The sequence below is a fragment of the Epinephelus fuscoguttatus genome, linkage group LG19 (genome assembly GCF_011397635.1).
Source record: "Epinephelus fuscoguttatus linkage group LG19, E.fuscoguttatus.final_Chr_v1".
NCBI lineage: Eukaryota > Metazoa > Chordata > Actinopteri > Perciformes > Serranidae > Epinephelus > Epinephelus fuscoguttatus.
The window spans coordinates 2,812,135-2,871,079 of record NC_064770.1 but is presented as its reverse complement, the minus strand read 5'-3'; the positions used below and the strand labels follow the sequence as shown (position 1 = coordinate 2,871,079).

General features: G+C 40.6%; 1 protein-coding gene across 3 annotated transcripts; it reads right to left on the bottom strand.

Moving 5' to 3' along the window:
- Positions 1–14,449: 14,449 nt before the first annotated feature.
- On the bottom strand, positions 14,450–51,306 carry aldh3b1 (aldehyde dehydrogenase 3 family, member B1). Of its 3 annotated transcripts, XM_049560261.1 has the most exons (10): positions 51,187–51,306; positions 37,788–37,956; positions 37,188–37,298; positions 35,884–36,004; positions 34,020–34,105; positions 31,822–31,903; positions 27,911–28,303; positions 18,789–18,955; positions 17,280–17,379; positions 14,450–15,255 (listed from the first exon to the last, which is right to left on the bottom strand). In XM_049560261.1, the coding sequence occupies exons 2-10, from the start codon at positions 37,947–37,949 to the stop codon at positions 15,068–15,070; spliced, it is 1,410 nt and encodes a 469-aa protein (XP_049416218.1). In that variant the 5' UTR covers positions 37,950–37,956; positions 51,187–51,306; the 3' UTR covers positions 14,450–15,067. The 3 variants fall into 3 exon arrangements, with proteins under 3 accessions (XP_049416218.1, XP_049416219.1, XP_049416220.1); XM_049560262.1 differs by lacking the exon at positions 37,788–37,956 and having other exon boundaries at positions 51,187–51,279; XM_049560263.1 differs by lacking the exons at positions 34,020–34,105; positions 35,884–36,004; positions 37,188–37,298; positions 37,788–37,956; positions 51,187–51,306 and adding an exon at positions 33,901–33,975.
- Between the last annotated feature and the right edge of the window lie 7,639 nt (positions 51,307–58,945).

The window sequence follows — 58,945 nt, the reverse complement described above, 5'->3', positions numbered from 1 at the left end:
ACAACTCGTTCTAAAATTGGTTCAGTATTGAGGGAGGCGGATGCAACCAGAGCCGCAAAACGAGCTAAAACGGTAACGGGGGCAAATGTGTCCCGTATAAGTTTGCGCATTAAAAGTGCTTTTTTTCGCCACTGACCGGTTCAGATCGCCAGCGCTATCTCTGTAAATAGCATAGTAAATGGTAATTTCAGTGGAATCGCGTCAAGGTTTTTCAAAATCCCGGGTAAATGGTAAAAGTTCCTGCGGTGGAAAAGGGGCTTATGTGTGTTTTCCCGCCTGTTTTCTGCTACACCTGTCTCGTTAGTCCTTGCCTGTTCCCTGAGTCTTCCCTTCACACCTGTTTTGTCTTAGTCTTGTCTGCTACATCTTTGTTGTCAGCCTTGTTCACTCCTTTTGCCCATGTCCTCCTTCTCCAGCTGTGTCTCGTCCTTGTGATAAGTCTTCTGTATATATTTAAGCAATATCACAGGAGAGGGAGTGACGTTGTACTGCATATTGTCACGGCTGTGATTTGGTCATAGGCACGGTGCCGAAGACAATTACAGCCGTGACCATATACAGTACAACGTCACAACCTCAAGTGTGATATTGCTTTTATACAACAGTTTAGTAACAGCTTAAACAGCAATGCTGAGTAAGGAAATGTTAACAAAAGGTGATGAAATAAATTATTTAAGTATGTTATGTAGCTCCACGAAAAAAAAAAGTTCCCCCAGTTTGTTGCCAGGCAACGCAGCACACACATCAGGAACTCACAAGCTACTTTGTATTTACATTAATCTGCAACTGTGTAACTTCGTCCAGTTCAGCTGATGAAACGTTGGCAAACCTGGATGTTGGCACGGCCGGATTCAGCTTCCACTCTCTCATCCTCATTAGTACCTCATCACATGATCATTGATAATTCCTGGCGGTGTTTGCTTAATTTTTTCTCCTCTCCAGTTTGTCAAGGTTGGCTGATGTTACACAAACACACTTGGAGGTCTGCACAGAAGAGTCCTGGCTTTCCTTTTCTTCGTCCTCTCCTGACGACCACTCATAATTTAATTCAAATGTAATTTGGGGGAACATATCCATCTTCTTGGTGTAACGCTATAGTGTCAGTTTGCGTCAATGTAGCAAGTGTGACAGTTGGTGAATTAATGGTTGTATTTATATTTATAACACCTGTGAGCGGAGTGATTTTACTGTTACATGTCCCAGTGATGTTGTGCTCTATATCAGCACTCACGGAATGCTTCTTGTCCAATCAAATTACTTGGTCGGAACGAACTGTTGTATAATATATATATATATATATATATATATACATACTGTAGGGTGACCATATTTTGATTTCCAAAAAAGAGGACACTCGGCCGGCCACGACATAGCCAACTTAAATGATACTCTCAGTTTGCTCAAAGATGCCTTATCATTTTAATATATTTAAAATTTATATGTATGGATAGAAAATTCAGTTATATTACAAAATAATATTTCTCAAAGACAGAAATTCTGATAGGACCCAATAGGGACACATACACACACTAGAGTGTGGCGATCTGAGCCCGACGGTACCCAACAGGTCGGGCCAGGTTTGTTAAAAATGTAGCTATAAATTGTGAGAAGCCACGCACATCACGTGAAACAGCGGAATTGTAGCTTTCCGAGAAGACCAAGCAATGTTTTCAGAGCGAAAAACAATGATAAAATTATGTATAACAGAGCTTTCATACAGCTTTGCACACACATTACTCTTGGATGGATTACTCGTGAATGCAGGCCTGCACAGAAATGCCACGCATATCACATGAAAGCACAGGAGCAGAGCTTTCCAATGATACCACACATCATTGTGCTGTCATCCCATCATGCTATAAATCCAGATTAATTGTCTACAAAATAAAAACCTGATGACTTTCTTTACAATCCATTATACAAATCTTGTTATCAGTCACTTCATATAGTGAGGAATATCGTATCTTACCACGTCTTAGGCTTGTGTGTGTTTCTCCCTGTCTATCCACATTTGTAGTCCAGCTTTCAAGATGCAAATATCTCCATATTGTCCAGTTGACACTCCATCAAACTTTGTATGACAAGACCAGCCACTTCACCTTTGCATACCCAGACAAGTATAGCCTAATTATGCATGCATGACAGGGCCGTAGTCACCATATACATTGAGGGGGACATGTGTCCACCCCCAATGCCCAAAATGCCCCCCAATATATAACTGAAACTGAAAAACAACAACAAACTTTGTTTACTGCAAAAAAAGTGGCAAATATTATCTTGGAGGACATCATTGCACTTGGTTGACTATTTTTCTATGATCTTAGATGTAAATATTGCATATTCCTTTCAGATAAAACACATTTTTGACTCGTGAATGAGTCAATGGAATTTCTTGCAATAATGAAAAAATACTGGCAATCATGTCCGCCTGGCACAAACCACATGTTTTGGACAACTGTGTGGTGACAGAATGTCCCACCATCATGGTTCTTATATTGCCAGATTCCAGAGAGTCTCCCCTCTTCGTATAAGGCAAAATATGTCATTTTCCAACATGCTAATAATGAGATACATGTAAAAATGTAAGAATTTAATAACATGGATGTTATTTTCATTGATATAAAAATTAATATAAAATACAGGCACATAGGAGGACATGAAATGATGCAAATCTGGATAGCCCACATTGTCCTGAAAAAAACACGATATAGCATGTGTATGTAGCCTTTATAATGACTGTGATATGAGCTTAAAAGTAAAGGCAGTAAAAATACCCCAAAACGCCTAGGGCCCATAGGGTTAAAGCCTGTGACTCCGCACCAAGACAGGGAAAGCTGATGAAAGAGTAATAAATGGGAGATCAGATTTTTCTCAGCTTGTCATGTATTTTGACCTACTTTTGCTAGTTGCAGGTACTGATGGCACCTGAGCACAAGGGGAAGCTAATGAGACATAGTCTGAGTAGGATTATTGTTGGTGCTTAGAGACGGTGATGGCCCGTTGACCAGAAATGACCTGTGTCATGTCTTCTTGGCTGTCTAGACATGTGGCAGGGTAGGTTAAAACTGACAGTTGAAATCATCCTGTGCATTGGGTAGACAGACTGGAGCCACAAATTGAAGGAAAGAGTCCAACTGAAACAACCCATGTTTATACAGATTTTTATGTTTTGCGTGCAAAAATCTTAATTTTAAAAATAACTCGTCACTAAAGCTGTAGATAAATGTAGGGGAGTAGAGGTATATGATGGCATGAGAAGAGAAGACCCAGATACTTACAGTATCTGAGTAAATGTTTTTGGTTACATTCCACCACTAGGTGCAGCTTATGTTATATTATCTTTGAGTTTGTGAGTATGACTTGACTTGTGACTTGCTTAACCTGAGCAATGACTTGACTCGACTTGGTTGACTTATAGCAAGGACTCAACTTGGCTCACTTGGGTTTCACCACAGTGACTTGGGACTTGCTTGAGACTTAAAGGTTATGACTTGAGACTTGCTAATGACTTGTGTCCTGGATGACGGAGTGTTTGAAGCAGGCGGGGACTTCACACAGCTCCAGTGATCTGCTGAAGATGTGTGCGGAGATGGGGGCCAGATCGTCAGCGCAGACTTTCAGGCAGGAGGGAGACACTGTCTGTGCCAGGTGCCTTCCTTGTCTTCTGTCTGTGAAAGAGCTGACTCATATCCTCTTCACTGATCCTGAGTGCAGGTGTAGAGGGGTGAAGGGTTGGTAGGGGGTGTAGTTGGTTGTGTGATTTCAGTGTTTGAGCGAGTGAGGGGTGTGACAGTGAGCTTGTCAAACCTACAGTAGAACACATTCAGGGCGCTGGCCAGTTGATGAGTCTCCACAGTGTAGGGGGAGGTTCTCCTGTACCAGGTGCTGTCCTGCAGGCTCCTCCACACCAATGCAGCATTGTTCACTAAAAACTTGTATGTTTTTCATAGTAGCTGATCTTGGGTCCTCTGATGTCCTTCATCAGTGTGTTTTTGGCCTGGTTGTGTATATATACAGTGGTGGAAAAAAGTTTTCGGACACCCTTAAAATTTTACACAATCTCAAATATTATCATGAAATATTTGTGGAAAAATCTTTTTTGTGTTTCAAAAGGTGTGGCTGCATTAGACAGATACAAACAAATACAAATTATATTTTTTTGTTTATTGTTTACAAGAAAAACTAACAAAACTAAATTCTTGACAGTTTCAATATGTCAGTTCTCAACATTGTCGGTATCAAAGTCAACAAATAACAGAGAATGAAAAAAACTGAACAAAAAATAAATAAACCATCACATCATCAAATTAATATTTAGTAGTCCTGCCACTGGCACGCAGTAGAGCTCTAATCCTGGCTGGCATGTTCCCCACGAGCCTTTCACACTGTTGAGGGGTAATCTTGTCCCATTCTTCTTGAATTACTGCTTTTAATTCTTCTAAATTCTTTGGTTTATGCTTTGAAACAGACCTTTTGATAATCCACCACAGATTTTCAATGGGGCTCATGTCCGGGGATTGAGCTGGCCACTCTAAGACCTGGATACTGTGCTCCTGCAGCCAAGTTCTACTGGCCTTGGATGTGTGGCAAGGGGCATTATCTTGTTGAAACATCCAGTTTTTACCTCGACGGAACAGTGCACGCAGAAGGGAGCATGTGGGTTTGAGAATGGTACAACACTTGGTAGAGTTCAATGTGCCATCACAGACAGTGAGATTACCAACACCAGCAGCATCCCCAAACCATGATACTGCCTCCACCATGCTTGACAGTAGGTACTGTACATGCTGGAGATAATGCTTCGCCTGGCCTTCTGCGTACCCTCACATTAGTGGGAGGAAGATAAAGCTGGAAACTGGACTCATCTGACCACAAAATCTTCTTCCAATTCCTGGCTGTCCAGTTCTTGTGTGCTTGGGCCCAACGACGCCGGGCTAACCTCTGTCTCTCATTGATCAGGGGCTTCTTGATGGCCTTGTAGGACCTTAAGCCATGATCTAAAAGTCGGCCACGTACAGTGCGGGTGGAACACTGGACACCAGTTTGGTTTGACCACTGCTGCTGAAGCTCCTGTGATGTCATTCGGTTTTGCCTGCACATGCAGATCAGGATGCGGTCATTTCTTGCTGAAGAAACCCTTGGGCCAGATCTTGGTTTGTCTTCCAAGCTGTTGGTTCTTCTGTATTTCTGCAGAGTGTATCCAAATGCTGAAGGACTGCATCTGCACTTCCTGGCTATCTGGCGGCAGCTGTACCCTTCCTGGCTGAGAATCTTTATCTTCAGGCGTGTTTCCTGCGTTAGGTTCCTTGTTTTAGCCATTTTGTGTCTGAAGAACTTTCAAATGTGCTGGCTTTATGTAGACACGAAGCTTGGCAACAAAAATTGTGTCTTTTAATAAACAGAACGACCTTCATCACTGGTACCAAAATGATCCAATACTCAAAATTTCTTATGTATTTTTATGGAACCAATCAATTTTAAGTTTTTAATGGCTTTTTTAGGATTTATTTAGTATTTTGGCTGTGACTGTACTAAAAGAAATTGCACTTGAAGACCTAAGAGTGATTCTTAATGCAATATTTCACAAATGCATGGGGTGTCCCAAAACTTTTTTCCACCACTGTATATATACAGTACAGGCCAAAAGTTTGGACACACCTTCTCATTCAATGCGTTTTCTTTATTTTCATGACTATTTACATTGTAGATTCTCACTGAAGGCATCAAAACTATGAATGAACACATGTGGAGTTATGTACTTAACAAAAAAAGGTGAAATAACTGAAAACATGTTTTAGATTCTAGTTTCTTCAAAATAGCCACCCTTTGCTCTGATTACTGCTTTGCACACTCTTGGCATTCTCTCCATGAGCTTCAAGAGGTAGTCACCTGAAATGGTTTTCCAACAGTCTTGAAGGAGTTCCCAGAGGTGTTTAGCACTTGTTGGCCTCTTTGCCTTCACTCTGCGGTCCAGCTCACCCCAAACCATCTCGATTGGGTTCAGGTCCGGTGACTGTGGAGGCCAGGTCATCTGCCACAGCACTCCATCACTCTCCTTCTTGGTCAAATAGCCCTTACACAGCCTGGAGGTGTGTTTGGGGTCATTGTCCTGTTGAAAAATAAATGATGGTCCAACTAAACGCAAACCGGATGGGATGGCATGTCGCTGCAGGATGCTGTGGTAGCCATGCTGGTTCAGTGTGCCTTCAATTTTGAATAAATCCCCAACAGTGTCACCAGCAAAACACCCCCACACCATCACACCTCCTCCTCCATGCTTCACAGTGGGAACCAGGCATGTGGAATCCATCCGTTCACCTTTTCTCGTCTCACAAAGACACGGCGGTTGGAACCAAAGATCTCAAATTTGGACTCATCAGACCAAAGCACAGATTTCCACTGGTCTAATGTCCATTCCTTGTGTTTCTTGGCCCAAACAAATCTCTTCTGCTTGTTGCCTCTCCTTAGCAGTGCTTTCCTAGCAGCTGTTTGACCATGAAGGCCTGATTCGCGCAGTCTCCTCTTAACAGTTGTTCTAGAGATGGGTCTGCTGCTAGAACTCTGTGTGGCATTCATCTGGTCTCTGATCTGAGCTGCTGTTAACTTGCGATTTCTGAGGCTGGTGACTCGGATGAACTTATCCTCAGAGGCAGAGGTGACTCTTGGTCTTCCTTTCCTGGGTCGGTCCTCATGTGTGCCAGTTTCCTTGTAGCGCTTGATGGTTTTTGCGACTCCACTTGGGGACACATTTATTTCCGGACTGACTGACCTTGATTTCTTAAAGTAATGATGGCCACTCGTTTTTCTTTAGTTAGCTGATTGGTTCTTGCCATAATATGAATTTTAACAGTTGTCCAATAGGGCTGTCGGCTGTGTATTAACCTGACTTCTGCACAACACAACTGATGGTCCCAACCCCATTGATAAAGCAAGAAATTCCACTAATTAACCCTGATAAGGCACACCTGTGAAGTGGAAACCATTTCAGGTGACTACCTCTTGAAGCTCATGGAGAGAATGCCAAGAGTGTGCAAAGCAGTAATCAGAGCAAAGGGTGGCTATTTTGAAGAAACTAGAATATAAAACACGTTTTCAGTTATTTCACCTTTTTTTGTTAAGTACATAACTCCACGTGTTCATTCATATATATATATATATATATATACACATATATATATATATACACATATATATATATATACATATACACACATATATATATATATACATATACACATATACATATATATATATATATATATATATATATATATACAGTACAGGCCAAAAGTTTGGACACACCTTCTCATTCAATGCGTTTTCTTTATTTTCATGACTATTTACATTGTAGATTCTCACTGAAGGCATCAAAACTATGAATGAACACATGTGGAGTTATGTACTTAACAAAAAAAGGTGAAATAACTGAAAACATGTTTTAGATTCTAGTTTCTTCAAAATAGCCACCCTTTGCTCTGATTACTGCTTTGCACACTCTTGGCATTCTCTCCATGAGCTTCAAGAGGTAGTCACCTGAAATGGTTTCCACTTCACAGGTGTGCCTTATCAGGGTTAATTAGTGGAATTTCTTGCTTTATCAATGGGGTTGGGACCATCAGTTGTGTTGTGCAGAAGTCAGGTTAATACACAGCCGACAGCCCTATTGGACAACTGTTAAAATTCATATTATGGCAAGAACCAATCAGCTAACTAAAGAAAAACGAGTGGCCATCATTACTTTAAGAAATCAAGGTCAGTCAGTCCGGAAAATTGCAAAAACTTTAAATGTGTCCCCAAGTGGAGTCGCAAAAACCATCAAGCGCTACAACGAAACTGGCACACATGAGGACCGACCCAGGAAAGGAAGACCAAGAGTCACCTCTGCTTCTGAGGATAAGTTCATCCGAGTCACCAGCCTCAGAAATCGCAAGTTAACAGCAGCTCAGATCAGAGACCAGATGAATGCCACACAGAGTTCTAGCAGCAGACCCATCTCTAGAACAACTGTTAAGAGGAGACTGCGCGAATCAGGCCTTCATGGTCAAACAGCTGCTAGGAAAGCACTGCTAAGGAGAGGCAACAAGCAGAAGAGATTTGTTTGGGCCAAGAAACACAAGGAATGGACATTAGACCAGTGGAAATCTGTGCTTTGGTCTGATGAGTCCAAATTTGAGATCTTTGGTTCCAACCGCCGTGTCTTTGTGAGACGCAGAAAAGGTGAGCGGATGGATTCCACATGCCTGGTTCCCACTGTGAAGCATGGAGGAGGAGGTGTGATGGTGTGGGGGTGTTTTGCTGGTGACACTGTTGGGGATTTATTCAAAATTGAAGGCACACTGAACCAGCATGGCTACCACAGCATCCTGCAGCGACATGCCATCCCATCCGGTTTGCGTTTAGTTGGACCATCATTTATTTTTCAACAGGACAATGACCCCAAACACACCTCCAGGCTGTGTAAGGGCTATTTGACCAAGAAGGAGAGTGATGGAGTGCTGTGGCAGATGACCTGGCCTCCACAGTCACCGGACCTGAACCCAATCGAGATGGTTTGGGGTGAGCTGGACCGCAGAGTGAAGGCAAAGAGGCCAACAAGTGCTAAACACCTCTGGGAACTCCTTCAAGACTGTTGGAAAACCATTTCAGGTGACTACCTCTTGAAGCTCATGGAGAGAATGCCAAGAGTGTGCAAAGCAGTAATCAGAGCAAAGGGTGGCTATTTTGAAGAAACTAGAATATAAAACATGTTTTCAGTTATTTCACCTTTTTTGTTAAGTACATAACTCCACATGTGTTCATTCATAGTTTTGATGCCTTCAGTGAGAATCTACAATGTAAATAGTCATGAAAATAAAGAAAACGCATTGAATGAGAAGGTGTGTCCAAACTTTTGGCCTGTACTGTATATACATATACTGTACAGGCCAAAAGTTTGTACACACCTTCTCATTCAATGCGTTTTCATCCTGGGGCAGTCCTCATGTGTGCCAGTTTCGTTGTAGCGCTTGATGGTTTTTGCGACTCCACTTGGGGACACATTTAAAGTTTTTGCAATTTTCCGGACTGACTGACCTTGATTTCTTAAAGTAATGATGGCCACTCGTTTTTCTTTAGTTAGCTGATTGGTTCTTGCCATAATATGAATTTTAACAGTTGTCCAATAGGGCTGTCGGCTGTGTATTAACCTGACTTCTGCACAACACAACTGATGGTCCCAACCCCATTGATAAAGCAAGAAATTCCACTAATTAACCCTGATAAGGCACACCTGTGAAGTGGAAACCATTTCAGGTGACTACCTCTTGAAGCTCATGGAGAGAATGCCAAGAGTGTGCAAAGCAGTAATCAGAGCAAAGGGTGGCTATTTTGAAGAAACTAGAATATAAAACATGTTTTCAGTTATTTCACCTTTTTTTGTTAAGTACATAACTCCACATGTGTTCATTCATAGTTTTGATGCCTTCAGTGAGAATCTACAATGTAAATAGTCATTAAAATAAAGAAAACGCATTGAATGAGAAGGTGTGTCCAAACTTTTGGCCTGTACTGTATATATATATATATATATATATACACACACACACATATATATACATATATACACACACACATATATATACATATATACATATATACACACAGCTAAATGCTCTGCTGGTTTTCTACCCGGAAGTATTTGTAAACAACAGGGCGATTCCCTCTATAGTCCGGCCGGACGGATGAGTCATGGCCTTGTAAAAGATTATGTTTGTTTCTTTTAGTTGGCGAAAATGTGTCGCTGCAAACGCGACAAACATCCACTAACTTTGACGGCATTTTCTGCAAGCACGACTTGAGCCATTTTGTACCGCTACACGTGTTCCTAGTGGGACTATGTTTACAAGCACAAGAGTTCAGCGAACCACCGAAGGACCGCCCTGTGGATTTACTTTTGGTTCTGCAACATAGGCAGTTTTTTTAAACTCTGAAATTGTATCCGCCCATCTAAACACAAAATCAGGGAGAAAGTCATCAGTCTTTAGTTAAGCAAAGCGTCTAAAGACTGACTTGTGAGTCTATACTCTGCGTATCAGATCCACCCCTCACTTCTCCAAAGGTCCAGCCTCTCCCCCTAATATGGTCACTTTTGGCTCTAAAAAACCAAGATAGCAAAGGCCAAAATGCCAACCTCGAGGATTCAAAACAGCAGTCCACAAACCAATGGGTGGCATCACAGTAACTATGTCCATTTTTATACAGTCTGTGGCTTATAGCTGAGTCAGCCTAAAGCCTGATTTATGGTTGGGCACTCGACACTTCTGAAGAGTGTCATTCAACAGAAATTAAAGAGCAGCAAAATGTTTTCAATTCATGCTTCTGGGAAAGGTTTTGAGTTGTCTCCATGGTTACCAGAGAACCCCTGAGTTTTTAATGCTCCTTGTCTATTTTTGTCATGTTCAATATAGTGTAATCTGCACAGACAGCTGTTTAAAACTACACAAATATCCCACTGTATAATATCTACATTCAGGGGAGTAGCCATCATTTCAGAAGTAGGGGGACAAATTGTTCAGAGGTCTATTGAGTGATTTCATCCTCTCACATTCAGTTGCACCTCTCCTTAGCGGCTAAAGAACCACATAACCACAAACAGCCACAGTACAGCACCAGGGGACTGACTTTAGTTCTTTAAAATTATATACAAGCAAAATCTGAAGTTTTAGCTGCCAAACTCTGGTTGAGTTGACACAGAATGACCCTCAAGCATCTACAGGGTAAGAAGCCAGATAATTAAGTGTGAAATACCTGGCTGGTTTCTCCCTGTCCCTCTTCTATCTATTGCAATAATACAGATAATAAATGTGCAAAGCAAAATTCATGAATAGAATTAGGAATAGTAGTGGTGACATAGCTGAGGAAATTAACCTCAAGTCACTTTTGTGCTATAGATATTCTCTCTCAGCCAGTTAAAATCTCTTCTCACCTGTGAAGACCCTGCATGATCATCCTTGCTGGCCCCTGGTCCACTGTCTCCTGCTCTTTCTGACCCTGCTCTTTCTATTGACCCTGCTCTTTCTATTATGGCAATAATGATTAAAAAATATGTGCAAAGCAATAGTGAGCACAAGTTCTGCGCAGAAATTAAGGAGGAGTGGGTTTATTCCTAGCATGAAACTAGCTAGCAAGTGATTTAACATAGGTAACAACAACATTAGTATTCTTGTTAACTAGCTTAACTTGATATATTGGCATCTATTAATTAGTCATCATTTAGCTAACATTATCTACATGCAACAGCATTACTCAACTTACACGGTTTGTTTGGAACAAACTGTGCAAGGGTTTTTGCTTCTTGCTGGCTGGTTTGCTGAACATAGTTAACACACAGCAGCACTGCCCAGTAACACGACTGATTCAGATCACAACAGGACACCATGTGTATGCTGCCTGGTGCCACCTACTCATGGTGCGTTTAAAGATGGTTGTAACAGCTGTAAAAAGTGTGGGGAACAGAGGGCACAGATACGGGAAGTGAGGGGGACATGTCCCACGCATACCCCACGTTGCCTACGCCTCAACATTGACTAATTAGCTTCCAGTCTGCCTGTGAGCAGCCAATTCCCTGTTGAGGATTGTGAGGGGGCTGGAGCCTATCCCAGCAGACATTGGGCGAGAGGCGGGGTACACTCTGGACAGGTCACCGCACAGAAATAAAATCAATTAATCAAAAAATACAAACACTGCTGATTTCCTCCTGTGGCACTGACATGAAAACTACACTGCTCAAAAAATAAAGGGAACACATAATCATCACAGTGTAACTCAAAGTCAATTAAACTCCTGGGATATCAACCTGTCCAGTTAGGAAACAATACTGATTGTGAATCAGTTTCACCTGCTGTTGTGCATACTGGACAGACAACAGGTGGAAAGGAGAGGCAATTACCAAGACAACCCCTATTTAGGAATGGTTTTGCAGGTGGTGGCCACAGACCATTTCCCTCTCTGTGTCCTTTCTGGTTGATTCTTGGCTAGTTTTTCATTTTTCTAGTGCCTTCACCACTAGTGGTATCATGAGGAGGTATCTGTAGCCCACATAAGTTGCTCAGGGGGTGCAGCTACTCCAGGATGGCACATCCATATGCACAGTGGCCAGAAGGTTTGCTGTGTCTCCCAGCACAGTGTCAAGAGCATGGAGGAGATACCAGGAGACAGGCCAGTACACCAGGAGAGGTGGAGGGGGCCGTAGGAGGGCAACAACCCAGCAGCAAGACCGCTATCTGCTTCTTTATGTGAGGAAGAACAGGAGGAGCACTGCCAGAGCCCTCCAAAATGACCACCAGCAGGCCACTCGTGTGCATGTTTCTGCCCAAACTGTCAGAAACAGACTCCATGAGAGTGGCATGAGGGCCCAACATCCACAAGTGGGGTCTGTGCTCACACCCCGGCACAGTGCAGCCCGAATGACATTTGCAAGAGAACACCAAAATTGGCAGATTCGCCACTGGCGTCCTGTACTCTTCACAGATGAGCGCAGGTTCACGCTGAGCACATGTGACAGATGTGACAGAGTCTGGAGACTCCATGGAGAACATTCTGCTGCCTGCAACATCCTCCAGCATGACCGGTTTGGTGGTGGGTCAGTGATGGTCTGGGGGGGCATATCCTTGGAGGGCCACACAGAACTCCACATGCTAGCCAGAGGTACCCTGACTGCTGTTAGGTACCAGGATGAGATCCTCAGACCCATTGTCAGACCATATGCTGGTGCGGTGGGCCCTGGGTTCCTTCTGATGCATGACAATGCCTGGCCTCATGTGGCTGGAGTGTGTCAGCAGTTCCTGGATGACGAAGGCATTGATGCTATTGACTGGCCCACCCATTCCCCAGACCTGAATCCAATCAAGCACCTTTGGGACATCATGTATCGTAGCATCCACCACCTCCACATCGCACCACAGACTGTCCAGGAGCTGACCGATGCCCTGATCCAGGTCTGTGAGGAGACCCCCCAGGAGACCATCTGTTGTCTCATCAGGAGCATGCCCAGATGTTGTAGGGAATGTTTACAGGCACGTGGAGTTCATACACACTACTGAGCCACATTATGAGTTGTCCTGAGGAAACTCACAAAAGTTGGATCAGCCTGTGATCTGATTTTTCCATTTTGGGTATGATTCTGAATCGAGTCCAAAATGAGTTAATGATTTTGGTTTCCATGGATTGTTCTTACATTATTTTGTTTACACTATGTAATCAATAAAAATTTTCATCTGGAATATTTCATTCATCGAGATCTGGGATGTGTGATTTAAGTGTTCCCTATTTTTCTGAGCAGTGTATTTAGGTTCAGTGAATGTCTGCTGTCAGTCAGCTTGGTGAAGGCAGTTTGGCCAGCTACTTGTGTGGTAGCTAGTTGTGTGGACTGAAAACTACTATCTCCATGGCAACGATAATAACACTACTAATCACATTGCACAACAAAAAATGATGTTGTCCACGACATAGCGGTGCACAACATGAAAGTAAAGTGTCAAGCAACACTTTTTTCTGTCAAAAATACAACATTTCTGTTGAACCACACTGTGTCCAACCATAAACTAGGTTCAACCCAGGGGTACTACAGTATTATAAATAAGAATAAATAATGTGAATGTTGTATTCTAACAAAAAGCCTTTCTAATTATAAATTATTTCAGTCACTTCATTAAGTTATTACAAAAATCAAGGGATCACAGTGATAAAGGGAGAGCATTCCATGCGTTGGGGCAACAGCTGGAAAAGCGTGGGCAACTTGGGTTATATAGCAGGTATGAGGGGACAGCCAGAGATGTTTGTCAGATGGCCCAAGTGGTCAATTCGGCGAATATGGGAGGTCAGCCATGCACTGTGGTGTTTGACCATGCAAGGCTCTAAAAGTCAGCACCAGTATTTTGGATGTGGGATTCAATGGGAAGACAGTGAAGAGAGAGTAAACAAACATTCATTTAAAGTAGACAAGTGGCTGGTCTCATCAGGTTTAAAAGAGCAATATAATTGAATTTCATCAGCATAAAAATGGTAAAAAAATGCTGCTAAAATGGTTACTAATCTGTCCTGGAGGTATAAAAGGAATAATAAACGACCCAGAACAGAACTGCATGGGACAAGGCATGAAAGAGATGCTGTGTCTGACATAAACTGACCCACAGAGGCAGCAAAACGCCTATCAGCAAGGTAACCAATCCAAGGCAGACCTGAAAATACCCACCAAGTGGTTAAGCCTATTTAAATGACTATAATGATCTACTGTATCAAAGGTAGACCAGAATTCAAGTATTACCAGTAATGGCCATTTCCCATCATCTACAACCTTCATAATGTCATTAGTGACTTTAAGAAGAGTCATTTTTGAGTGTTGTTTACTAAAAACGTGACCAAATCAGGACTGTATGCTTCTGTTGAAGAACGGTAACTTTCAAATCAAATGTTTGACATTAAAAGTAGAATTTCAAATTTATTTACAGTATTTCATGGAAAACAGTATTAAAACACAGACAAGTCAACATCTTAATCCCTGCAGACACCAAGACAAAATAAACCTATTAACCAAAACTAAAGATTTACAATGACAATTGAATGACGTAATTGAGCAACAAAACTGTAACACCATTCTCACCACGTAAAAATGTCAGTGAAAGAGGATAAAATAAGCATGCAATTCAGTGGTTTAAACAATAATATAACACACCTGGTTTGTATGTAATCTGTGTTGAGCACAATACAGAAAATAGTAGAAAATGATTTTTTCCCACAGGAGAAAATACAGTGTGGCATATAATACAAAAACACTGTAAATACAAAATCATGATATAAAAGTGACAGAACGATTATTACATAGTGTCAAAGAGATCTGCTCAGTGAGATGAAAGTGTGAAGAGGGACACAATAACATCCAGTTTGTTAATATATACAAACACAACCCTCAACACATTAAAAAAGACAGATGAATCCCATTTCCATCTGAATTCATATATGCAGTATAAAAAGTTTCACTGTCTTCACACACACACACACACACACACACACACACACCTCTTGCCTTTCATCACATGAGCGTGCAGCTGCGCTTGGCTGAGGTGGTCCAGCGCAGCCAGTTTAGGTTTTCCTCTGTGTAAGGTGGGTACCGCAGGCTGTTGATTCTCTCCAAAGCCCAGCCACGCAGCATGCAGCCCCGCCGGTGGCTGAATGTCTCGAAGCCCCAGCGGCCGTGGTAACTGCCCCAACCACTGGCCCCTGGAAGGAGTGGCCAAAACCATATCATCAGTCAAAAAAAAAAAAGTGCATACGTGCGGAATAGAGTGCCGAAGTCATGCCCCTTCCGGTGAAGCTCATGGGACCTTAGATCGGAAAAAATATGAATGGCAGTGAATGAGGAGAGAAATATTATCTTTTGGTCCTGTTTGAGTTGTGACATGAAATCCAAATATGTCGTTAATGAATTTAAAACATAAATTTTAAGGTCAAGACTTTGTGGTAAAACTGTTGAGATATGAGCTTTTGAAATAAACGTAATTAGAAAAACTACATAGGAGGCCGTCGCGTATGTGACGTCATAGCTTTCGCTCGCTTCCTGCAGCTTGGAGTGACTGCAACCTGGCACAAAACACACAGACATCTTCAATCATAAATCGATTAATCATAAAACAGTGGAATTTCAGCAGGGAGGCCAAGCTGCAGGAAATGAGCGAAAGCTATGACGTCACATACGCGACCTCCTCCTGTGTACTCTTGCATCTTCTAATTACAAAGCTCATATCTCAACAGTTTTACCACGAAGTATGACTTTCTTGAGCTTAAAATTTATCTTTTGAATTCATTAACAACATATTTAGATTTCATGTCGCAACTCAAACGGGAACAAAAGATAATATTGCTCTCCCCATTTACTGCCATTCATATTTTTTCTGATCTAAGGTCCCATGAGCTCTACCGGAAGGGGCGTGACTTTGGCACTCTATGGTGAAACTTACAAGTTAAAGTCTCTCTTCATAATATCAATCAGACTACAAATAAAAGAAAGCAGCATTTGAAGGCCTCACTGATTTACCTTTTAGCGTTATTCCACTAAATACACACCTGTTCTCAGCCACAAAACTCAACACAATTCAGTGGTTTAAGATATTTGCATATTTTTCAATATTTTCATATGAAAACAACACCCTAAAAAAAGGTGACCCTCTTTCAATTTTTCTGTAATGGTCAGACCACAGATTGTATAAAATAATGACATAATTCATTGGTTTGTTCCTTTTGTAGCTTGTTTTTATGAGCTGAGATAATCCTTCATATCAGAAAATGTTACTGTGAATCAGTTCCAGCCACAATATACAGAGATGAAACTAAAGCACACCTGTGAGGGTCCACCTCTCGTAAATATCATCATCTGTCCATCTCTGTCCATACACGTGTGCGCTATTGTTCTGGAGAAAAGCTGGCTTTCCTAGCTAAACATTTTATCCACTGATTCATCTTAGAAACAAACAAGCCATTCAATCACCAGATCCAATTAATTAAACTCTCATTTTAAACATGTAAAAATATTTGTTTTGATAATTAAAACTTTGCCAGCCTTAACCAAACAACTGTATGTCTGTCTGGGTTTTCCTTGAGATCTAAAAATAATAGTGTCAGTCTTTTCACTGTGGAGGACAACATAGTGTTTGATAGCTTAATACTCACTGTGTGTGGAGCTTTGAAAAGAGACTGCCTAATTATACTTTGTCTTTAGAAGACATTGGTAAAGCCCAACTATCTGCATATAAAAACATCACCAAAAATCCTTAACACAATAAAACACAACACTACCCTGTGGGACTGCACTGCACTGACTTCAGTGGTTTGATGTTAGGGCAGAACAATGTGGGAAAATTATCTTATCATGTTTTTTTTTAAGACTAATTTTGCCATTGCTATTTCGTATGTGTTTTTTAAAGTTCTGTATCTTCTGTATTATACACATGTAAGAAATTATTTTATAGTATAGGCAACACAACATTGGATACAGTCAACACAGAAAACTGCCTCTTTATGCAGCCAGGCCATTTCATGTAATGAAATGAAATGAGATGAATGAATAACTTAATTAATCTGGTATTGCAAATTTTCTTTAGGTTTATAATAATGGAATAGCCAGTACTTAGAGATACAAAATCTGATTTTGTAAAAGAACCCAGCAGTGCCCCTGAGAACTCATCAGATCAGAGGGAACTTTGGAAAATGGGCAAGTGGGAGAAGCTTTAGATGAGGGTCACACTTACCTACACCTCCAAAGGGCAGAGTTGGCAAGGACATGTGGACAATCCCGTCATTAGAGCAGAACCCTCCACTGCTGCTCTTCTCTAGAACTGTCTTTATCACCTTGAGAAAGAATGGACAATAGAATGTCATGTTGAAGACAACATGTCTACAGCTTAGGGCTGGGTGATATATTGATTTTTTTTTTAAATATATCGATATACTTTCAAGCAAGATATACTGTAGATTTAGACAATACCATTTATATCGATATAGGTTCAAGTTGCAGCACGTAACACATACCAGTCTTCACCTCTCCTCTCTCATACTCTCTGCACAGCTCCGCCTCATACACTCACTCACGGTGTCACCATCAACACTCAGAGAGACACAGAGCTGCTTTTCTGTCTGTCTTTTCTGTCGATGTTGTGACATCGGTCTATATGTTGCACAAGCTACGCCAAATCAGTCTGTGAGATGAATGAAGTTACTGTAGTAGGACACGTACAATACTGTGGGCCTTGTCCTCTTTTAGCCGCATCCAGTCATGACATGTTGCGCCAATTTGTTTCAGTTATTAGTTTAGATGCGCTGTGCCATGCCGAGCTGCGCAGCTACTCCTTCTCCAGAGAAGGTCAAAAAGCTGGGCTGCCTGCACTCAAGCGATTACGATTTTGAGGTCAAACGATTTCAAAATTAATGAAATCCAGTGTAAACCATTTTTGGTCACAGACGCCTGGAGATGTTATTTTGTCTTCTACGGAAGCCATGCATGTGCAATAACGCCCCTCCCCTCCTCTCCTCTATTCCTTCACAAGCCAGTCAGTAGGTGAACTATGAATAATGTGAGATTTCAAAAAAGCTTGTGGGAAATGGCAGAGGGAGAGCAAGAGAGGTTGGTCTGTGTTTGTGTGTGTGTGTGTGTGCACTTCGCCTTGCGCAATACAGAGAGCAGAGGAGAATTATAAACGTGTGACCATGTAGTGACAGAAATGACATGCCGTCGTGTAAATAATATAAGTCATCACGTGTGCCGCAAAATCGTTCGCATAATCGTGATTTCAATTTTGACCAAAATAATCGTGATTATGATTTTTTCCATTTTCGAGCAGCCCTACTCTGTACTAGGAATTAAAATATGTCTATAACCAAATAAGCGGAACTTTATTAACGGCTTTTCGTCAATTAAGAGAAGTGTAATGATACTTCAAGAAGGAAGAGTAAAAGCATAAACAGCCACAGTGAGATGTTGGATGAAGAACTGCAGGCAACAGGCTCTTCCTGCACCTCTGCAAACAGCTCACCTCCAACAGCTAAACTTCTTTTATCTGCCCTGCTGTGGAAAAACACATGCAGTAAAAATGACGGGAATTCAGCCGTGGTCCAGCTTGCAACTGAACATGTAGCCAACTTAGTAGAAAATGCCGTGCATTGCCATTCAGCCTGAAAATACTGAGAAATGAATTTTTGTCCGTATCGCCCAGCCCTACTACAGCTATGACATGGGACACTGCAGTGCTCTGTGTTCTTACTGAAGAGTCTTCAGAGAAGACATAGAGGGCCAGTGGCTTCTCTCTGCGGTTGATGAAGCTGATGCCTTCCTCCAGAGACTCAACAGTGAGGATAGGCAGGATGGGGCCAAAAATCTCCTCCTCCATTAGAGCATCATCTTCAGCCACATCCACCACCACTGTGGGAGCTAACACAAGACATGACCACATGAAGACATTATTCAGCATTATGCTGCATGATCCCACATACATGTACAGAGAACTGTATCTGAGAGTTGAAGTTAAACCTGCTACAAACATGGTTTAATTGAGGACATGAGGTTTGTTAGTAATGTAGACAGATGAGCTGTGTGTGTGTGTGTGTGTGTCTGTCTGTCTGTCCACAACTGCCATTCAAATGTCAAAATGTTCAGCTCTTCAGCACTTGTATGCTTGTATTCAGCTTTTGTCCAGCATGTATACTATTTTTTCAACAACCTTTGCAATGTAAAGTTAATGAGTACGTTGGGGGGGGTATGATGGTCCCCTGTTCTTTTCTTATCTGCAGCTACAACTTCTATACTAATTGTGCTTCCAATACTACTACTACCGCTGCTGCTGCTGCTGCTGCTGCTTTGTATTACTACAGTATTCAGTGGTATTTTTGAGTTGGTTTTTTTTGTTGTTGTTTTTTTTTCAAAGTACTTTTTCAGCTGCCTCTGTTTCCATGGTTTCAGACCCCTCTGTAATGTAGTGGTTACAGCACATGCCAGTTGTCAGCAGAGGTTCAAATCCTGTCCAGTGGACTGTAAAAAATTCAAAGTGTTGACTGGGGACCTTAGAACTGCATCTCTGATTTTTGCAGATGATGTGGTTCTGTTGTCGTAATCGCACCATGACCTCCAGCAGGCACTGGGAGGGGGGAGTTTGCAGCCAAGTGTGAAGCTGTTGGAATGAGAGTTAGCACCTCCACTTATAAACAATACAATGACAAACAAAGTGCAAGTGAGCAACTCTACACAACATAAGCAAATAAACTCAGATAAATACATTTGTAATTACAGACATATGTTTATAATTTTTTTTTTACTTTTAAAATTACTGTGGGCAGCTCCTTGCACTTTTCATTTTCATCTGCTGTTCACTGTTGTACTCATTTACTGTTCAGTGTTTTACTTATTACAGTACTTTAAACCACAGGGATTACTTTTATATTTTTCCATTCATTTGTTTACTTGTCAAAGTTTTTTTCAAAATGCTGCTGGCAGCTCCCTGTACTGTTTCATTGGAAAAGTTCTCAGAATAAATATATGCTTAATTGCATTTGAATGTAGTGCTTTGTCAGTGTTTATTTTTTAAATTCTGTATCAACTATGATTTTTACAGCAAACATATATCGGTTGTAAATATCGGCTATCAGTATCTCTGTTTCATAATAATCGGTATCGGCTCTGAAAAAAACATATCGGTTGATCCCTACTCTGGAACACTATCTACTCAGTAAAGTCTTGACAGAGATACATAATGGAAGACTGTTTACTTTACTTTCTTTTATAACGGTCAAAAAATATATGCTGGTTAAGCAAACTTTCTGTTGCTGCCGATACACAAGTTAGATGCAGTGCTGAAGGACCGGCTCTGGAGCTGCTCCCCACCTGGCGAACAGTCAATTACATATCTGCACAGTTAGCACGAGCTAATATTGCAGCTGTTGGACCATCCAGACAAAATCATACAGATGAAGCTGCTTGACTGTTGTTCAACCCTTAAATAACCATTAGGCAACGTTAGCCATGTAATGCTATCACAGGGTTCCTGCAACTTTAGGCAGATTTAAGACTTTGCCAATTGACTAATGCCACCTGAAAGACCAATTTTAAAACAATCAAAATTGAAGGAAAGAAAGAGCTGAACTGACATCACTTATTTAGGTTTAGGTGCAGTTTTGCCCAAATGTTAATTGTAACAATCGTAAGTATTTCACAGATATCTGCTTGCCCGGGTTGTACAATATGGTGCACAGTCACGTCTAGTGTTGTCACGATACCAAAATCTTTGTTTCGGTACCCATACCAATATGAATTTCGATACTTTTCGATACTCTTCGGTACTTTTCCTAAGGAAAAGTCCTTTTGGCTACAAACCTTTAGAACAATAAATAGTAGGGGTGTAACGGTACCAAAAAAATCATGGTTCTGTAAGTACCTCGGTACAGACGTTACGGTTTGGTTGCTCAAATGTTCCACCCAGTTGGTGTTATCTCGTGTTGTCTCCCTTTGCGAGGCAGACTTTCTCTTGTCTTTTTTCACGTGTGCCAGCTGCGGATGTTGATACAGGTGTTGTCATACACACCACTTGCACAATCTGTGCTCCAATAGGAACAAGAAAGGCGTTTGTGTGCATAAATGAGTAAAATAAATTAACTAAATTAATGAACTGAATCAATTTCAAAGTACCGGTATTTTCCAAATGCAGTATAGTACTGTTTGGAATACTCTAGTACCGCGGTACTATTTTAGTACCGGTATACCGTGCAAAACTAGTCATGTCGAGAAGCTAATTTCAGATGCTGTGTCCATAAGCTTCACAACAGATATCTGGTCTTCAAGCGTTAGCCAGGTTAGCATGCTGAGCTTGACTGCACAATGGCTGGATGAGGACTTTGTGCTGAAAAAGGCTGTGCTTCATTCCCAAGAGTACTGTGGCTCTCATACAGCAGTAACGATCTCAGCTGCTTTTGAAGGGATGTTTGAGGCGTGGAAAATCCCCAAGGCAAAAGTACATGCTGTGGTGAGGGATAATGCACGTAACATGGCTAAAGCTACGATGGAGTTTGGTGTGAAAAGTCTGCCCTGCATGGCGCACACCTTGCAGCTGGCAGTGAACGGAGGTGCCCTGTCTCAACGCAGCATCGCAGATGCTCTGGCTGTGGGGAGGAAAGTGGTAGGACACTTCAAGCACTCATCGCAAGCTTACAGTCGTTTGGAAGACATACAAAAGGAACTCAACATGCCTGTTAAAAAGCTGCAAAAAGATGTCACCACCAGGTGAAATTCCTCCTATTATATGATGCAGAGTCTGGTGGAGCAGAAGAGGGCTTTAAGTGCATATGCTGCCGATTATGAACTCCCTGCAACGTTAACAGCAACTCAGTGGGGAATTCTAGAGAAGATGATCACCCTACTGGATCCCTTTGAACAGCTAACCAGGGACATCAGCTCCTCCGTTGCCACTGCTGCAGATGTCATCCCTGGTGTGGTGTCCCTGACAGGCTGCTTACCAAGAGTGATGAAGAACAGGACAAAAGGGTGAGAATAGCCAAACGCACTCTATTGGAAGCTGTCAGCGATCGCTTCAGTTGTAAACTAATTTAATCAAATTGCAGGGTGCTTCACATGAAAATGTATATGAAATTAATAAAATAAACATTGGACTGTCAGTGCTTTGAGGAAAAGCTAATATAATTCTATTTTTGTTTTGTACATTTGTCTTTTTCTTTAGGTGCATGCATACCTGGGAGAAGCCACCATTTTCAAGATGGAGTGCCCTTTCAACTACTGGAGGTCCAACCAGGCCCGCTTCCCTGCTATTTCCCGTGTAACTGCACCCTGCATCAGTGTTGACAGCGAACAGCTCTTCAGTGCTGTCGCCCATGTCATAGACGAGAAGCGGAATCGAATACATTGCGATAATGCTGAAATGCTGATTTTCATCCAGAAAAATCTACCTCTCACTCACAAGGACAAGTGAAAAATAGGACAGGTGTCATATAGCCCAGTCAACATCAGTCTTTCTTTCACTTTAATTTGTTGCACTTTAAAAGAGGGCTATGTTTTGTTTACTGGACTCTAAACTGTCACTGCTTATTTTTTGGGACGTTTTTGTTTTCATTTGCACATTTGGTTACTTGAAAGAGTAGGGCTGATTGAGCCAAGGTTGTTACTTTTTGTGATTGTGTTAACCAAATTATGGCCACTGGCCAGTTACATATAGAGCTCAATTAGAGCAGGGCTTGAGCCCAGTTTATTTTTAAGATTGTGTTACCCCAAGTAAGCTAATGACTGGCCCTGCTTTTTTTTTTTTTTACTTGTTTCAGTTGTTTGCACTTTACCTCACAGTTGTATAGGTATAATGTTGTTTACATTTTGTGAAGAAGTACAAATTTGCCCTATGTAGTGGGTGTTTGTCAGGATTATCTCAGGGAGAATGTGATCCAAGCTGCTGTTGGAGAAAATAAATATGGCACTTTTTTCCATAGCCTAACTTAAGTTGAAGTAGTTGTCATATTTTGCACAGATAATGTTTAAAGTTTATTGTCAAAAGTATGCATGATGTTGTGTTAATTCCAGAGAGATATGTAATGTTAGTTACCTAAAATGATTTAGTTTTTCTTTTTTTTTCTGAGGGGGGCCCCCCGCATATATCGGTATTGGAAATTAAGAGTTGGACAATATTGGTACATCAGGATATCGGATATCGGTAAAAAAGCCAATATCGAACATCCCTAGTTCAAATGATGCATTCTCTGTTATTAATTTAACCCAATCTCTATATTCAGGTCTAGCTTGGCATTTTCAGTCACGAAGAATAACTCTTGCAGCTGAAATAAAGCCTGTCATGGCAAGAGCAAATGCAGGTTTTTAAATTTTAGGTAGACATGACCTGTCTCCCAAGAGGCATAGCTGGATTGATTCAGGTACAGGTACACCAAGCCATTCCTGAATTGTTTTGATTACCTCTCTCCAGAAAGGCTGAACTAAAGGGCAGGCCCACATAGTATGGATAAAAGTGCCTTCATGCGTCTTACATTTCAAGCACAAGTTATTTTCGAGTAAGCCCATTTTGTGGAGACGGACAGGTGTAAAATCATAACGATGAAGTATCTTATAGTGTATAAACTTTCCCTGAGCTTCTCTTGTGAACCAGCCTGCATTAGAGATGATCTTTTTCGAAGAGTCGTTATCAATATTCAAACTTAGATCTTTCTGCCAAATGAGCCTAAGGCTCTAAGTATCGCCATATATGGCATTAGCGGTCATCTTATAAAAAGTGGCAGCTGAATGATTGTTTTTAGGTAATTTAAAATAAGCCTGAATTATATTGTCTTCACCAGGCAGCTGTTTTACCAGACTCACTAAACTACTTCTTATTTGCAAGTATCTCAAAAAGTCAGCTTTATCTTTTAGGTTAAACTGTTTTTGTCAATAGCCAGAGATGATAGATTTCGTATACCCCTCGATAACCATGAGTGCCAGTAAATATTTTTTCTCTCCAATGTTATTGCTGGGTTATTCCAAGGTGAAGAATATCCTTGTTTATACTGTGAGATCTTTAATAATTTGTGAAGCTTAGCCCAGACATTCTTTGAGTGTTGTAGGATTGGATTAGCCTCTTTGCTCCCCGAATTATTAAATATTAGGGTTTTTTTGTGACAAAACCTTGATTGGACCAAAAGGGACAGTGAGTTCTTGCTCTATTCCTGTCCATCCTAAATAGTTACTCTCATTTGTCCAATGTCTCGCCAATTTAGCCAGCTCAAAGGCAATACTATGCAACTCTAGGGAAAGCCCACCATTACTTCTCGTTGTAAAAAGTTTTCCTAAATTAATCCTTGGTTTCTGAAATCTGAAATCTCTGATTAATCTCACATGTCTTAGTGATTATTTCTCCCTGTTCGTTTCTAATTTCTGAGATGACATGTGCTGCATCTTGTTGTTTTAACTGCCTGGCTAATAACTTACTGGCTTTATTTCCATTCTCAAAAAAAATATCCCTTTGTCCTAAAGAGAGGATACTCTGCCTTTTTGTTATAAATTTTATTAATATCTAATTTTAATTTACAGATATCTTCTAATAACATGTCATTGTAATTAAGGGACAGATCTTTTTCCTTTTTTTGAGTTGGGATTCTAACTTAATCATTTTAGCATTACTATCTCTTTTCTTTTTGCTTGAATATGCAATAATTTTACCTCTAATGAAGGCTTTAGATGCATCCCCAACAGTGCTGAGTTTCTCAGTAGAACGATTATTTATCTGGAAGAAGGATCTAATATTTTCATCTAGCATTTCCTTAAAGACTGGATCTTGAAATAAAGAAGTGTTACATCTCCATCTGCTGTTCTTAACTGACTCCTCACCAACTACTAAATCAAGCATCTCCATTGCATGATCAGTAAGCGCAATAGCCCCAATTTTACATGCAATGCATTTATCACTCATAGATTTTGAAATTAAAAAATAATAAATTCTTGAGGTTGATTTGTGTTCATGAGAGGAAAAAAAGTAAATTCTCTTTCTCTAGGATTAATCAATCTCCATATATCCACTAGGCCATGATCTTTGGGGCTCTTTTGCTGTAGGTTGATCTATCTAGTATGCCATCTTGAACCTGATTAAAATCCCCCCCTAGCACTGTTTGTCCATTACCAATATCACCCAGCAGTTTATTGATTTTATAGAAGAAATTGGCATCTTCTGTATTTGGGGCATATATATTGCACTGATTTACCTTGCTTCCATTTATCTTAACTTCTACACATATAAATCTCCCTTCCTCATCCTTATATTGGTTCAACAGTACACAATTTAGCCTCTTATGGATTAAGATTGAAACTCCACGTTTCTGACTAGAAAAACAACTGAAAAAGACTGACCTATCCAATTTTGTTTAAGTTTAGTACCTTCCATATCTGTCAAATGAGTTTGCTGCAGAAACACCACGTCTGCCTTTTAAGATTTACAATAACATAAACATTTCTTTCTTACAGGGTTTGACAAACCATTCACATTCCAAGTAGTTATATTTATAATATTAGACATCATTAATTGATTTATCAACTAACAGAAATTTGCTTTCCAAAACCAAACCCCTTCCTCTTCTCAACCACTTCTTTTGTCATGTCAGGAAAGAAGGAGATCTTACAGTCATTGCAAACGATCCCCCTCGTCTCTGTATCGTTGCTTTGCAGCCGCGAGCACCCTCTCCCTCTCCAAAAAGTTGTGGAAGCGCATGATGAACGGCCTTGGTGGTCGACCCTCATCCGGTAACGGCCCCTTGGTGCGGTGCACCCGTTCTATCTCTGTTTCCAAAAGTTTTACGCACAATGCATCAGATATGATTCTTCTCACAAGTTCTCTTGCGTTACCAGTTTCGTGGCCAGTCACGTGGGACTGCTGACCAAGATGGTTGCCTAGAGCAAACGTCCCGCCAGATCACTCACTTTCCCTAGTCTATGTACAAGTAGGACCTTTATTTCTACTACATATCAGCTTCGAACGAAGGCCTGTACCAACTCTGCAACGACACCCAACAAGAAGAAGGCCGAGATATAGCGGTGTCTACGAGAAACGGTAGTGCGAGGCATAATGCAGCTGATGCTAGCATGGCTAGCGCCTCAAGCATGCGAGGGGATACCATTTCTGAAGAGGACACGCCGTCTTTGCCGCTAGTGGCATTGACCGCCCTGACCGACCTGCAAGCTACTCTGGAGAAGGCTATGCGTAAAATGGCTCAAGTCAGCAGTATTCTGCATGATTTACAAGTGGATGTCTCACAGCTGAAATCATCGCAGACCAAAATGGAGATGGAGGTTGCTGATATCAACGACAAGCTTGAGCAAGCAGATGCGCCAATTATAGAGTTGGAAATGGAGAACGCGCGGCTTGAAAAAGAGACGAAAAAGAGAAACCAGCAATATGAGGAACTTCAAAGAGCAATGCAGGACATTGAGAATAGACACAGGCGTCTCAACCTTCGCCTTGTTGGTGTAAAAGAGCGCTCTGAAACTGGTAACATAAACATTATTAAATAATAATATTAGCAAAAGCAGCAAAAAAAAATCCTCACATTTGTTAAGCTGAAAGCATGGCATGTTCTTGCATTAAAACCGACTTAGATTATTAAAATATTGAGTAACTGTATTTTTTAAAATTAATTAATTCATTCATTCGTACTTGTACATTTTCGTGTTTCCAGTGAAAAATCTTAATTTGTAAAGTAACTGGTGGCAAAAGCTGTCACATAAATGTAATGGAGTAGAGGCAGACAGTGGCATGAGAAAAAAAACTAATATCTGTACTTACAGTATCTGAGTTAATGTATTTAGTTACAACCCACCACTGGGTGCAGTTTATATTATCTTCATGAGTTTGTGAGTATGACCTGACTCGACTTGCTTGACTTATAGCAAGGACTTGACTTGCTTGATTTTTGATTTTCACCACAATGACTTGGGACTTGCTTATGACTTGAAGATTGTGACTTGAGTGAGACTTGCACCTGTGACTTACTCCCACCTCTGGCATTTTATTTTCTGTTGTTACATCCCTAAGATCAGTTTTGCTGAAGAAAATAAAAGGCTGCAGTCAGTTTGTGACAGCCTAACTAGCATCCATATTGATTTGTGTTGTTAAAAGGGAGACTGAACCAATTTTCAAACTGCTTTGTGTCACTATAGTGGGTGCAGTTTGAGCAGATGAAAGGTGTTTGGATTCTCTCCATGCTGCCCAGAACTCCCCGTTCATCTGCCGGCGCGGGTCCCCGGGTTTCCCATCATCTGGCAGACTTTTCCAGCGAATGAGCGGGAAGCTCCAGCTACTGGCAGTCCAGATAGAGTCTTAGTTAATGCTAACATTAATGTTACCTTGTGTCGGGTCCACTCCATAGACTGAATGCTTTCTCTTGAAACGCTGAAGTATTGATGTTGTGTTGTCGTGGTAAGCTAGTTTGGTTTTACAATAGACACACTGTATAGAGTTTCCTTTTGTCTCAGCTTAAAATTTGGAAACTTTCTGTCTTTTGGTGTCTTCTTCAAGTCTCATGTCCACAGCATAAGCGTGTTGCGCCACAGTAATAATCATCAGTGTGAAACACAGAGCATGTATGTGCAGGAGAACTTTATCCAACTGATCCCAGGACAGAGCTCACACTCCCGCAGCAGTAGTCTCCTAATGATGGTGAATGAAATGATGGGCGTGTTTATATGCACATAGAGCTAGGAAATAAGATCCGATCACTAGTTGCCCCTTGAGATGCATTCTAATGTCAGGTGTGAACAGACAGACTTGGAGCTGTCCAATGTGATCAGATCATCTAAGACCCATGTTAATACCAGATGCAAACAGGCTACTATATCGTCCGGACATTACTGCTTCTTACCCACCTATGTACTTGTCCTCTTGGTTGCTTTCCCCTCCCAGAACAACCTTGCCATTGGACCTCCCAAGCAGTTCCATCAGTCGAGTCCAGTGTCGGGGTGACACAATGCGGGACAGGTCAGGACACTTCTGGGGCGCCTTGCTGTAGAATTCCTCCAGGGTCTCACGCAGTGCAGGCAGCAGAGCATCCCGGGTGGACTGTGAGCACAGCACAAAGTCCGGCGCTACGCAGCTCTGGCCAGCATTAAAAAACTTTGCCCACACCAAGCGGCGAGCAGCGCCTGCGATGTTAGCCTGACCATATATGAAGCATGGACACTTACCGCCCAGTTCCAGGGTCACTGGAGTCAAGTGGACCGAGGCTGCCTGCAGGATGCTGCGTGCCACAGTCTGAGAACCTAAAAGACAGAGCTAAAAAGTCAGTGTCCAAAGTAGACAGAAGTGATCCTCTGGTGAGCATGAATGTGGTTTCTACATTTTATGACAATCTAGCTAGTGGATGTCCTGTAACATTTCTTATTACACTTTAAACATTGTTGTAAACTAAGTACTTGAATCATATATTACAGGGCCAGCTGACTGATTTAAGTTGCACATATCATTTGAATGCAAAGTGTGTCACACAAAGCATTAAAATAGAATGATCAAAAGCAGAGAGCTTTACATGGCATTGCAGATGTTAATTTAGTACAGGGTATATGGTATATGACTGTATTTGTGTTAAGGCAATTCTGAGCAACACACACTAAAATAAAGCATATCACAACATAGAAGTTACATCATATAATTATGGCATGCCCTTCAAATTGTGGATGAGTGGCTGAAGTGATCAGACTCATAATATACAAAGGAAAGAAAAAACTCAAGAACAAGAAAGTAAGAATAACATTAACTGCTAGCAATTATGAACAAACTGGCCTGATCTAGCTTAAAGCTAAACATTATCCATGGTGACAACGATGCAAACATTTTTTAAAATGTAAAAGTAGCTATTGGATAGACTGCATATTGACTGATAGCTAAGCCAAATAAACAGGGAAAAGAGACAAGGGATAACAGGGAAAAGTGTTGATAAAGAGTATTTGTCTCTCTGCAAAACTGCCTGGATCATAATTATTTTAACCTTAGTTAGTCTCGCCACCAGACAATCAGAGAACTCCGCCTTCTGATAGTCAGGGGACACTCCTTTCTAAAGTGTGTTTAACGCACCGGCGAAAACGGCCGGCAACAAAACAACACCTCTTGCATTTTTTGAAAAGGACACGCCTTCTCGGAAATGTGCGCTCCCCCATTTCTCGTCCGCAAGGAAACAAACACACAGAGAGCTTGAAAATGGATGCCGAGAGATTTAACTCCATTTTATCAAACGTGTACTCACCCATGAAAAAAAACTATTTTTTCCAGCGGATGTCTTAGTTACAACATGATTGTACTAACTGGAGTAGTTTCATGTCGTATCCAACAACGGGAGGCTTTTAACAGATGACGTCCTGATGTTAGCTTTGCTGCTGCTGTTAGCTGTCCCTGTCAGCTGCAGCCACTGATGCTTTCTAGACATCGTGATTTCCCAAAATTGAATAAATACCACACACAGCAACACAAAACTGCTTTGCTAGCTCAATCATGTTGTAACTAAGATATCCGCTGGAAAAAAATATTTTTTCCACGGACCGTTTAATGACTTATTACCTATTACAGATACCGCTAAAGGCTAAGAAATCATAATGTTTGTTCAATCATGAACAATGATTGAACATGATGTGAAAAATGTGACATATATATATATATATATATATATATATATATATATACATATATACATATATATATACATATATATATATATATAAAAGCTCTGCTGGTTTTCTACCCGGAAGTATTTGTAAACAACAGGGCGACTCCCTCTATAGTCCGGCCGGACGGATGAGTCATGGCCTTGTAAAAGATTATATATATTTCTTTTAGTTGGCGAAAATGTGTCGCTGCAAACACGACAAACATCCACTAACTTTGATGCCGTTTTCTGCAAGCGTGGCTGAGCCATTTTGTACCGCTACACGTGTTTCTAGTGGGACTATGTTTATGAGCACAAGAGTTCAGCGAGCCACCGAAGGACCGCTCTGCAGATTTACTATTGGTTCTGCAACGTAGGGAGTTTTTTTAAACTCTGAAATTGTATCCGCCCATCTAAACACAAAATCAGGGAGAAAGTCATCAGACTTTAGTTAAGCAAAGCGTCTAAAGACTGACTTGTGAGTCTAACCTTAGTAGTCTCTAATCCACATAGCATGATGCCTGAACATAGGACTTTCACATTAGAATGTCTGTTCTGCCTTAGATGAGGCTTGAACTCACAACTTCTGAGACTGAGGTCCGTCTATCTCGCTGAGCTAATTGGCAAGTGACAGTTCATGTGTGGCTTCACAAATTGACTAAGCCAAGCATCAGGGTGCCAGACAGTAGCCATCCATGCCATGGAAAAGCACATTTCAAAGTGAAAGTTCCAAAGCTGTAGCACATATGGTTGATTTGTTATGAATTTTCAAAGTTTTGAAATTTAGAGGCTTGCTGTAGCGCCACCATCAGGACTATTGTTTTGTGTTTCCAGTTGAGGACATCTGGCATGGGACTGGACATTTATGAAAAGTTTGGGTAGATTTCTCATATGGAAATGTTGCACGAGCTGAGGCTTGAACTCACAATCTTCAACACCAAGAACTATCCTCTATCACACTGAGCTAATTGGCAAATGAAAACATCACATGTAGCTTCACAAACTGACTAAGCCAGTCACCTGTGTGCAAGACAGCAGCTGTTAGTGTGTAAAGGCAGATTTCAAACGGCTGTCAAAAATTCAGTAATTAAGACAAAAATCCGAAAATACACAAATTGCATCTAGACAGCATGGAGATGCTGGTAATTTGTTTTTAACAATGATTTATTGGCTCCATAAGTGAAAAACTGATGTTTAAAAATGTCATTTTTGCATTGACTCCAATTGTTCACATTATAGAGCGAAATTCAAAATGCTGTCAAAAATTCAGTTTTTGAGATAAAATTCTGATATTTTCCAGACACCATCTACCATGACTCCAAAATTGTATCTTTTTTCAAATGAACATTGAAAATGTATTTAGCAAGAATTTGCAAGTATATGTTTACAATACCGTTTACAGTCAAACATTTTGATGCACTGTAGGCTCAATTTTCGATAAATCAAAAATCTGTGTGGATCGTTTGTGTAGGACAGTCTGAAGATGCTCTGTAGCAAGTTTGGCGTCAACTGAGCAAAAATTTTGGGAGGAGATAGGTTTAATATGTTTTACAGTTTTTGAAAAAGTTGTGATGGACATCATAATTTGCAATAGGTTTAAATGTACAAAAGTTTCTTCAGTATTGGGGCTACATTTTGGTGAAAGTTGCAAATCTGTAGCACATATGGTTGATTTGTTGTGAATTTCCAAAATTTTGAAATTTAGAGGCTTGCTGTAGTGCCACCATCAGGACTATTGGCCTGTTTTTGCAGCTGAGGCAATCTGGCATGGGACTGGACCTTTGTGCAAAGTTTGTTGATTTTTCGCGCATGAGCAGTAGGATTTCCTCGGAAGAAGAAGAAAGAAGAAGAAGAAGAACATGCAGGATAACAACAGGGTCCACTGAGCTTAAGACATTGTTTATGTAAAAATAGCAGTCTACTGTTATACAACATTTTTGCATGCCCCAAAAACATTTCAATTTAGGAAGATTCAATGTGCCACACAACTGAAACCTGACCATATACAGCAGGTATACGTAATTCTATAAACTTTAACTGGTCCCCCTAATCCCCCTCTATATCGGTTAATATCAGAGATAATCATCATCTACAATAAGAAAGATGTCATTCAAAGATCTGAACCTTCTTTGAGGATTTTACCTGTGTAGAAGATGTGGTCAAAGCGATTCTGCAGAAGTACCTTGGTCTCCTCTGGTCCACCACGAACAACTGCAAAGCAGTCCTGCCGCAATGAGAGTTTCATCTTACTTTAAGTGTCAGATTCAGTGTTCCAAGTTCAACCTTACCACATACCCTATTTCTATATCAGTATTAGAGGTGAAATAAATAATTGATTTTCAGATGCATCGCCATGTGGATGTGGACAATTCCACATCAATCTGCAAATGTCAGTAATGGATTATCTAAATATTTGTTCAAAACATGATGTTAAAAGAATGAAAAATGAAGAACCCGGACAGTCTTCAGCATTGACACACTAGAGTTAAATTATACAGGGATGCAAACAGGTGTATGGTCAAAAAAGAGAGAGCTTGTCGAAGTGAAATTCTGAATATTAAAATAAACTAACACTAATTTGGAAGAATACTGTGTATTCCAAAACAGAATAAATCTATTGAGCAACAGTGTTTCCCCTATATGCAACTAGCAGCAGTGGTGCTCCGCTGCTGAAATATGACCGCTGCTGCTGATTTATTTTAAGTTTTTTTTTTTTGCTCTTTAGAAATTAGCCTACCGTTAAATTATTTGGTGCTATGGACGCTTCATATCCAGGTCAATTCACACACTTGTGAGTAAAGCAAATAAGAGGAGAGGAGAGGGCTCCGTCTTATGTCTTCATAAACTAAAGTTATATTATTTTGAGCGACAGACGCTTCATATAATAACATAACAATATACTATTTATCACATTATACGGTTAAATGTTTCACCTTATAACGTGATGACTTATATTGTTTACACGACGGCATGTCATTTCTGTCTCTACATGGTCGCCTTTACAATTCTCTTCTGCTCTCTGTATCACGCATGGTGGAGTTCGGCCCTCATGCGCACACACACACAGACAAATAGCCTGCATAACATTTATTATCAATTATACATGAATTTCATACTATTTCAGTTAACATATGCAAAAACTGGACACTACGCCGACATAAATATCTCACAAGGGGTTGGCATGAGGAACTATATATGGATACAATCCAACTGCCACCCCGTGGTTTAAAAGCTCGGGAATAGAAGGATTTTGACTTCTATGAAGTTTAAGTAAAAACGAACCTGTACATGAGCAACACTGTATGCATTAAATTTAACGGCCCATTTAATTATGGGTTAGTACAAATACAGTGCACTGTGTTTTAAAAGCAGCAAGTAGTCACACATGGCTGAATGGTTATTTATTGACTCTTTCTAGGTATAAATCACATTTACACAAATATTATCAAGGAGTTTGGATTGTTAAAGAACTGGTAGGGTTTAACGAGATACAAAAACACGAAAACACATTTTCACTCCCAACTCATCAAAAACACTGATGTTTGGTCAATGGCCTTATACATCATAATATTATGCACTAGGTACCCCTCCTGCATCAGTTTTGGATGCACAGGGACGGTTTATCAGTTGACAGGTAACATACATTGCATTTTTTCAAAATAAACTTAGAACGTAGGACTTTGTTTTTAGGTTTACTTCCTCAGGTTTGGGCAAAAAGGTTTGGTTATATCAAGAAAAAACATTATGCTTGGGGTAAAATAAGTACCTTTGTTACTGCATCACATGACATATGTCACTAGCATAGCATGCTACACTTTTAAGTATACTAAGTTGTTATGAAAGGTCCAGTGTGTAGAAGCATCAGCAGAAATGGCAGAGAATACTCTTGGCAATGTTTTCCTAAGTGTATAATCAACTGAAAATAAAAATCATAGCGTTTTCTTTAGCTCAGAGGGAGCCATTAATATCTACATTTGAAGCAGGTTTTCTTCCACCAAATCCACTATTCTGGATATACTGTATTCTACAGTAGTCCAGAACTCTAGACTCGATTAACTTTTGGTTTTACATGAGACATGAACAGCAGGCTACTGGGTGAAAGTCCAGTGTGCTTGGCCCATCCACCTCCCCTCCCTCCAACCCATGTGGACTTTATTGCTCTTTATACTATGGTAGTTGGCCAGAGTGTCAAAAAATGCCACAGAGTGAAGTGTCTCATACCGCTGCTAAAGGGTGCCTTAGTTGCATTGGTGTTTGACGCCAAGGGTCACTGGTCAAGCGTAGGTATTTGATGACTTGTGAGTGAGGCTGGGTTGGAAAAAAACTCAAAGTTGCTTTACCTGAGACAAATATTTGGGGATGAGCTCTGCTATCAGACTGTCTGTGGCGGCACTGACCTCTGAAGGCTTGATGACTGCACAGTTTCCTAGGTAGAGACACCAACATCATCCAGTCAGTAAAGACAATAGTGATCATCTTGACAGAAGTTACATTACATGTTTCAAAGAAGGTTTAATGCTGTTTTCAGCCCACATTTAGATCCTCAGCCCTCTGGTGTCACTTTGTGATAAAGGCAACATTTACTAATGGTGCTAATGGTGATGGTGAGTCAGTCTTATCAAGGCACTGGCTGAATCCAAATATCTGGACTTAACCACACTTGCAGACTCATGGACTTTGCGGGCGCATTCATCCACAAGGGGCCTCAAGCAGACTTCCTGCAGACTTCCAGAGAGTCCGCTTGGGGTGCAGACTTCAGCAGACTTCACTGATTCAATAATGCACAATTCATTGCAATACAGATGTGACTTTGTGGCTTTTTCAACTACCGAAACAAAAAAAAATGTTATGAATGTGTAAAACAGTTACTGATAGTTAGGCCTGTTTAAATGGTACTTAAATTGCGAAGGCCAGAAATAATATTCGACGACATCATGATACAGAAATATGTATAGGTATATGCTGTAGAGGGACTGAACATGCATTTATTATTTCCTCCTATCAGGCTGTGCAGTAAAATAGAAAAAAATGGCTGCAAAAGAAGGTCTTTTAATGTAAGTAAATACCCAATTTATTGAGTTATAGTCCTGTCCTTATTTACAAACATTTCTGTTTTTGAGCACCTGTAGCCTATACGTTATATAGAGATGTATTAATAGCCTACATTTTTGTTCAATCACAAAAAAGGCTATACATGGGATTTATATTTTGTCATCTGCAGGAACAGTGTAGGCACTGTTAATCAACTTATATGGCATATATGAATATGACAGCTGCGATAGTTGAATGTTTCCATGGCAACAAGTAAAACAGTCTTGAGGGCTGTCTGCCGGGCCGCTTTATCATACAAGAGGCAGCCAAGTTCACATTCCATGGCTTTTATATTTGCTTAACATTTGGAATCTAGGTTTGAGCAGACAACATGTGAAAACAATGCAGGTTAGCAGGAACCCCTTCAACTTTATCCAACTGGACTTCCCACATACCTTTTCCCACTGTATTTCTGTGAAAAAAGAACTGACCAGCAAACTTTGTGGCACTTTAACATAAGGCTGTACCAGTAAATATTTTTATGTTAACTATGGACCACATGACTACTTAATGTGAAAGGGATGGCTTGTAGTGATGAGACCATAAAGAGTTAGCACCAACTCTCCAGTTCTCTTCAGCTTTACAGAGCTGTGTTTTGATTTTACAGCCGACAACACTGCTGTTCTGGTTTACTTTCACCGCTCTAATCAACCTTGTTTCTTCCAGCAGCAGCAGCACACAGGTATTTTCAGTGATTAAGCCACTGTACACTACCTGCTCAGCACCAAACAGCAGAACTGATTATCATTCTACTGGAAGCAGAAGTTTTTGTCCATCTTGTTTTTTAGTTTTGTTTGGGTCTTAATGTTCTCTGCTCATTTGCTGTTTGTGGCAGAAGGCATACTGATGTTTATCAGAGCTTTTGCTGAAAGAAAAAAAGGCTGCTGATACTACAGTCAATACAAGACCATGTTGATGAGAGGTGAGCTTGCTAGCTGGAAAAGCAGAACAATGAGCTAAATGAGGCTGGTCATTGTTCTCTGTGGGTTCCATATTAAAGTGACCCCTTTGAGAGTACACATTGTTACGTTATTTACTGTAACAGAGAAAAAATATTGGTGCAGCTTTAAGTCAGTATGAGGTGTATTTTGGTGATATGGGTGTGGACGATACCTGCAGCAATGGCTGCAACCAAAGGTGAAACAAGGAGCTGCAGGGGATAGTTCCACGGCCCAATGATTAACACGACTCCTAATGGTTCCCTTCGTACAAAACAGTCATCTAGCTTTGTGGCCTGAAAATTCAAAGACACAGATCATTTATTATATCCATTATATATATATATATATATATATATATATATATAAACAATATCATATTAAAAAAAATCCCCTTCTCACCCCTTCCCCATGGGGGGTGGTGATGGTGTGTCTTGTCCCCTCACTCTCTCTTTATATATCTATATCTATCCATAAATACACACACACAAACACACACACACACACACACACACATACATATACATATATATACATACATATATATACACATACATACATATATATATATATATATATATATATATATATATATGTATGTGTATATATATACACATACATACATATATATATATATACATATATATATATATATATATATATATACACACATATATATATACACATACATATATACATATATATATATATGTATATATATATGTATATATATATATATATATATATATATATATATATATATATATGTATATATATATACATATATATATATATACACACATATACACACACACACACACTAGTGATGCGTGGGCCGACCTGTAACCCATGGGTCTCGCGAGTAATCACGAGGAGTACTCATGCTTTAGAAAAAGATTTGTTTCTGGGATTCTGGGGGAGACAGATGCCATCAGGTTGCATTGTGGAAAATGTCGGATCCAACACTTTGGAAGTTTGACTCTCACTGAAGACTAAAAGTCAGGGTACCTTTCTTTTTTAATCTGTCCCTTGCAAGTCTCTCCGCGTCATGGCAGCACAATACCTGTTGAACAATAGCTGAAATTTTGTTTTTGCCAACTCCTGTGACTTCACTTGACAGACTGCTGCAGTGATGTAGAAGTGTAATTCAGGGGGACAGTACATTGTTGCATCACATTTGAGCCACTGTGTGTGTGGTCAAAAGCAAGATACACCTTCCAGCCTTTTGATTTACTCTTTAAATTTGTAAATTGAAACTCTGGATATGGGTCACACAAAATAATATGAAGATACTTTCATGTACAAGTCATATTTAAACATTTCTTCACTAAAGGATCATTCATTTTTTTCTGAAAAAACAAACCAACAGATTATGGTAAACAATAATTAAAATTCCATTGACCCCTCCAATGTAAAAGAAAAACAAACAAAAAAACATGTATGCACCACACAGTTGTGACAAATCATTGTTAAACGTACCAGGTTTTTGCCGACATACTCTGGCTGCATCCAGCTTGTGAAGTTGGTGATGGCATAGTGCAGCTCATTGATCACTATATCTACCTCAGATATGATGGCCTCAAATTTGGGCTGAAGTGCAAGAACAACAATGAAAACAAATGGTTAGTGCTTAATATATTGTAGCAGACACACAAATTATATGCTGTGCCTCAAACACCCTGCATGTCTGCATGCCACCATGCATGTACCTAAAATGTACAAATTTTATAAAAAATAATGAGTTGTAAGTTTTTTCAATTCAAAGTCACAAAATCATAATTGGAGAAAAAAAAACCCAATTGTACAGCATCATAAAATGAGGAGGCTAAATAAACGTGGTAGAATAGTAGGAGAAGGGGTGAAAGGACTTTGGAAAGGAAACTTTTACCTTTCACTTTTGGAAAGTTTTGTTACAGGCTTCGTGAAATGTTTCATTTTACCATCATCATGGCTGCTCGGGCCAGACAAAACCCCTTGATCAGCATCAGGGTGTGAGGCGTTTGTATGTGAGAGCATATTCATGTGTTGTGCGTGTGTGTGTACTGTCTGTGTCTGTGACACATGAGCACAGTCTTGTACCTTCGCAAGGTCTTTGTGCAGGGCATCTAAAATCTGTTCCTCATTATCTTTGATCATGGACATAAGCTTGGTAAGCTGAGTTTGACGAAACTGCTCTGGTATTGTGACACCTGAAAGAAATGCTGACCGCAACCTGTCCACAACCTGGCTCTGGGTGCCCATCTTTCACCTGGAAAACACACACACACGTGCAAATGCAAACACACACGCACGCACGCACGCGCATGCGCGCACACACACACACACACACACACACACACACACACAACACAACACAACACAACAAATCTCAGCTTTCATGTAATTTGCAATAAGAAAGGAAACCACCACATTTGATAAGCTGTAACAGGCAAATGCTTTTTTTGTTTTTACCTGGAATAATAATTCAATAATATTTCTTCTTTTCTTTTCTTCTTCTTTTTTTTTTAATTCAATAATATTTCAATTCCAGTAACTTAAAACTTTTCAGAACTTAAACATTTTCCGAACTTCCATGCTGTTTTTTTTTTTTTTTATAATTTTTTTATAGCTGTGCCTATGTGGCTTACAGGCAAACAACAATAAATTAAATTAAATTAAAGCTGATGCAGCAGTTTATTTCTGTGAAAGTCAGACACCACACGCAGGAGTGAGATGGCATATCTTTCACGGTGTGAGCGCTGGAATGACCCCTTTCACATTTTGCACCACTTCCTCTTTCGACTATAGGGCACTGGAAAATGCACTAATGATACATCATGTTATTGTTTTTGAGACATCAAAACTTGACGCCATGCCACGGCCACATGCTTCAACGTTGACTAAATCTTTTATTAACTTTTGATCACAAAGTTGTCTCAATGGTACGCATTAGTTATAAAGTCAATCGGATTATGTCTGCAGGAGTTTGTTAAAATGCGAAGCGTGCAAAATACTTGGAAATTCAAAATGTCCGACTTCCTGTTGAGTTTGGCCTATGGGTCCAAAAAGTTTTTTTGTGCGTCAGGGTGCGATACATGTGTGTATCAAATTCCGTGCATGTCGGCGAAACATGCCATGGAGGCTTCTCTTTAAAGGGTGTGGCCAAGCCATTTTGCCCACCCATTGACGAAACTCATATCATGTGTCCAGGCCTAGACTCTTAAGGAGTATCTTAAGTTTCAGGCAGATTGAACGAAGTACACATAAGTTACTGCCAATTGCGGTAAAATGTCTACTTTCGCCATGCCACCATGGCTATGTGCTTCAATGGAAACTAACAGTTTCCGCAATTAAGTATCATCAAGGTCTTAAGTGTATTATAGGCTTGTGCCGGTTTGAAAACTTTCCAACTGTTTGATTTAAAGCCAAATATCTAACCGAACCGATATATCAAATTATATATCTAATTTTACCACTGGGGGTCGCATTTGAGCTATTTTTCCCAATAAAAGCCTATTATAGGTGTAATGTGCTTCCAATCCACTAGGTGGCGATGATGCTGTATTAACTGCCAATACACACAAGGTTACACAAGAAGACGAAGAAGAAGAAGAAGAAGCAGAAGGACACTTCTCACAGCAGCAGACAACTGAGTGGAGCTGCGGAGTCCGCAGTCCGCGGAGCCTCTGAGACAAACTAAACAAAACACTTGTAGGCTCCTCCACTTCATTTAAAAACATACATATACCTTATTAAGTTGTCATAATCCATGTTTCAATGCAAGATAAGTTAAATATAGTCCCTTGACATGCCGCTGATGTGAAAAGCCCCCCACCCCCCCACCCCCACCCGGTTTATCCGGTTCACATGAATTAGACCGGGTGGAGCTCTTAAACCGGACCGAACTGGTTAAACCGGAAATCGGCACAAGCCTAGTGTATTATTCCCAATTTTGAAACAAATCTGGTTGATTTTGTAACTGTACATCAGAGTCTCAACCTACACTAGTTCTGTTTAAGCACTTATAGCTCCCCTCCTTTTTATGACTTTCTTGCTAATCTCTTAGCTGTTGTTTGCATCGGAGCGTGCCTATGTTCCCACAGCCCTATGTTCCCACAGCCCTATGTTCCCAAAGTCCTGTGTTCCCACAGCCCTATGTTCCCACAGCTCTATGTTCCCAAATTTCCTTTTTCATAAATTTGTATCAAATTTTATCCCCTTTTCTCCCAATTTGGTAGCCAATTACACCCAACCTATTACCCCCCTAACCCTAACCCTTGTGGGAGGATAGGGCTTAAATTGAAGGGAAAAGTAGGAACACAAGACCTAATTTTGAAAATGTCCTAGAAATGTGGGAACATAGGGTTGGCTAAAGCTAAACATAGATTTAGTAAGATCGTTATTCACGTCGGTGGCAATGACACCAGGTTACGCCAGTTGGAGGTCACTAAAATTAATGTTGCCTCGGTGTGTGAATACACAAAAACTATGTCGGACTGTAGTTTTCTCTGGACCCCTCCCAAATCTGACCACTGATGACATGTTTAGCCGCATGTCATCATTTAATCACTGGCTGTCCAGTTGGTGTCCAGCAAACAATGTGGGTTTTGTTAAAGCTATAGTGCCTAACTTCTACATGTCCGTAAATGTCCGTTTCACCAAAGCCACTACTAGAGGAGATGACACAATGCTGATTAAGCCGATCAGCTCCTCTAACATCTCGCGTTATTTTTCAATATATATCATTTTTAGTTTGTGTGTCAACCGGCGACATTCCCGCACTGGCACACAGGAAATGCCGCATTTTACCTCACAACAAGAAGGTAGGGGGAGGAAGAGCGGAGAGTCTCATAGCAAGAGGTACAGCGCAGGTAGAAAGAGAAAGCAACGTGGCGGAGAACCCAAAGAAGCGGCCGAGACATGGTTCAGAAGTGGATCCTACCACAAAGAAAAAGCCGGCACGTTCGGCTGAAGGTGTGTTAGCAAAGAAGGAAAGTGACCGACGGAGAAGGCAAACAAGGATTTGTATTGACGTCCCTTTTCCTCGGTGGAGAGCCCTGAAGGAAGAAATTGGGATGAGGGCAGACAAGGATGTTGCCTTGCTGCTGTTGGATAAGTAAGTGACTTGGTTTATAATTATATTATGAGTAGTATGTGTTGCTGTTACATGTACTGGACCTAGTACTTTATTATTTTCTTGGAAATGGTGCTATGAACGTAATGTAATATTAGCAGCCTGGTGTTCGCCACATTGTGTTGCGTTGTGTACACGGTGTGAGTCGAGTATTACTCTGTGTACACGGTGTGTGGCGAGTGTTACTCTGTGTACCACCTAAATTATCTAAATATAAAATTAAAGAAAGAGGACTTGTGCAAAACAACCTCATAAAATATAAAAAACTTCTTCTGTGACAGAAAGACAAAACAGGAGAATTAAATGCGGACTGTTAAATATCAGGTCTCTAACATCTAAAGCCGTGTTAGTAAACGAATTAATATCAGATAATCATATTGACTTACTCAGCCTCACTGGAACCTGGCTGTGTCAAGATGAATATGTTGTGTGATCTATGTATGTCTAAATTAATCCACTCCTCCCAGTCATAATAATACCCACATTCCTCGAGGCAGCGGCCGAGGAAGGGGAGTTGCAGCCATTTTTAACTCTAGTCTGTTAATCAGCCCTAAACCTAAACTAGATTATAATTCATTTGAAAGCCTTGTTCTTAGTCTTTTGCATCCGACCTGGAAAATCTTGCAGCCACTTTTATTTGTTATAGTGTACCGCACTCCTGGCCCGTATTCTGGATTTGTATCTGAATTCTCAGAGTTTTTATCCAGTTTATTTCTTAAATCAGATAAAGTTATTATTGTAGGCGATTTTAACATTCATGTTGACGTTTTCATTACTGTTTATTTCAGACAGACATTCAAAAAAAGCAGAACAAAATATATATATATATATATATATATATATATATATACACAGAATATACAGTACAGGCCAAAAGTTTGGACACACCTTCTCATTCAATGCGTTTTCTTTATTTTCATGACTATTTACATTGTAGATTCTCACTGAAGGCATCAAAACTATGAATGAACACATGTGGAGTTATGTACTTAACAAAAAAAGGTGAAATAACTGAAAACATGTTTTATATTCTAGTTTCTTCAAAATAGCCACCCTTTGCTCTGATTACTGCTTTGCACACTCTTGGCATTCTCTCCATGAGCTTCAAGAGGTAGTCACCTGAAATGGTTTTCCAACAGTCTTGAAGGAGTTCCCAGAGGTGTTTAGCACTTGTTGGCCCCTTTGCCTTCACTCTGCGGTCCAGCTCACCCCAAACCATCTCGATTGGGTTCAGGTCCGGTGACTGTGGAGGCCAGGTCATCTGCCGCAGCACTCCATCACTCTCCTTCTTGGTCAAATAGCCCTTACACAGCCTGGAGGTGTGTTTGGGGTCATTGTCCTGTTGAAAAATAAATGATCGCCCAACTAAACGCAAACCGGATGGGATGGCATGTCGCTGCAGGATGCTGTGGTAGCCATGCTGGTTCAGTGTGCCTTCAATTTTGAATAAATCCCCAACAGTGTCACCAGCAAAACACTCCCACACCATCACACCTCCTCCTCCATGCTTCACAGTGGGAACCAGGCATGTGGAATCCATCCGTTCACCTTTTCTGCGTCTCACAAAGACACAGCGGTTGGAACCAAAGATCTCAAATTTGGACTCATCAGACCAAAGCACAGATTTCCACTGGTCTAATGTCCATTCCCTGTGTTTCTTGGCCCAAACAAATCTCTTCTGCTTGTTGCCTCTCCTTAGCAGTGCTTTCCTAGCAGCTATTTGACCATGAAGGCCTGATTCGCGCAGTCTCCTCTTAACAGTTGTTCTAGAGATGGGTCTGCTGCTAGAACTCTGTGTGGCATTCATCTGGTCTCTGATCTGAGCTGCTGTTAACTTGCGATTTCTGAGGCTGGTGACTTGGATGAACTTATCCTCAGAAGCAGAGGTGACTCTTGGTCTTCCTTTCCTGGGTCGGTCCTCATGTGTGCCAGTTTCCTTGTAGCGCTTGATGGTTTTTGCGACTCCACTTGGGGACACATTTAAAGTTTTTGCAATTTTCCGGACTGACTGACCTTCATTTCTTAAAGTAATGATGGCCACTCGTTTTTCTTTAGTTAGCTGATTGGTTCTTGCCATAATATGAATTTTAACAGTTGTCCAATAGGGCTGTCGGCTGTGTATTAACCTGACTTCTGCACAACACAACTGATGGCCCCAACCCCATTGATAAAGCAAGAAATTCCACTAATTAACCCTGATAAGGCACACCTGTGAAGTGGAAACCATTTCAGGTGACTACCTCTTGAAGCTCATGGAGAGAATGCCAAGAGTGTGCAAAGCAGTAATCAGAGCAAAGGGTGGCTATTTTGAAGAAACTAGAATATAAAACATGTTTTCAGTTATTTCACCTTTTTTGTTAAGTACATAACTCCACGTGTTCATTCATAGTTTTGATGCCTTCAGTGAGAATCTACAATGTAAATAGTCATGAAAATAAAGAAAACGCATTGAATGAGAAGGTGTGTCCAAACTTTTGGCCTGTACTGTATATATATATATATATATATATATATATATATCTATATATATATTTATATATATACACATACATACATATACATATACATATATATATATATATATATATATATATACACATACATACATACATACATACATACATATATATATATATATATATATATATATATATATATACACACATATATATAATGTGTGTAATTATGACTCCCTGGCTACCGTGTTTATCTCATTATTAGACTCCATTGGCTTCAGTCAGGGTGTACATAAACCCACTCACTGTTTTAACCATACCCTCGATCTAGTTCTGATGTATGGAATTGAAATTGATAACCTAACAGTCTTTCCACAGAATCCCTCGCTATCGGATCATTATTTGATTACTTTTGATTTCTTTTTACTCGATTACACGCCACTCAGCAACAGTTACTATTCTAGATGTTTATCAGATAGTGCTGTCGCAAAATTTAAGGAAATGATTCCTCCGTTGTTAAATTTAATACCATGTCCTTCAGTAACAGAGGTTTCCCGTACCGACTTTAAACTCTCCCGAATTGATCATCTTGTCGATAGCACCGTCGGCTTGCTGTGAACAACACTCGACTCCATAGCACCTCTTAAAAAGAAGTTAACAAATCAAAGAAAGTTCGCTCCTTGGTATAACTCTCAAACCCGCAAGTTAAAACAAATAGAGAAAATTTGAAAGGAATTGGCGATTAACCAAACTGGAAGAATCTGGTTTAGTCTGGGCAGACAGTCTCAAAACTTGTTGTTCAGCAAGCATGAGCATGTAAACATGTAGAATTGTTACTAAAAAGCTCGAATGACAGCTGTCTGTATGTAGACTAACTTAGTTTGACACTTATCTTAAAATACTTTTAAACATAGCTGCTGGCTGAGACAAACAGCCCCAACTCTCTACACCAGCACATAACCAGCTAAGCTGGTCATCTACGTCACTGATTCCCAGAGACTGGGTCGTGATCCACAATTGGGTCGAACGAGATTTTATTTGGATCGCCAAATAAATTTGCAAAATTATTAACGTAGTCTTTTATTTAAGATTTACATCTGGAGTACACCCTGTAGCCACATGAAGGAGCTACCGCCATACTACCACTCTACCACACTCACGAGCCCCTTTAACACTGCCAGATTTTCCGCAAATGTTGGGCTGTTTTGCCGTCAAGCTGCGAGCATTTAGACACACAGAGCCAGAGTGGTGAGTTGATCGCCTCGTAGGGTAGTCATATTGGCACTGAGGCGGCCTTCTGCAACGGGATGGGCTGTTGAAGACTTGTGGGAGGAGCTGTTGATGACACCGCACGTGCGAGCCACTGGCGGTGGATAAACAGGCAACAGCTGATAGCAGGAATTAGCGAGCAGCTAGTAGCAAGTGTAATGTACTCATTTAATGTAGAAGTTGACCTTTAAAGATACCTCTTAAAGCAATGTGTGCACTTACAGTCACACACTGGTTTATTATTTCATGTATTTCTATGACACACACACACACATACTCATTGAGCACTTAAGCATTGTGGTGGAAAGTACCTAGGATTCACTGTACATAATTAAAAAAAAAAAAAAAATAGCATGAGGATGAGCTCAAACATATTGGTGGAAAGTTAGGGAAATTCCAGCTTGGCCTAATCTAGCCTGGAAAGAGGAGGCGGGCCCAGATTGCCCGAGAAAAGCATTACACGGTTAAAACTGGCTTCAGCGGAAACGGGAAAAACCATGACACCATTATGTTCGGGCTCAAGTGGGTAGGATTAAAAGAAAAGAGGTGGAGACTCGACAGAATCTTCACCAGCTTTAAGGGGACGCACAGAGAAAAGAAACTTCAGTCCTGCGCTGGAGCTTGACTCATGAGTTGTATGTGCTGTTGCCTGCGTGCACATTAAACTCAGTTGTACCTGATTCTACGTGTCTCCAGTGATTCTTTGACCTATGAGTATTTGAGTTATAGACACTTAATAGAAAACAAAGTAAGTTTGTTTGGGAAGTAGAGAACAAGGTCGGGAGCCTTCAGGCCCAGCTCCAAGCCTTGAATTCTGCTTCAACAAGGGAAACATAAACCTGAAAGACACTGTAAAGATGAGCCACTGGGGAGAAAAAGAATTGCGCTCCCTCCATGTCCTCACAAACGAAGACGCCATTAACCGTCAGATGACGGGAACGGTGAAGGACGGGCCGACTTACGAGAGAATAGCCGAAGGACTGACCAGCAGCGGCTTCCCTCTCACGTCACTGGGTATGTCACACCCTGAGCCACACATTTTGTTACTTGCTCATGCCCCCCATTGCCCCGAAAAGGATGCATTCTGTATTTAAACAAAATTAGGTAGGCAGCATTTTGCCACACTCCCCGATTTTGTTTTTATACTGCCAATGCTGAAAAAAGACTGATTGGGCTTTCCTGCACATTTGCACAATTCCTAAATCTAAAAAGGGCTACGGTTTCAGCCTTAACAGTTGACAGATTTTGAACCTGAAGCTAGCAACTAGAAATGGATGCTTGGCTAATTAAAAAGAACGAACCAGCTAAAAAACAGACTGCAGCTAACACTCGCCAAACTACTGCCTGGGAAGGAAGCCAGCATACGAATGGACGTGAACCGGCCCCTGCTTTGCAAGTAATAGCCAAAGACCCAGCTAAAGAGCAGATTGCAACTATTGTCAGCCAAACTACAGCTACCGGTCACATTCAACCCACAGATGATGGCGCAGGTGGAAGGGTCAACATAGGTGAAGAGCCTCCTAATAAAAAGAGAAAGTTGGGGACAAGGCCATACAAGGACTACTTGAACTATGGTTTTGTTAATTGTTCCAAACCCAACCAAGAACCACAGCCCACGTGTGTTATGTGCAGTGAAAAACTCGCATATGAGAGTTTGAAGCAGACCAAGCTAAAAAGACATTTGGAAACATTGCACTGCAAGTTGGAGTTGGCAAATAAACTACTGGACTTCTTTAGTCTCAGAAGGACAAATCCAAGCTACTACTTGTTTCACACTGTGTTACAGCACATAGAAGAAAACGATGTCACTGACACTCAAGTGAAATGTCTGACTGGACTTATTCAGACACATCTACTTGCGCTCATTGATAACTTTGATCGCTACGTTTCTGCAAAGAGATATGACATTTTGAGTGACAATGGTGGATTCAAAATCCCTTTGAATTTGAAAGCCCAGAGTCACTGCTGGACCTGGGACTAACTCCAGCTGAAGAAACAGAGCTGTTACAGCTAAGCAGCAATTGCACACTGAGAAGAAGACATGAATGCATGGCATGGCCGATAGTGGATTTTTAAAAGGTCAATATAATAACGATAGTTTGGAGTAGGAAAAAAACGATAGCCGTTTAATCGGCCGATACCACGACTTTTTTAGTCTTAACAGTCTGGTTCTTTATCAATAATAAGTTAAAGGGATAGTGCACCCAGCCATTATCTACTCACCCTCATGCTGAGGAAGGCTCTGATGAAGTTTTAGAGCACTCACATCCCTTGCGGAGATCGGTGGGGGGAGCAGCTAGCACACCTAATGGCTGACGGTGCCCCAGACTAACATTCAAGAACCACAAAATATCTCCAACATGCTCATCTGTAGTGATCCAAGTGTCCTGAAGCCCCAACATAAAAAGTTGCTTTGAAAAACGTCATATGAACTCTGTTTTAAGCCTCACTGTAGCCTGTAGCTCTGACTGCTTCTCTGTGCTCCGCGCTCACGTGTGCGCGCTCAGGGTGATCGGTGATGGATGATCTCTGAAGAGCAGCAGTCTCGTCAGTACTGTTGTCCAGATTCTCAAGTGCGGGTCCGACGGACACGCACTGTGCAGGCAGCGTCTAGCAGGCACAGAGCCCTCGCTGCAACCCGGGTTGTTGTCCTCGCTGTGCATGTATGCACACATTTCTGTTGCTTTCTGTTGCATACTCCATGCTGACGACTCCGTTATTGTAAGCCTACTCCACCCTGGCTACCACTACTTCCTTGCCATATAAATTTTGAAATAAGCCTGTCCAATTTATCAAATGTGGATTTGGGAATATCAATAGGTAACATCTGAAATTGATAAACTAGCTTAGGCAATACATTTATGGGTACACTTTCAATCTGGCTGAACAGAGATAGTAGAAGTGTCAACCAGTGGTCCAAATCCTTACTATAATTTTGGATTTGTGTCGTATAGCTTTTCTAATGATGAGGGAATTTTAATTCCGAGATATCTGATGCCAACTTCTGGCCATTTGAATATGCTCTGAAGCTTGACCATTTGTGAAATTTTACTGCCTATATCCATAGCCATTTTTTGTCCACATTCACTTTGTAGCCAGAGAATATGTGGATATTAGTTTCTTTAAGTATAGAATTGCTGTCGTAGCTTGGGCTAGGTATACAAGAACATGCACTTACAATGATAACTTATCTCCATATTGTCAGTCCGTTTATGTTGTTGTCATCTCTGATAAACTGCACTAGTAGTTGAATAGTAGGGGTGTTAGAGAGCAACCCTGTCTACAGCCACGCATTCAAAAGCAAATCTGTCTGATAAAAACCCATTCACTTTAACTGCAGCTGAAATAGGTATTTCCAGGACACTCGGTCGAATGCTTTTTGGGCATTGAGAGATAATATCATAGCTTCTTCCTCCTGGCCTTTTGGATGGATCTCACCCTGCCCTCGTAATATCTATCTCTAATAAACCTAGTCTGAGCAAGGTGACTAATTTGTGTAATAATTTTATTGACGAGTCTTGCTGGAATAGGTGTTAATATATGTAGGTCTGAATTCGGCAGAGATATGGGTCTACATGATTTGAATTTGGTGGCGCCCTTGCCTTCCTTATGTATTACAACTATTGTTGCCTTCCTCCAGGAGCAGCATTTTACTCATTCTGATAGTAGGAGTTTTTGAGGGAGGTTGCCTATCCATAAGCTGAGACATGACACAGTGGAAATCCCCTCCCTGCAATAGGATACCAAAACTGTGCTGCAGTATTGTAGTGAATATTCTATGAATGAAGTCAGGCTCATCCCCATTTGGAGCATAAATGTTCAAGAACGAAAGAAAACCTGTATTCCATCAATAGAACCATTTAGCCCTTTAACCATTTTGACCTTTAGTTGATGAAAAGTTGACCGGTCTGTGTATCAAAATACATACTCCCCTCTTTCTCCCAGATTAAGGCAAAAAGTAAAGTACTTTGTCTATGTCAAGATCTTTTGAGTTTCTCGTGTTATATTTCTGTTAGGAGGGTCCCTTGTAAGAATGCTATTTGACAGTAAGGCTGCGCTTTGGAAAGCAGAGCTAGATGATAAACAAACACGGTACCACACCGGTAAGGTAAAACAACACGTTTACATGTCGTTTTCTATATGTTCTCTGACATTTATCCTAACGATATGAGGCGGTCTTTGTGGAGAAAAAGCTTGTTTAGTGGACTAACTTTGCACTTGAAAGGATGCCCGTTCAATTAAGTTTTAACAGGTTTGACGCTACAGCTGTATCTAGGCTAACGGCTAACATGCTAACTATTATTTCTATGTCACTAGTCACTTGAAACAAATTTAGGACGATAGGTGACGGGTTGAAATAAACCAAAATTTCCCTTTAACTGATTAAATGTTTTCTTCCTTTTTATGTGACTATGCAGGAGCCCTTTAACATTATAACTTATGACTTTAAGTGACCCATGGCTCAAGGTTGGACTATGCAGAATAATAACTTTGAAAAATAATGGAATAAAATAAAACATCCTTTTGATCCTAGAATTTGTAAACAGATGTTTTCATATAGTTCTGCTGTAAAACAAGCAGTGACCTTCAGTTCATTACGAATGTTCCCCTATTTGGGATTCTTCATTCATCAGAGGCATGTGAGAAAAACAAAGTTTTCTTCACAAATTCAATGTAACATGGGGAGTGTGGTTGATATACAAATGGTCATTTGGGAGCTTAAGTAGGGGAGACTGGGGGCAATTGTAACACTTTTTGGTTTTGATGTCATAACTGAAAGACCGCTTGAGCTATTTGGATATTTTCTTTTGTGTAAGAAACTTGTATCTTTGTTCTACTTGTTAACAATAATTAAATGTTTTTACAAAAAACGTTTGGGTCACAATATTGATTCAAACACTAGAAGTCAAATGTTACAATCGCCCCCACATGTGGGGGCACTTAATACCCACTTAATACCTTTATATCAATACCAAGGACCAAAGTAAACTCCCAAGAATGCAGATATACTTAAAACCATTTAATATCATATAAAAGTAATGTATAATAACAATAAAAAACACTCGCCTCATCAACACTAAAAAGTCAAAAATAGTTTTACCGCATTGTTTTCTTTCAACAATTTACAGGGCCACTATAAAAAAACACAAGTAACCAACACTGTTAATTTTAGGCTATATTTACAACTTGTAGCAAGTGTATAACTTAATGAAAGTCCAGTTTAACTGACACCTGTGGAAAAAGTTGGATCATAAATCAAAAAAAGAATCATACTGCTATAGCTCTACTGATATATTGTTATGATAAACCGATACCGATATGGTAAAAAATGACCGATATGGCCGAACCAGAAACAAGACTGAATACTCTTTACTGATTGGTGCCGTTTTAGATAATATTTTTAAGTTGAAAATTATTATTAACCTCTCACCTCGAGGCGTCTCTCACCACCCATGATACAAAGCTGCCTGCTGGCTACAAACAACAAAGTTAACATATGACAAATATAGCAAATGATAGCCAACAAATTGGTCATCAAAACTAGATGTGTTTCAATTAATAGACATTTAAGGTTAAGATGGAATAAAAAAATACTGAAGATGAAAAAAAAAATTTCATACCTCAAAAATGAGTCTTATCTGATAAAATCAGAAATGCATGAGATATTAGCTTTTCTTTTGGTAGGCAGAGAGGGATCATCAAAAAGCAAGTGCATAATGAATTTCATGGTCGTATCTCATTTCTGATTGGGGCAATTTAAGATGTTACAATGGCCCTGTTACAATTGCCCCCGGTCTCCCCTATTCTTTTAAGCATTCCTTTGTATATTTCCCCAGGATAACAGACCGTTGCAGACCTCTTTTTTAGCCCTATGGAATTGAGGTGAACTTCCTAAACAGAGGGCCTGTTCATAATCTCAGTATATTGACATAGTACTTGATATGCCAATAAACTGTGTAACTACTGTGTCTGCAGTGGCAGACAAGAGACTCCATGTCTGTAAAGGCTTCTGATATGACACCCTGAAATTAGTGGAGATGGATCTGTCCAAAAACGCCAAGCTGAGTTTTCAAAACCAACCGGATGATAGATTTTAGGGAAGCACCAGGAGTGATTTCGCAAGGTCTTCGGAAACATTTGCAAAATATCTGTACGCCGAATTTACCAAAAGTTCTTTATATTTCAACACGTCTTCCAGTGTACGGCTCTTCAGAACCACTTTGGCGGAAAAGCAAAGCGATATAAACTGTTATATTTCCGTATACGTTCGCATACTGCTGTAGCATAGGGGCATGATACGCATCAATGATGCGCAACACTGAAACGTCGCGTGCAGACGAGTGGTAAATAGGCGACCAAGAGATCGTGTTAAACTCACAAATACAAGTTGTCGATCACACGTTATTATTACTCATTAATGCAAATACACAACAAAATACATGCGTAACATTAAGCTTGTGATTTCCCAATGACTGACTACTACGTAGTCGGTTCATCTAAGAACAAATCAATTCCCTTTTCTCTGAAATTTACAGGGACTTTCTACGAACAATTATACACTTCGCTATAACTAACATTAGAACTCTGCAAACACAACAGAAATTGAATAGAAGAAGAAATACTGCAGTGATTCGTCTACCTGTTAATTTGCTGCTGCGTCGATGAGATAGGATAGAGTTGGCTACTTGTTTTTTTGGGTGCTGTCTTCAATGTACCGGTTGACCCGCCCTACTCTCCCTCTGATTGGCTAGTACTCGTTGTGTTCGTTGGGTAGGTTCAGACGGCACTGGGTAGGTTGGTTAAGTTTAGGCGAGAGCAGTGGGATTGGTTAAGGTTAAGATAAGAATGTCAGGGTGAGCCAATCAGAGGCAGGGTCAGAAGCGTAGTCATGCCACCATCCTGAGAAAAATAAATTCTTATACCGGTTTACTTCGGAGCTCTCTGCAATGGGAAGGGAGGTTTTGGTTGGTCTTGAAAAACTAGTCTTCAAACTTGTTAGGTGAGACGTGACCTTACGTGTTGTGTGTGTATCTCACTTTGTGAACTATCACATGTATTTGTTCAGTGTGCCACACAGTAGTCAGGGTATTCTGTCACTCTCACCCACAAAATACCTTATTTTGTTCAAACTGTTCAAACTTGTTGGTGCAAGGATAAAAATCTAACATATTCCTGGCACTTTTATAGACCTAACATACACCCTCCAAACAAAATGTGGTTGGGACCACATATTGCTATTGTCCTTTGTGGATGCGTCAGTGCTGCTTTACAGTGCATACCAAATTACACTGACATAAAACAAATGTAAGCACCAGAGGCCTGCGCTATAAGGCAGGATGTGCAATTAGTGTAGGTAACTTAAGGGTTAAGACTTGGTTTTGAGTACTATGCTAAAGGATTGGATCACAACCAACACCCAGTCCACTGACCATGCCGATCACTAGAAGAAAAGAGAATCCTAACATGGACAAAATTCCTGAGTGACAGGTGAAAAAGGGTAGCCTATGTATGTTTATAGGTGAGCAGAATAATTAATTGTTCCAGCCTTTCTGTTATTATTATTTTCATATCTGCTGTCTTTTTAGAGCTCTAGGTGTGTAGGCTTTATTGGCATCTAGCGATGAAGTTGCAAAACTAAAACTTTTCCTGTGTGCTAAGCATGTAGGGAGAGCAATGGTGGTGTGAAAATGCAAAAACACAGATGGCCCTATTTAGATGCAGTTTTTGGTTTGGCCATTCAGGACTACTGTAGAAACAACATGGCAGACTCCGTGGAAGAGGACTTGTTCCTTGTGTAGATATATAAACAGCTCATTCTAAAGTAACAAAAACACTATGATTGCTAGTTTCAGGTGATAATACACTAATGAAAACATTGTTTTCAATGTTTTTTTCGGGGGCAGTGCCTCTGGAGTGGCAGACCGGGGTGGTGGTCCCCATTTTCAAGAAAGGGGACCAGAGGGTGTGTTCCAACTACAGGGGGATCACACTCCTCAGCTTACCCGGTAAGGTCTACTCCAGGGTGCTGGAGAAGAGGGTCCGGTCGATAGTTGAACCTCAGATTGAGGTGGAGCAATGTGGTTTTCGTCCCGGACGCGGAACCGTGGACCAGCTCTTTACCCTCGCTAGGGTGCTGGAGGGGGCATGGGAGTTTGCCCAACCAGTCCACATGTGTTTTGTGGATTTGGAGAAGGCTTACGACCGTGTCCCCAGGGGCATCCTGTGGGGGGTGCTCCGGGAGTATGGGGTTGGTGGCCCCTTGCTAAGGGCCATCCAGTCCCTGTACCGAAGGAGCATGAGGCTTGTTCGCGTGGCTGGCAGTAAGTCGGACCTGTTCCTGGTGAGGGTTGGACTCCGCCAGGGCTGCCCTTTGTCACCGGTTCTGTTCATAACTTTTATGGACAGAATTTCTAGGCGCAGCCGAGTGGTGGAGGATGTCAGGTTCGGTGATGGGAGGATCTCGTCCCTGCTTTTTGCGGATGACGTGGTCCTCCTAGCTCCATCGAACAGTGACCTCCAGCTCTCGCTGGGACGGTTCGCAGCTGAGTGTGAAGCGGCTGGGATGAGAATCAGCACCTCCAAGTCTGAGGCCATGGTCCTCAGCCGGAAAAGGGTGGATTGCTCACTCCAGGTCAGGGGGAGGTCCTTCCTCAGGTGGAGGAGTTTAAGTATCTCGGGATCTTGTTCACGAGTGAGGGTAGGATGGAGCGGGAGATTGACAGGCGGATTGGGGCGGCGTCAGCAGTGATGCAGGCGCTTAACCGGTCCGTTGTGGTGAAGAGGAGCTTAGCCAGAAAGCGGCTCTCAATTTACCGGTCGATCTGCCCCAACCCTCACCTATGGTCACGAGCTCTGGGTAGTGACCGAAAGAATGAGATCGTGAGTACAAGCGGCCGAAATGAGTTTCCTCCGCAGGGTGGCTGGGCTCAGCCTTAGGGATAGGGTGAGGAGCTCAGACATCCGGGAGGGACTCAGAGTAGAGCCGCTGCTCCTCCACATCGAGAGGAGCCAGTTGAGGTGGTTTGGGCATCTGGTAAGGATGCCTTCCAGACGCCTCCCTTGGGAGGTGTTTCGGGCATGTCCAACATGGGAGGAGACCTCGGGGCCACCCCAGAACACACTGGAGGGACTACATCACCCGGCTGGCCTGGGAACGCCTCGGGGTTCCCGCGGAAGAGCTGATGGAAGTGGCTGGGGAGAGGACTGTCTGGGCTTCTTTGCTGAGGCTGCTGCCCCCGCGACCCAGACTCGGATAAGCGGAGGACGACGAGTACGAGTACGAGTACGAGTACGAAAACATTGTTATGAATATTATGTACCATTTCTGCCAATAGATGCCCCTAAATCTTACATACTGGACCTTTAAAACAAATGGAGAGTACAACACTAAACACATGATGATTTTAGCTGTATTTTAATTGTTCAAAGTGACTGCAGAAGTGTATAAAAGTGCATATCGAGGCGTCGGTGGCTTAGTGGTAGAGCAGGCGCCCCATATACAAGGCTATTGCCGCAGCGGACTGGGTTCGAGTGCAGCCTATGGCCCTTTGCTACATGTCATCCCCCTCTCTCTCTCTCCCCCTTTCACACTTGGCTGTCCTATCCATTAAAGGCGAAATGCCCAAAAACATATCTTTAAAAAAAAAAGTGCATATCATTAACTGAATTAAAAAAAATACATTTTATCTCATAATTATGAGATCCTAATGTTGTAATTAAAAGATATTATATTTCTTTCTCTCTGAGCTTATAGTTAGGGCTGGCTCAGGCTTGCCTTGGACCAGCCCCGAGGGACCTCCTATGATACACTGAGCCCCTTCTCTCTTTCTCTCTCTCTCTCTCTCTCTCTCTCTCTCTCCAGTTTCTGAAAAGTTGGTTCTTCATTTGCTAACATTCATGTCTTATTACTGCATATCACTAACTCGACTTGACTGCACGACACTAACTCAGCTTCTTCTCCGGAACCACTGTGCTCCACTGTCTCACATGTTCCTTCGTATCGCAGCTACACCAGAATGACGGGTCATGGCTGACTGCTGCTGTGGTCCTTCCTGATGCCTATTACTACTGTTATATTTATTAGTCATACTTCTACCATCATTATACACATATGATTATTATTGTCACATATACTATCATATATTAATATATACTTACAACATATGCTACCACAATTACTGTTATTTTTATAATATTATTACTAAAATTAATGTTCTTGTCGCTGTTGTCATTACTGCTTGTCCTGCTTTTCTCTCTGTCTCTGTCTCTCTCTCTTTGTCTCTCCCTCTCTATGTATCATTTTGTTATATGGATTACTGCACATTTGTTCTGTACACACAACATCTATTGCAAGTCTGTATATTCATGGTGGAGGGATCCCTCTTCAGTTGCTCTTCCTGTGGTTTCTACTGTTTTTTTTTTTACCCTGTTAAAGGCTTTTTTTGGGGAGTTTTTCCTGATCAGCTGTGAGGGTCCAAAGGACAGAGGGATGTCGTATGCTGTAAAGCCCTATGAGGCAAATTGTGATTTGTGACATTGGGCTGTATAAATAAAATTGAATTGAATAGACAGGGATGAAGTTGCCATGTGCTTTTGTTGACATCTCAGTGTAGTCATGTGCTTTTGTTGTTGTTTGGCTGCAACATCCTGGAACATAAGCAGCAGACGCCATAGGATACCAAGTGTGTATAGATTTGTGTATATATTTGTCGTTTTTCACGACTATTATCTTCAATAACTCCATATCAAAGCCTTGATTTCCCCAGTTTTGGGATATGTTGGAAAGCTAATTTAGGTAGGTAGGTAGGTAGATAGATAGATAGATAGATAGATAGATAGATAGATAGATAGATAGATAGATGTGCGTTATTGATCCCAAACTGGAAAATTCTTATGTTATAGCAGCAAGTAATCAAACTGTATGTGGACCTTAGAATATAGAAATATAAAATGTATACAAAAATGAGTAGCACTAAAATTAAACATATACAAGAAATATACGGGAATAAAATAAAATAAAAATATCAAATTGCAGCAGTAAAAAAGATCAAATTATAAAATAGCTACAAGTGTGCAATTGGTTACTACCAGCAGTGCAAACAAGTGGTTGTAACGTAACTATTAAGCTATAGAGGAGAGGCTTTAGAAAGCATGAGGTAACCCAGACACTTGGGAAGAGGGAGATAAATTCTCCTTGTGCTTCCCAGCCAAACTTCACGTTCACCACAATGAGCGAGGAGGAGTTTTATCTCTCCAAGTGAAGCCAAGTCAGCCATTGAAGAAGAGTTAAAAACCTAGGTGTTTCTGATGTATGGCTTTTGAACTGGGATTTTTGTCCGCCTACTTGAACTCCTAAAAGACAAGTATGGACGGCAGATTAAATGCTTTATTCCATTTCTTTTTTGTATTTTTTCATCATGGAGTGATTTTTTTTTTCTTTCTCTCCTCAGCTGCTGGCCATTTGGGTTGCGTTTCCCTATTGACTGTGGGACAGTTTTCTGGAGCGGCGTTGTAGATGGCAGATGTGGAGGTGAAGGCGCTGGAATCCTGGAGCACAGGAGAAACAATATTAGAACACAGCCGCACAGGAAAAAACACTTCTCAAGTTATACTGAGTGGCCAATATAATACCACATAGCTGGTGCTGAATGGCTGGAGAGCTGGCTTCTTAAGCAGGTTGCTGATGAGGTGATTGAGAGCAGGTAAAGAGTTCCACCAGGTGCCTGATGAGGTAGCCACACATATTTTACAGGAGACTTACACTATTAAAACTACTGAATATAAATTAATACCAGGTTGGATTTCTCAGATCTACCACTCACTCTTCACATCTTGAGCAAGGGATGTACAGTAGCAATCATGTTTCGTAATACTATTCCCTTTCTACCTAAGATCAAGATTGCTGATCCAAGTGAGAGATTTCTTCTGATCTCTGGCTATATGAATTCCTCACCAGTCACTTTGTTAAATATATATGGCCCGGACTCTGACTCTATCCTACATTTCTTTGAAAAGCTTTTCAGTTACTCTGAGAGGATGGATCCCCTAGTATTTCTATTGATGGGGCCTTCAATTGCTATTTAGATCAATCCGTAGATAGATCATCTTCTAAATCTAATGATTCAAACCTCTACTGTTATTAATGAATATATGACAAAAAAAACTCAATCAATGACAACGAAGAAGTCTCTGATTCTACTCTCTGGAAAACATTAAAGGTTACCATGAGGGAATTTATTAGTTGTTTTGTTTAATCCACATTGAAATTCTTAATATTGTTAACTATTTTAATGTGTGTTCCTCTTGTGCTCATGTTAATGTATTTTTCTAGGCTGCAGTATTATTGGAGCAGTTGATGTCAGTGTTATCATGTAAATGCACTGCATAAATTACACCACTAGGTGGTATATGCAAGTGAGAAGCAGGGTCACAAGCAGGAGTTTGAAGAAGTGTCTGTGGTTTTGTTACTGTATGAGAAGATATGAGCAAGAAGTTCTATATCAGCAGCCGGGAAAGCTTGCAGGCAGATGTCAGAGATGGAACTGGTTTACATTTGTTAAATACAGAAATAAAGTGATGGCAAATTAAGCATCCTTCCAGTGTCCTCTTTGCTCTATAGCCTGTAATACAGTGGCAACTAAACATATTATACTCTTATTTATTAACAGTAAGCATGACAAACAATACGCTAGTAGCCCTAAAAGCGAAACCAAATGTGATTAGTTATCTTATACACTTATACAGTGGCATGGAGGTGATACAGCATGATACAATATATAAAGACACGCTCAGTAGGCTGCTTTATTTATGGATTTATTAATTCCTCTTTGACAGGGCTGAACATAACATTTACACGTGCAAGACATTACAGACGTTATAAAAGGACCTAAGAATCTAAAAAAATACACAGGATGGAAAATAAACAACACACATCGATACATAAAAGAAAAGGACCAGCAGCATTAGCAAACCATTACTGGGACATTGAAATTCTTCTACTGCTGAGGGCAGTTTTTGCATTTGGAATGAATGATTTTTTTATAGATTGTTTTTCTGGCCAGCAGGACTTATATTATATTATATATATTTTGCAGTGGATAAAAATGTTATTTATTGATAAGGAAGTGCAATAAACGTGATTTCCCTTTACGGGTCAAGTGATTTTTCAACATAGGTCCTGGTGATGGAACGAAATACATAAGGAACTGGACTATCGACAGGGACTTGGCTATTCCTGGATGTTCAAAGGATTCTTTAACACTTGCATCATACATACCGACAGCTCTTTTGATGGGCATGTTGCTAGCCAAAAATACACCATGCTTCAGAAATTGGCTGAGTGAACTTGTTTCACTTATTCACATGGAAAAACTATGATTTAATCATCCAAAATCTGAATATAACTGGGAAGAATCTTGGGGTCCTGTGTTCAATGTAATATCATAGACCGTAAAAAAATATAATTTATAATTACAGATGTAGTCTATTTTATTTTCAGCACTCGACTAGTGTGGGCTTTTAATTTTCCCTGGGCGGGTGCATGAGTTGAGGCTTAACAGGTGAGGCTTGAATTAGCGTCAGTTGGAGCCAGCCATAGGTGTTTCTAGCCCATTTTTGGGGGTGCTGAAGGAGTTAGCTGACGTTTTTTCTAGCTAGGAAACGTTACAGGTGGTCAGTACCACTGTCCTCTGTTTGAATTGGAATGAGAGAAGCTAGCTGTTGTGTCATGTGCATGTGTTAATATTAAAGCCAAGGTGCTACAGACTAGCTAACTGACTGGATGCCCATTAACATTATAACTCAGATTGTGTGTATTTATTATTATTATTTTGTAGTTTTCAAGCACTTTTCTTTTTTGAAGTGTATTTTTATTTATGTATTTGTATTATATAATACAGACAAGAAGGAAAAAGGCAGAAACTGACATTGAAAAAGTCAATTACTGTCAATGTGTTAATGTTACATGTTGTGCATTGCATTTCAAATGAAAGTCCAAAAAATAAGTCCAAGGTCCATTTTTGGTATTTTTGGTACTCACTATAAGGGGCTGCTTTACTCATACATACGTACTGTTTATGTGTATGTTGAGGAGCTGCTGTATCAAAATGAGTTATCTTCCCCCAGAAATTAGGGTTACGATATGTTTCTTTTATGATTCCAATCCATTCCTCTTTTGCTGTGGCTCAGCATTTAAATAACCTTTATCAGATTTGATGGTTTAGTCACAGACTTTCCCAAAAAGTGTTGTGCTTTTCTTTCACAAATGTGGGAATGAAACTGAGTTAAAATGTACAAAACAGTAAAATTTATCTTGCCTGGCCGGGCAGCTCTCTGGGTGCCCAGCACCCCTAAACCTCTGATCCTAGAATCGCCCCTGGAGCCAGCTGATTTTACTTGAT

Excerpts from the sequence above, each read along its gene's own strand:
- aldh3b1 (XM_049560261.1), bottom strand. The coding sequence starts at position 37,949 with ATGGGCACCCAGAGCCAGGTTGTGGACAGGTTGCGGTCAGCATTTCTT. Across the intron at positions 36,005-37,187 it reads AGTATGTCGGCAAAAACCTG|GCCACAAAGCTAGATGACTG; the intron begins GTACGTTTAACA and ends TTGAATTTTCAG. Across the intron at positions 18,956-27,910 it reads CCAAGAGGACAAGTACATAG|CTCCCACAGTGGTGGTGGAT; the intron begins GTGGGTAAGAAG and ends GTCTTGTGTTAG.